The sequence below is a fragment of the Salvelinus sp. IW2-2015 genome, linkage group LG33 (genome assembly GCF_002910315.2).
Source record: "Salvelinus sp. IW2-2015 linkage group LG33, ASM291031v2, whole genome shotgun sequence".
Taxonomy (NCBI): Eukaryota; Metazoa; Chordata; class Actinopteri; order Salmoniformes; family Salmonidae; genus Salvelinus; species Salvelinus sp. IW2-2015.
The window spans coordinates 437,607-509,695 of NC_036872.1; the positions used below are offsets into that span (position 1 = coordinate 437,607).

General features: G+C 43.3%; 1 protein-coding gene across 1 annotated transcript; it reads right to left on the reverse strand.

Annotated features, from left to right (window-relative positions):
* Positions 1 to 19,779: 19,779 nt before the first annotated feature.
* Positions 19,780 to 52,701, reverse strand: LOC111958232 (ras and EF-hand domain-containing protein homolog). Its single transcript, XM_023979448.2, has 17 exons — positions 51,985 to 52,701; positions 43,986 to 44,132; positions 43,081 to 43,171; positions 40,616 to 40,711; positions 40,150 to 40,227; positions 39,828 to 39,943; positions 35,977 to 36,045; positions 35,536 to 35,614; positions 34,915 to 34,994; positions 25,732 to 26,053; positions 25,291 to 25,425; positions 24,770 to 24,920; positions 24,377 to 24,458; positions 23,952 to 24,066; positions 22,425 to 22,544; positions 22,163 to 22,239; positions 19,780 to 21,005 (listed from the first exon to the last, which is right to left on the reverse strand). The coding sequence occupies exons 1-17, from the start codon at positions 52,314 to 52,316 to the stop codon at positions 20,900 to 20,902; spliced, it is 2,196 nt and encodes a 731-aa protein (XP_023835216.1). The 5' UTR covers positions 52,317 to 52,701; the 3' UTR covers positions 19,780 to 20,899.
* Between the last annotated feature and the right edge of the window lie 19,388 nt (positions 52,702 to 72,089).

Here is a 72,089-nt window from a genome sequence, read left to right on the forward strand (position 1 = left end):
CTCCCTTTCGTTTTCTGTGCGGATTCTGTTCCTCAAATAACAGAGACAGAGAGAGAGAGGGAGAGTGAAAGAATGAGAGAGATGGAGGATTCGAGTAACAATGAGAGAAAAGGTGTCACGTATGTGTGAAAGAGAGGTTGACTGAAAAGGAGGAGAGAAAAGGGAGGGGGGAAAGGGAGAATGAGACAAGGAGAGAGATCGGTGCAGATGTGTATGTGCGAGTGGTGGTTTTGGTTAAGTCTGAAAGATGGAGTGAGTGTGAAAAAGGAAAACGAGAGAGAAAGAGGGTCTGGGGGGCAAGGGGAAGAGTGACCTCGTTCATGTCTGCACGGATGACTGCTTTAATATCCAAACCTTCCAACATCCACTGCTCTGCCACTCCGAGCAGAATCGCCCAGCCGCAGCCAATCAGGCATGGCCTTTTATCGGCCCGCTGTAGGGAGCCCCCACTGCCTCTCTGATTTATCTGCACAGACACAACTCCCTTTCCACCCATCAACGCCCCACAGGGCAGACGATTTCCTGATTCTCATTGAAGTGCAAAGATTTCAGATTTAATACATTTATTCTCTGTGCTACTTTACAAAGAGAGGGTGACATTAATAGGTTGTGGTGGGGTGGGGATGGAGGGATGCAGGGATGGGGGAAGAGAGGAGGGAGGGATGGAGAGACTGAGCAGGTGAGCAGGTCTGTTGATGTTAGAGAGATGCTCTCTGGTCATCAATGTACTCCCGCTGGAGGGGGGGGGGGGGGGGGGGGGTGATGCACAATGCATGAGGAGGTCAGATCACATCACACACACTGTGTGTGTGCGCGTGCGTGCTTGCCTTTGTGTGCGTGTACTTCCGTGTGTAAAAGCTTGAGAACTAGTCCTTTAACCAAAGCAATCTACTGTCTACTTTATCTTAACACACAATCTTTACGCTACGGCTTGAAGTCTAGCGGACCGTGTCATGACAATGTGTACCACATACTGTAATCTAGACAACATCTATGCCACACCACTCTACAGAACAGGAGGGAACAGACTGATCACAGGGACACACACACATGCATTTTGTATCACAATACACATACCAATCCACCCCAGGGGAGAGAGAGGCAGAGAAGGAGAGAGAGAGAGTGATGGGAGAGAATGTAGGAGGGCAGAATATTGGGGGAAAGATGTAGTGAGAGAGGGAGTGAAGCAGAGGGTTGAAGGAACGAAGGTACAAGAGGAGAGAAACCGTCATGTTTGTTTAAAATAGTTTTGTGTTCTATTTTTCATGCTTCTCTTTTGAAGTGGTCCCTCAATTTCAAGCCAGTTCTTCAAAGGTCATTGTGTGACTGTGCTACATCACTACTTCCCCACTCTCTTTTACACACAAACACACACGCACGCACGCACAATCACAAACACACAATCAGACACACATTCACACCCCACAGAATTCACTCATCAAAAAGGAGACCAGATGAAGGACAGTGTCCAGTGTTCGAGAAATAGGAAAAGAGAGAAAGAGTGTATAGTTGAAGTCGGAAGTTTACATACACTTTAGGTTGGAGTCATTAAAACTCGTTTTTCAACCACTCCACAAAATTCACTGTATCACAATTCCAGTGGGTCAGAAGTTGACTGTGCCTTTAAAACAGCTTGGAAAATTCCAGAAAATGATGTCATGGCTTTCGAAGATTCTGATAGGCTAATTGACATCATTTGAGTCAATTGGAGGTTTACCTGTGGAAGTATTTTAAGGCCTACCTTCAAACTCAGTACCTCTGCTTTAAATCATGGGAAAATCAAAAGAAATCAAAAATCAGAACTCAGAAAAAAAATTGTAGACCTCAACAAGTCTGGTTCATCCTTGGGAGCAATTTCCAAACGCCTGATGGTACTACGTTCATCTGTACAAACAGGAGTACGCAAGTATAAACACCATGGGACCACGCAGCCGTCATACCGCTCAGGAAGGAGACCTGTTCTGTCTCCTAGAGATGAGCGTACTTTGGTGTGAAAGTGCAAATCAATCCCAGAACAACAGCAAAGGACCTTATGAAGATGCTGGAAGAAACAGGTACAAAAGTATCTATATACACAGTAAAACGAGTCCTATATCAACATAACCTGTTAGGCCGCTCAGCAAGGAAGAAGCCACTGCTCCAAACCCGCCATAAAAAAGCCAGACTACAGTTTGCAGCTGCACATGGGGACAAAGATCGTACTTTTTGGAGAAATGTCCTCTGGTCTGAAGAAAACAAAAATAGAACTGTTTGGCTATAATGACCATCGTTATGTTTGGAGGAAAAAGGGGGACGCTTGCAAGCCGAAGAACACCATCCCAACCGTGAAGCACGGGGGTGGCAGCGTCATGTTGTGGGGGTGCTTTGCTGCAGGAGGGACTGGTGCACTTCACAAAATAGATGGCTACATGAGGAAGGACAATTATGTGGATATATTGAAGCAACATCTCAAGACATCAGTCAGGAAGTTAAAGCTTGGTTGCAAATGGGTCTTCCAAATGGACAATGACCCCAAGCATACTTCCAAAGTTGTGGCAAAATGGCTTAAGGACAACAAAGTCAAGGTATTGGAGTGGCCGTCACAAGCCCTGACCTCAATCGTATAGAAAATGTGGGCAGAACTGAAAAAGAGTGTGCGAGCAAGGAGGTCTACAAACCTGACTCAGTTACACCAGCTCTGTCAGGAGGAATTGGCCAAAATTCTCCCATCGTATTGTGGGACGCTTATGGAAGACTACCTGAAACGTTTGACCCAAGTTAAACAATGTATAGGCAATGCTATCAATTACTAATTGAGTTTATGTAAACTTCTGACCCACTGGGAATGTGATGAAAGAAATAATAGCTGAAATAAATCATTCACTCTACTATTATTCTGACATTTCACATTCTTATAATAAAGTGGTGATCCTAACTGACCTAAGACAGGGAATTTTACTAGGATTAAATGTCAGGAATTGTGAAAAAATGTATTTGGCTAAGGTGTACGTAAACTTCCGATCTCAACTGTAAACTTTCCACTTTCAGCCAGGATAGATGGACCTGCATATTATTAATATTAGCTCTCTGTGTACTTCCAAGGGCCAGCCGTGCTGCCCTGTGCTGTTCCAATGACAATTTTCCTAAGTCTGTTTTTGTGGCACCTGAACACACGACTGAACAGTCGTCAAGGTGCGACAAAGCTAGTGTCTGTAGGACCTGCGTTGTTGATAGTGTTGCTAAGAAGGCAGAGCATCGCTTTATTATACACAGACTTCTCCCCATCTTAGCTACTACTGCATCAATATGTTTTGAATGCTTACAATCTAGGGTTACTCCAAACAGTTTAGTCATCTCAACTTGCTCAATTTCCACATTATTTATTACAAGATTTAGTTGATGTTTAGGGTTTAGTGAGTGTCTTGTTCCAAATACAATGCTTTTAGTTTCAGATATTTAGGGCTAACTTATTCCTTGCCACCCACTCTGAAACTAACTGCAGCTCTTTGTTGAGTGTTGCAGTCATTTCAGTCGCTGTAGGAGCTGACGTGTATAGTGTTGAGTCATCCGCATACAGAGACACTCTGGCTTTACTCAAAGTCAGTGGCATGTCACTAGTAAAAATGGCAAAAGCAAGAGGCCTAAACAGCTGCCCTGGGGAATTCCTGATTCTTACTGGATTATATTTGAGAGGCTTCCAATAAGGAACACCCTCTGTGTTCTGTTAGACGAGTAACTCTTTATCCACATTATAGCAGGGGTGTACAGCCATAACACATATGTCTTTCCAGCAGGATACTATGATCGATAATGTCAAAAGCTGCACTGAAGTCTAAACAAGCCCCCACAGCCCCCACAATCATTTTATCATCAATTTCTCTCAGCCAGTCATCAGTCATTTGTGTAAATGCTGTGCTTGTTAAGTGTCCTTCCCTATAAGCATGCTGAACTTCGGTTGTCAATTTGTTTACTGTGAAATTGCATTGTATCTGGTCAAACACCATTTTTTCCAGAAGTTTACTAAGGCTTGGTAACAGGCTGATTGGTCGGCTAATTGAGCCAGTAAATGGGAATTTACTATTCTTGGGTAGCGGAATGACTTTAGCTTCCCTCCAGGCCTGAGGGCACACGCTCTCTAGTAGGCTTAAATTGAAGATGTGGCAAACAGGAGTGGCAATATCGTCTGCAATTATCCACAGTAACTTTCCATCCAGATTGTCAGACCCGGTGGCTTGTCATTTGTGATAGACAACAATAATTCTTTCACCTCTTCCACACAGACTTTGCCGAATTCAAAAGTACAATTCTTGTCTTCAGAATTTGGTCCAATATACTTGGATGTGTAGTGTCAGCATTTGTTGCTGGCATGTCATCCCTAAGTTTGCTTATCTTGCCAATGAAAAAGTAATTAAAGTAGTTGGCAATATCAGTGGGCTTTGTGATGAATGAGCCATATGATTCAATGAATGCGGGAGCCGTGTTGGCTTTTTTCCCCAAAATGTCATTTAAAGTGCCCCAAAGCTTTTTATTATCATTCCTTATACAATTTATCTTTGTTTCATAGTGTAGTTTCTTTTTATTTAGTTTAGTCACATGATTTCTTAATTTGCAGTATGTTTGCCAATCAGTTAATTGCCAGACTTAATTGCCATACCTTTTGCTCCATCCCTCTCAACCATAAATTTTTCAATTCCTCATCAATCCAAGGGGATTTAACTGTTTTTACAGTCATTTTCTTAACGGGTGCATGCTTTTTAGTAACTGGAATAAGTAGTTTCATGAATGCGCAAGTGCAGCATCTGGTTGCTCCTCATTACACACCACAGACCAGCAAATATTCTTTACATCATCAAGATATGAATCACAACAAAACTTCTTGTAAGTCCTCTTATACACTATATTATGCCCAGCCTTTGGAACTTTGGTTTTCCCAGAGATGGTTATTATATTGTGATCACTACATCCTATGGATTTGGATACTGCTTTAAAGCACATTTCTGCAGAGTTAGTAAAGATGTGATCAATACATGTTGATGATTAATTCCTGTGCTGTTTGTAACTACCCTGGTAGGTTGACGGACAACCTGATCCAGGTTGCAGGCACTCGTTACAGTTTGACGTTTTTTCCTGAGTGGGCAGCTTGATGATAGCCAGTCAATATTTAAATCACCCAGAAAATATACTTCTCTGTTGATATCACATACATTGTCAAGCATTTCACACATATTATCCAGATACTGATTGTTAGCACTTGGTGGTCTATAGCAGCTTCCCACAGAATGGGCTTTAGGTCCTACTCAGTCCCAGAATATATGCATATTATTAGTAGTATTTGATGGAAAACACTCTGAAGTTTCTAAAACTGTTTGAATGATGTCTGTGAGTATAACAGAACTCATATGGCAGGCAAAAACCTGAGAAAAAATCCAACCAGGAAGTGGGATATCTGAGGTTTGTAGTTTTTCAACTCAGCCTCTATTGAATATACAGTGGGATATGGGTCATCTTGCACTTCCTAAGGCTTCCACTAGATGTCAAAAGTCTTTAGAACGTTGTTTCAGGCTTCTACTCTGAAGGGGGGCTGAATGAGAGGGGAATGAGTCAGAGGTCTGCCAGCAGCCTTGTTCTCGTGATGCGCAGTCATGAGAAAGTTACCTCTCGTTCCATTGCTTTTCTACAGACAAATGAATTCTCCGGTTGGGACATTATTGAACATTTATGATAAAAACATCCTAAAGATTGATTCTATACATTGTTTGATTTTTTTCTATGACCAGTAATATAACTTTTTGGAATTTTCCTCCGACATTTCCAGACTTGCCCGCGCCTCGTGAGTTTCGATTTGTTTACTAAGCGCCCTAACAAAAGGAGGAATTTGGACATAAATGATGGACTTTATGGAACAAATCAAACATTTATTGTGGAACTGGGATTCCTGGGAGTGCATTCTGACAAAGATCATCGAAAGGTAAGTGAAGATTTATAATGCAATTTCTGACTTATGTTGACTCCACATGGCGGATATCTTCTTGGGTTGTGAATTCTCTGAGCGCCGTACTCAGATTATTGCATGGTTTGCTTTTTCCGTAAAGTTTTTGAAATCTGACACCGGTTGCATAAGGAGAAGTATATCTTTAAATCTGTGAATAACACTGATCTTTTATTAAGTTTATTATGAGTATTTCTGTGATTTGATGTGGCTCTGTGCAAATTCACGGGATGTTTTGGAGGCAAAGCCAAATGTAAACTGAATTTTTGATATAAATATGAACTTCATCGAACAAAACATACATGTATGTGTAACATGTTGTCCCGGGAGTGTCATCTGATGAAGAATGTCAAAGGTTAGTGATTAATTTTATCAGATTCTGCTTTTTGTGACTCCTCTCTTTGCTTGGGAAAATCGTGTATGGCTTTCTGTGACTAGTTGCTGACCTAACATAATGATATGTTCTGCTTTCCCTAAAAGCTTTTTTGAAATCGGACACTGTGACTAACCGGTTTCTGTAGTATACCGTGCTACTCTTATTTAAAATGTATTTTACTGTGTTTTATTTCTTTACTTACAAACACACACACACACACACACACACACACACACACACACACACACACACACACACAACACCACACACACACACACACACACACACACACACACAACACACACACACACACACACACACACACACACACACACAACCTTTTTTCCACACTATTGGTTAGAGCCTGTAAGTAAGCATTTCACTGTAAGGTCTACACCTGTTGTATTTGGCGCACGTGACAAATCAACTTTGATTTGATTTAAACGGAGAGGTGTTTTCCAAAGTTGACATTGGCATTATCTGCTGCATAGGTTGTGATGTGTCTAATATCCAGTTCATGCTTTTCCAGACAGTTCATCAGAGCTTGATGTATGCCATATGCAGTTTCATCATTGTCTTCATAAAAAGGCAAGTAACTTGCACTGCACTCCATCAGACACAGAGAAATATCTCACACACACTGGAAACGTCTTTCTATTTCCCTTGTTTGAGGCATCACTGGCAACTGAGAAATACTCGGGCTGACCTTTGGTCGGGGACAGATCATCCAAAATATCCCACACAGTATTTGATCCTAAAACATTCATTGCAATCATCTCAGCTTTCGTTCTTCCCAAGTGCATCTTCTTCACAACATTTGAGTCATGAAACAAAGCACCGTTGAGCTTAACAAGACAGTCGGTGCCGTTGTAGCTGAGTCCGTGTTTAACCGTATGGTACACATACAAGGCTTCACTTGCCGCGATTTTGTCATTTTCCGCAGTAGACGTCACGAAGAATGCACCGATATTGCTAGCAGCTTTAGCTAGCGTGGCCTTCTTGTGCATTTCTGTGGATGCATGCTGAGTTAGGTCATTCTCCCCTCCATGGCCAATTGAGAATTCCCGACTGCATAAAGTACAGAAAGCTTTCCTCGAGTCACCACTGACGGGCTGAACCCAGGTCTTTTTTTGCTTTCCATTGTTTGTTGTAGCTGCAGTCTTCTTTTTTTGCAGGTTTATCAATATTTCCTTGATATGCCAAACCGACAGAACAACAGAAATGACTTTGCAGGAATTGGAGTGTTTACTGTGATTGGATGAATATACGGGACAAGGGAGGTCCCGTATGGGACAAACCAATTTAGCCCAATATAAGAGACATCCCGGCTAATACGAGACAGTTGGCAACCCTAAATATAAGGGACATCCCGGCTAATACGGGACAGTTGGCAACCCTAGCTGGCTGGCTAACTAACGTTACGTCATGCGTTGGGTTTCATTGTTTATCTAGCTAAATAAATCTAGCTACATTTCTTAGCAAAAGACTCTCGTACTAGAGTGCCAGGTCGCATAATAACTGATGAATTTTTAAACGCTCAACACATGTTGTATATGTCCGGTGTCAGTAAATGTCAGTAACAAAGCGTAATTCAATTGTTGCCAGCAGCACAGTTATAGTCACCAACGTTCTGGATAACATGAAAACTGCCTAACCAGCTCTGCTAGGGGGAGTAAAATGGTCAGAGTGGGGTGTTCTCTCATTATGTGTCTGGAAGTAGCTAGCCAATGTTAGCCAGTTAGCTTGGGTGCTTGACTGTCGTTGTGAGGTCAGAGCTTTCGGAACAACCCTACTTATTGGCCAGAGCGTCCAGTGTGCGCTCTGAACGCGAAACGCTCTGAATTTATGGACAATGGAAAAATGGACAATCTGACAGCACAGTTGCAGTCACCAACGCTCTGGATAACATAACAGCCTAATCAGCTCTGCTAGGGCGAGTAATATTCAGTGAGCTGTTCTCTCTAGATGGAAGTAGCTGGTAAGTTAGTACAGAACGCACGGATCAACCCTTAAAGAGATGTGTGGGGCTAACACGGAACCCAAACCGGCTGCGCGCGTGCGCCATCGTGCATAAATATATTTTGTCCCCCCACACCAAACGCGATCACAACACGCAGGTTAAAATATCAAAACAAACTCTGAACCAATTACATTAATTTGGGGACAGGTCGAAAAGCATTAAACATTTATGGCAATTTTGCTGTTGCTAGCTAATTTGTCCTGGGATATAAACATTAGGTTGTTATTTTACCTGAAATGCACAAGGTCCTCTACTCCGACAATTAATCCACACAAAAAAACGGTCAACCGAATCGTTTCTAGTCATCTCTCCTCCTTCCAGGKTTTTTCATCGTTTAACTTATATGGTGATTGGCATCTAAACTTTCATAGTTTTACCACGACAACTGGCAACAGTTCGTCTTTCAATCACCCACYTGGGTATAACCAATGAGGAGATGGCACGTGGGTACCTGCTTCTATAAACCAATGAGGAGATGGGAGAGGCAGGACTTGCAGCGCGATCTGCGTTAGAAATAGGTATGACTTCTATTTTAGCCCTTGGCAACGCAGATGCTCGTTGGCGCGTGCGAGCAGTGTGGGTGCAATAATTGAATAACATAGATTTCTAAATATATTTTGCAACGCTCACACACGCGATGCGAGCGGTGTGGTCAGCCTATTAAGAGGGTGTGAACAATGCTGAATGGGTGTAGACAAAGAAGGGCTCTCCAATACTAGTACCAAAACATTGAAAGACGGTTTTCTCAAAAATGAGTTTACATCAATTTATCAGCTTTCAAAACATCATTCATTTCCCATTGTTTCCTCAAATGCAGTGTATGATATACCATTTTGTAGCTCTGATTATCTACTTTTATCCAATGTAAAAAAACAGATATTAAAATGTTGCTATATAAAGAGCCAGAATCCAGGTTGTGAGTCACATATAGTATTATTAAACATAATTTGTACAATTGTATAATTTGTACCGCAGCTCCGGTACCCATGGAGCTGGGAGGTGCTGTGCATAGGGAGACTGGAGGAGGTTCCGGCTCGTGCACCATCTGTGACTGCAGAGGTCACACTGCCGGTCGGTTCCGGGTTGGTTCCTCTGGGGATCGAGGCAGCAGGCAGGGCACTCTGGCGTCATCCCAGGTGAGCCGGCACCCTTCTCACCCAGAGCCCTCTGCTGCACACGTGTTTTTGTATGTTTCTTTCTGAGTTTTCTCCGCATTCCCAGCATAAGGCGCTTGTCGATTCAGGCGTGGCTGGGAATTTTACAGGCAGATCTTTCGCCCTTAGTTTAGGGATCCCCATTGTTCCCGTGTCTGTGCCCTTCCCCGTTCACGCCTTAGACAGTCGATAAATCTCCTGGTAGACGCTGCACTCCCCAGGAGTCACGTATATCCCCTCTCACAGGCGGAGACAGCGGCTATGGAAACATATGTCTCCGAATCCCTGCGTCAGGGGTACATTCGGTCCTCCACTTCACCCACCTCCTCTAGTTTATTTTTTGTGAAGAAGGAGGGAAGTCTGCGCCCGTGTATTGACTACCGAGGCCTAAATCAGGTCACGGTGAGGTACAGTTACCCGCTGCCTCTTATCGCCACGGCGATTGAGTCAATGCACGGGGCGCTCTTCTTCACCAAACTAGATCTCATGAGTGCTACAACCTGGTGCGTATCCGGGAGGGAGACGAGTGGAAGATGGTGTTCAGTACAACTTCAGGGCATTATGAGTACCTCGTCATGCCGTACGGGTTGATGAATGCTCCATCAGTCTCCCAAGCCTTTGTAGACGAGATTTTCAGGGACCTGCACGTGCAGGGTGTAGTGGTGTATATTGATGACATTCTGTGTCCCTCGTGCGCAGGGTGCTTGGTCGACTGTTGGAGCATGACCTGTACCTCATGTCTGTGAAATGCCTGTTCTTCCAATAGTCCGTCTCCTTCCTAGGGGGTGGAGATGGAGTGACCACATTTCAGCCGTGCATAATTTTCAGACTCCCACCACGGTAAAGGAAGTGCAGCAGTTCCTAGGGTTTGCCAATTACTACCGGAGGTTTATCCGGGGTTTTGGTCAGGTAGCGGGCTCCCATTACCTCACTGCTGAAGGGGGGCCCGGTACGTTTACACTGGTCGGCTGAGGCGGACAGGGCTTTTGGTCACCTGAAGGCTCTGTTTACCTCGGCTCCCGTACTGGCTCATCCGGATCCCTCTTTGGCGTTCATACTGGAGGTGGACGCGTCCGAGGCTGGGATAGGAGCCGTGCTCTCGCAGCGCTCGGGTACGCCACCGAAGCTCCGCCCCTGTGCCTTCTTCTCGAAGAAGCTCAGCCCGGCGGAGCGAAACTATGACGTGGGGGACCGGGAGCTGTTGGCTGTCGTCAAGGCTCTGAAGGCGTGGAGACATTGGCTTGAGAGGGCTAAACACCCTTTTCTCATCTGGACTGACCACCGCAATCTGGAGTACATCCGGGCAGCGAGGAACCCGCTCCCCTCCAGTTTCCTGCTGGGTGTCTGTACGTTCCATCTGCTGTCCGTGACCGGTTGGTCTATTGGGCCCACACGTCACCCTCCTCTGGTCATCCTGAGATCGGTCGGACGGTGCGCTGTTTGGTTGGGAAGTACTGGTGGCCAATCTTGGCCAAGGATGTGAGGGTTTATGTTTCCTCCTGCTCGGTGTGCGCCCAGTGTAAGGCTCCTAGGCACCTGCCCAGAGGGAAGCTACTCCCCTTACCCGTTCCACAGCGGCCTTGGCCGCACCTGTCAGTGGATTCTCTTACCGACCTCCCCCCCTCACAGGGAAACACCACGATCCTGGTCGTTGTGAATCGGTTCTCTAAGTCCTGTCGTCTCCTCCCTGTCTCTTATCTTTGTTCCTCCGCCCCTCTTTCAATTACCTCCCTATCCCACTCCCCTTTTATCCTCTTCCCATCTCCCCCTCTCTCTCTTTCTCTCTGATCTCTCTCAGGGTTGAATCTCTAATGCCAGTCCTAAGGGCTTGTCTGTTGGAGGAATCAACTGAACCATGTTTGAGGCAATGACAGACAACAACAAAAACGACAGCAACAACAACACATTTCAGTCRTGACCCCTAACTCACTCTCCTCATAACCTCATAACTTCCACTCTGTCTCACACACTCTCATCTAACAATAATTCCTATACTCACACATAGGGTTCAGTACATACAGCTCAGTGCACACACACGTACGCACACATAAGTGAATGGACACACACCCACACATGAACAAAAACACACCCACACACACACACACACACAGTGACCCAGACAGTTGTGACAGTGATGTTGTGGTTGTGTTTCAGCGTGGTAGCAGGGGTTCCCCAGCCAGCACCATTAGCAGGAGGAGCAAGAGTATCTGTTACTCATCTCCATACCGCGACAGGTAAGACAGGACTGGACTAGCAACAGCCTGCTGGTGTGTTTGTGCAGACAGCGTCCAGTACATACACTCTAATACAGATACACACTGCACACGTACATACATGTGTATGGAAGATTAGCACTGGACATGTGCGTGTTTGCATTGTATACTCATAGCCATCCATACAGGACACAAAACAGCACAGTCTATGTTCTAGCTTGGTTGTTGGAGCTAGCTTAGTGGTACAGTGGTTGCTCCTTTAAAAGTTGTGTCATACTGCAGCACACCTTGCGGGCTGCTGCAGAATTCTCTGGCACGTTATTTAATTGTCAGCCATTTTTTTTGGTTAATGCAAGTCAGTGCTAGTTTGACCACCAGAGGGCATCTTTGAGAAGCATTTGATAGTCTTCCATATTGGCATTACCAGAGAATTTAAAACCTTTTTTGTAATAACATAGTATATGGGATTGATTTTAAGAAATTTGGCTAAATTAATTTGATTAGTATTATGGTGTTTCTATTCCGAGAAAAACGAAACCCTCAGGGTTTCTGTTAGGATGGAATGGAAAATATGGCGCTGTACAATGTGACAGTCGGGAATAGACTGCATGCAGCATAAGAGGATTGGAGGATTCTAAATTGTTTGCCTTCATTAGACAACTTTGTTCCAATATTTCTGTAATTCAGTGATATTTATTCCCATAGTAATTCGTTATGGATCCATAACGAAATAAATATCTGCATTTTGAAAGAGTATTTTATCATTATTTTATTAACGAAAGCATAAAGATGCTGATGAAGAAATACAGTACTGTACAGTATATGCTTTTACATTTGGATAATAAAGCATTTAAGCATTTTGAAGATATAATACAAGTAAACATAGCCTATAGTACATACTGTAGGAAACATAGGAAAGTGCCTAATTCCTTACATAAGGGAGAGCAGGCCATGTCCAGACTTTCTCGGTTACCTCAAGTACTCAATAACTCTGTCTTTAATGCTTTTCGGGTTGCATCAGTCATGGACAGAAACTTCTGAGACACAGTATTAATGATGAAGAACCGGAGGTTCACTYGTAASCCACATTTGTCTCGGGATCCATCCCAGTTTGTATTCTGTGCCCACTCGTGGTATCTCTCTTTGGTTACACATCCTTGGAATAGCAGAACAGCATAACGGTCCGGCCTTCCCTTGCTGTGCCCGGTGAGCAGTTGGTCAAGTTCTGTTGTCAGAAGAGGAATGGAAATGTCCGGGTGAACCGACGACCTGACGAACCCGCCACGTATGTTGACTCTGCCTGTCGGAGGGGGAGTTCCAGAGCTCACAGGTGTGCCTGGCATGGATTGTGACTCCATCTCGTTCCTCGTCCTTTTCTACGCGTCATTCTCCACCTGACTCTCCGCCAATGCCGCCTGACTCTCCACAAATGCCGTTCATTTCAGCAAGGTTTTACCTGTGGTCGTGGAGCTGGGTGGAAGTGTGACTAAAATGTAGTTTAAATAAACATCCGCATTTTAATGTATTTTTTCTCTATTTTATTAACAAAAGCATAAAGATGTTGATGAAGAAATACTGTAATGCTGTTTTGAGTTAGAAATGTAACACTTTAGAGTACTTAAGCATCGAATACATTGCAAGTTGAGGGATTTTCACAACAGTAGCCGGGCTATAAAAAGTATATTGTCCTGCTAATAGGAAACATTTGCATGATGGGCTACACCTGCTACAGTTGTGAAGACACAGCATCTTGTTTACATTCTTTATTGTAACCACAATGTCACAAATRATTTYTATCTACCAGTTGTCACTGGTCAAAAATTGTAAGTAGGCCTAATAAAAAAAAATCTACTTCAGCCTCATAGCCTATCTCAGCCAGTTAAGTTATTTTATATTGGTCCAGGCTCCGAAGAAATAGACTCCAATTAATTAATGTTGTTTGTAAAGTCAAARTAAAATGAAGATTATTGTTGAAATGAATTGATTGACTGGTGTAGGTTTTCTCCATCTGTTGGTGTGCAACACTTGCATAACAAGTTAGCTATATTGTCAGCACCAGCCACTGTTCACCTCCTATTGATTGCGCTGCAGTTAGCGCCAGTAGTTTTTTTAATTGAACATTTATTTAACTAGGCAAGTCAGGTAAAAACAAATTCTTATTTACAATCACGGCCTACACCGGCCAAACCCGGATGACGCTGGGCCAATTGTGCGCCACCCTATGGCACTCTCAATCAKGGTCGGATGTGATATTCAAGCCAGGGACTGTATTCAAGCCAGGGACTGTAGTAATGCCMCTTTCCCTGAGATGCAGTGCCTTAGACCGCTGTGCCACTCAGGAGCCATGACCAATATATATAACCGTGTGTAGGTACAGTTGAAGTCAGAAGTTTACATTCACCTTAGCCAAATACATTTAAACTCAGTTTTTCACAATTCCTGACATTTAATCCTAGTAAAAATTRCCTGTCTTAGGTCAGTTAGGATCACCACTTTATTTTAAGAATGTGAAATGTCAGAATAATAGTAGAGAGAATTATTTATTTGAGCTTTTATTTCTTTCATCACATTCCCAGTGGGTCAGAAGCTTACATACACTCAATTAGTATTTGGTAGCATTGCCTTTAAATTGCTTAACTTGGGTCAAACYTTTCGGGTAGCCTTCCATAAGCTTCCCACAATAAGTTGGGTGAATTTTGGCCCATTCCGTCTGACAGTGCTGGTGTAACTGAGTCAGGTTTGTAGGCCTTGCTCGCACACYCTTTTTCAGTTCTGTCCACAAATGTTCAATAGGATTGAGGTCAGGGCTTTGTGATGGCCACTCCAATACCTTGACTTTGTTGTCCTTAAGCCATTTTGCCACAACTTTGGAAGTATGCTTGGGGTCATTGTCCATTTGGAAGACCCATTTGCGAGCAAGCTTTAACTTCCTGACTGATGTCTTGAGATGTTGCTTCATTATATCCACTTCATTTTCCTTCCTTCTTCGGCTTGCAAGCCTCCCCCTTTTCCTCCAAACATAACGATGGTCATTATGGCCAAGCAGTTCTATTTTTGTTTCATCAGACGAGAGGACATTTCTCCAAAAAGTACGATCTTTGTTCCCATGTGCAGTTGCAAACCGTAGTCTGGCTTTTTTATGGCGGTTTTGGAGAAGTGGTTTTTCCTTGCTGAGCGGCCTTTCAGGCTATGTCTATATAGGACTTGTTTTACTGTGGATATAGATACTTTTGTAGCTGTTTCCTCCAGCATCTTCACAAGGTCTGCTGTTGTTCTGGGATTGATTTGCACTTTTCGCACCAAGGTACGTTCATCTCAAGGAGACAGAACGCGTCTCCTTCCTGTGCGGTATGACGGCTGCGTGGTCCCATGGTGTTTATACTTGCATACTATTGTTTGTACAGATGAACGTGGTACCTTCAGGCGTTTGGAAGTTGCTCCCAAGGATGAACCAGACTTGTGGAGGTCTCCAATTTTTTTTCTGAGGTCTTGGCTGATTTCTTTTGATTTTCCAATGATGCAAGCAAAGAGGCACTGCATTTGAAGGTAGGCCTTGAAATACATCCACAGGTACACCTCCAATTGACTCAAATGATGTCAATTATTTGAAGCCTCTAAGGCCATGACATCCTTTTCTGTAATTTTCCACGCTGTTTAAAGGCACTGTCAACTTAGTGTATGTAAACTTCTGACRCACTGGAATTGTGATTAAGTGAATTAATCTGTCTGTAAACAATTGTTGGAAAAATGACTTGTGTCATGCACAAAGTAGATGTCCTAACCGACTTGCCAAAACTATAGTTTGTTAACAAGAAATTTGTGGAGTGGTTAAAAAATGAGTTTTAATGACTCCAACTTTAGAGTATGTGTCACAATTGTTGAAATGAGGCGACCAAGGCGCAGCGTGCGTAGAGCTCCACATTATATTTAATAGTGAAAACTTACAACCAAAACAACAAAGAAAAACAAACGTGCAGTAATGCAGTGCTCAACACAACTAAACACAAAACAAGATGGGAAAGGTGGAAAGGTGGAAAAAGGCTGCCTAAATATGATCCCCAATCAGAGACAACGATAGACAGCTGCCTCTGATTGGGAACCATACCAGGCCAACATAGAAACGAAAAACTAGAATGCCCACCCTAATCACACCCTGACCTAACCAAATAGAGAAATAAAAAGGCTCTTTAAGGTCAGGGTGTGACAGTACCCCCCCCCCAAAGGTGCGGACTCCGGCAGCAAAACCTGACTCTATAGGGGAGGGCATCTAGCCTCGGTGGCGGCTCCGGTTCGGGACGTAGACCCCACTCCGCTAGCTGATCCCTCCGCCTCCGTGGAACCGGACGGTGGATCGTCGCCGGAGGCTCCGGACCGTGGATCGTTGCCGGAGGAACCGGACCGTAGATCGTTGCCGGAGGGACCGGACCGTAGATCGTCGTCGGAGACTCCGGACCGTGGATTGTCGCCGGAGGAACCGGACCATGGATCATCGCCGGAGGCTCCGGACCGTGGATCATCGCCGGGGCTCTGGACTGCCGACCGTCGCTGGAGGCTCCGGACTGCCGGCCGTCTCAGGAGGTTCCGGACTGCGGACCGTCTCAGGAGGTTCCGGACTGCGGACCGTCTCAGGAGGTTCCGGACTGCGGACAGTCTCAGGAGGTTCCGGACTGCGGACAGTCTCAGGAGGTTCCGGACTGCGGACAGTCTCAGGAGGTTCCGGACTGTGGACCGTCGTTGGAGGTTCCGGACTGTGGATCGTCGTTGGAGGTTCCGGACTGTGGACCGTTGCGGGAGGTTCCGGACTGTGAAACGCCGCGGGAGGTTCCGGACTGTGAAACGTCGCCGGAAGCTCTGGACTCGGAACTGTCGCCGGAAGCTCTGGACTGGGAACTGTCGCCAAAAGCTCTGGACTGGGGATCGTCGCCGGAAACCTGGTGCGTGGGTCCGGCACTGGTGGTACTGGGCTGGTGKCACGCACCTKAGGGCGAGKGCGAGGAGCAGGCACAGGACGTCCTGGAATGGGGAGGCGCACTGGAGGCCTGACGCGTGGGGCCGATACAGGTGGCACCGGGCTGGTGACYCGCACCTCAGGMCGAGTGTGYGGAGGAGGCACAGGACGTACTGGACTGTGGAGGCGCACTGGAGGTCTAGAGCGTAGAGCTGGCACAACGCGTTCTGGGCAAAGGACCACCTTCGCACGGCACGTGCGGGGAGCTGGCACAGGACGCACTGGGCTGTGAAGGTGCACCGGAGATACAGCACGTAGAGCCGGCGCAGGATATCCTGGATCAAAGAGYCGCACTGGAGACCAGGCGTGCTGAGCCGSKACCACCCGTCCTGGACAGATGCCCACTTTRGCACGGCAAGTGCGGGGAGCTCGCACAGCACGCACCGGGCTGTGGATGCGCACTSGGGACACAGTGCGTATCACCGCAAAACATGGTTTCTGCCCGGTCACACGCTCCCCACGGTGAGTACGGGGAGTTGGCTCTGGTTTAAACCCTGGCTCCGCCAACCACCCCGTGTGCCCCCCCCAAACAAAATTGGGGGGCTGCCTCTCAGGCTTCCGTCGTGGTCYCGAACCCCTGCGTCGTCGTTGTTCCTCCCTCGCTGCCTCCGTCTGCTCCCATGGAAGGCGATCCTTTCCGGCCTGGATCTCCTCCCACGTCCAGGATCCCTTACCGTCCAAGATATCCTCCCATGTCCAGGATGTCTGCTCCTCCTGGCCACGCTGCTTTGTCCGTTTGTGGTTCTGTCACGWTTGTTGAAATGAGGKGCGTGACAGTATGTAAACTTCRGACTTCAACTGTAGATACGTGTGTAGGTACAGTTGAAGTCGAAAGTTTACATACACTTACCAGCGACGGGTGGCATAATGTCAAATTTGTCATTGGAACCACTCGATATGATTGGTCATATAAAAACCTTGGGACCCTGATGAGTGCTCTAACTCCCCCCTGCGGTGGTCGGGATCAATGAAGCCGTGATTCTGGGTACCTCTCAAGTCCCGCGGTGTAAGCTCGCAACTTTTAAAGGAGGAACCACTGTAGCYAGGAAAYGTTTCTGTTTCGAGTAGACTGTGTGGATGTTGTGACTGACAGGAATGCCTCTGTCTGTCTATACTGTCCCAGGTTCTACCAGGCGGGTGTGGATGGTGTGGATGTGGACGAAGACCTGCTGGGCCTTTGTGGAGGTGAGCTCCCGTAGGGAGAGAGCTCCCTACGGCCCTACAGACTGCGGAGGCCTTGTTTACGCACGTCTTCTGGCACTACGGGGTGCCTGAGGATATAGTGTCTGATCGAGGTCCCCAGTTCACTTCGAATGTCTGGAAGGCGTTCATGGAACGTCTGGGGGTCTCGATCAGCCTTACCTCAGGGTTTCATCTCGAGAGTAATGGGCAGGTGGAGAAAGTGAACCAGGATGTGGGCAGGTTTCTGCGGTCGTATTGCCATTATCGGCCCGGGGGAGTGGGCAGCGTTCGTGCCCTGGGCCGAGATGGCTCAGAACTCGCTCCGCCACTCCTCCACTAACCTCTCCCCCTTCCAGTGCGTACTGACGTACCAGCCGGTTCTGGCGCCTTGGCATCAGAGTCAGACCGAGGCTCCTGCGGTGGACGACTGGTTCAGGCGTGCGGAGGAGACATGGGACGCCGCCCATGTGTGGGATTGTTTATTGCAAGTGCTTGTGCACGTGTTGATTGTTGCGCGACGGGTTTTTGTACCCATATCTTGTTATTTTTTATGCCGTTGGTTTTGCTATTAAACTGCTCCGGCTATTACCAAGTTCTGCTCTCCTGTGTCTGACTTCCCTGCCACCGGTTACGCACCCCTTACAATAATCTATGACAATGACATTGTCATAATGTGATTGATACCCCAGGCAGGACAGCCTTGGGGGAGAATAGTTGGAGGTGAGGAGTTCCACACAGTCTGCTGCCCCAGAGTTCCACACAGTCCGATGGCCTCTCCACGACCTCTGACCTCTCCAGATGGAGACCTCATGACCCCCAGCAACCTAGCCCCAAAGACGGAACTCTGATTTAGTTGGATTGCTGATGTGTTTATGGTAATATTATAGGTTTAAGGGGTTTTGATTCTATGTTGATGTAGTAGTGCTAGACAATGTTCATTAAAGACGTATGCGTAGCCTAAATACTACCTGTCAGACTGTGAATGGTGTATGTGTGTGCACATGTGAGTTTGATAATAACAGCTCTTCAGTGTGAGAGATCCAGAATCGTGAAGGCCATCATCACCCTCCTTCAACCCACTTCAACCCACTTCCGTCACAGGGAGAACAACACCATCCAAGATAGAGGTTGTTATAAAGTTATTACCAGTGTCTTATAAATCCTTGGACATGTTAACAAGTGCCAGGGGTCAAACCCAGGGCTGAAACCCATCCAACGGTGATGTTGTGGTAATCAACTCTGTGAATATAAAAAATACCTTGTTGATTTCCATTTAGGACACGCTTCTGTTCCGCCCACATCAAATTAATGAATCCATTCCAAACAATAACCTTGCCTGCTACACATTTGTGATTATTTAATTATCCCATGCCTGCCTGCCTGCCCCACCCCACATGTTGTTTGACAAATGACTAGGTTCGCCTCATCAAGCTCATGAAAATGTAAACTAATGGGAGGTGGGGCTTGGCTCTGTGCCAGACTTCCAGACACAAATGGCCTGAATAAATGCTGGCACATGCTGCAGCTCCTCGTAAAAATGCTCAGGGAATATGAGTGACACGGGTGTCCTAACAAATCAAATTTAAGAAGTTATCTGATTGTTGAATTTCTTTTCCCCAGTCAGTGACTCTCTGTGGACATTTGGGGGGTGTGTTGGTGTATGCGTGTGTGTGACTGAGCAAGAGAGTAGGGTACATGGCTGCTATTTGCCTTGGTATTAGCAGATTACTCTCCAGATAAATTATATTATGACTTATTTTATATTCCATGCCCTCAACATGAAATATATATATATATATTCAGCATGAAATATTATGTTCAGACTCTGCCTGGATAAGGGAAGTCATATCACGTTGGGTTTTGTTCATGCTACATTTTAATAGTAAAGCGCTTTGAGTATGACCACACAGAGGGCTCAGACAGACAGGTGTGGGCTCACAGTGACATCATTAGTGGCCCAGGAGAGGTCCAAATGTCTAACATTACATAATATATTAATGATAACAATATTTTACAATATACACACAGAAATAAAATGTGCCTACAAGCACACACCACATTCATACATTTGACATTTTGCTCCTCCCACGGTCATCCAATCACATCATTCTCTATAGATGTTGCTCTTGGCTCCTACAATCAGAATTCAACTGACAATCATGACACTCCTTCCTAGACATGCAGTTGTTACTCTTTATCACAAATGTTGTACATGGAGGATGTTTCTGACACTACTGTGTCTACTATCACAGAAATAGAAATTCTATTTTTATGTCTACTAAACTGTAGCTCCTCCCTCCGCCTGATCCCTTAGCAATAAAAAGCTTGCTAATAAGATCATTCTTCCACTGTAAAAATAACATTTCCCCACCCTCCTGTTCGCCACCTATCACGTGCATTTGTCTCTCCTCATCACATATGTCATAGTTAACTTAAAAATGTAAATTGCTGCTATCCCAAGCTTTCTTGTGACTTGTTGAGAATATAATTTGCCAGTACATGGTACTTTTCATTCACTACCTGTACATTGATCTAGACAATAGCTATCTGCAATACAAATGACCATGGCTTCGACACAGAGGCTTCATATGAAGACATTCAACAGCATAGGAGATTAGACTTCACTACTAACCATGATGTGAATGATGTCAAAGGACTCAATACTAAAGCCAAATACACATGCATAACACAAGCACACATGCACTCATGCAAACACATAATTGCATAATCGTGCACGCATGCACACACAGCTTAAAACAAGCACAGTTGATCTCATATGAGAAAATCAGCTGTTCTGATATTCTAGTGTTATGGTACTCAAGTGTTCTGACTGGATTCTCCTGTGTTCTGTTATTCTGAAGTCTCATTTTTCTCTTGTTCTGTCTTTGCTGACAGTGTTCTAGTATTGGGGTGTTCTGTTGCTGTGGTTGCTCTGGTGCTGAGTTTTGGTTACTCTAGTAGTGTTCCTGTGTGGTTTCTTATCCTGTGCAGCAGGTGACAGTGGGCATCTTCTTGTTGGGACTTCTGTAGAGGTTAGTCACAGACTCCTGGTTCTCATCCCCATGAACCTGCTTGGTCATCTCTCTAATGGGGGGGGGGGGGAGGAGGAGGAGAACGAGAACAAAAGAGAAGAAGAATAGAGAAAGAGAGTTAAAGGCATACCTCCACTGTATTGGCATTAGTATAATTAAGCAATAAAGCCCGAGAGGTGTGGTATATGGCCAATATACCATGGCTAAAGGCTGTTGTTAGGCATGATGCAACTCGGAACCCACAAACTCCCGAGGTGCTTATTGCTTATGGGCATAATTGTCACGCCCTGGCCTTAGTTATCTTTGTTTTCTTTATTATTTTAGTTAGGTCAGGGTGTGACATGGGGGATGTTTGTGTGTTTTTTGTCTAGTCTAGGGCGTGTGTATTGTCTAGGGAGTTTTGTAGAGTTCATGGGGTTGTGTTCAGTGTAGGTGTTTATGTAAGTCTATGGTTGCCTGGATTGGTTCTCAATTAGAGACAGCTGTCTATCGTTGTCTCTGATTGAGAGCCATATTTAGGCAGCCATAGGCATTAGGTAGGTTGTGGGTAATTGTCTATGTTTTGACGTTAGTTGCTTGTGTCTGCACTTACGTTTGATAGCTTCACGGTCGTTTGTTGTTTTGTCTAGTTTGTATTAGTGTTCGTGTTTGTTTCTTCTTCTATTAAAAAAGAAGATGTATTTATATCACGCTGCGCCTTGGTCCTCTCTTTCACCTAACGACGATCGTGACAATAATAAACTGGGTGGTTCGAGCCCTTATTGCTGATTGGCTGACAGCTGTGGTATATCAGACCTATTACCATGGGTATGACAAAACATACATTTTACTGCTCTAATTACGTTGGTAACCAGTTTATAATATCAATAAGGTACCTCGGGGGTTTGTGGTATATGGCCAATATACCACGGCTAAGGGCTGTGTCCAGGCACTCCGATGCGTCATACGTAAGAACAGCCCTTAGCTGTGGTATACTGGCCATATACCACACCCCCTTGTGCCTTATTGATTAATTAGAGTACAGAACACTCTTGCACACTAGAGGCCAGCAAAACTTTACATGTTGTTCTACATTTTGGTCCTGTAAAAAAATATTAAAAAGTATCCAACTCAGTCAGATCAGAGAGTACTCTAAGGAGCAACACATTTACAGGTAAAGATCACTTAGCAGAGAGAGAACAGAGATGTCTAGGATCCGGTATTTCTTACCTGGCCAGATGCAGCACGGCCTCTATGACATTAGATCCGTCTTTAGCACTAGTCTCACAGAAGAGGGCGTTATATGTCTGATAGGAAACAAACAACGCAACTCTCAAATCAGGCCGAAGTTCCATACATTGACCTGATCAGGCTATATTCTAGGGGACAACTAGACGTGACTGTCAATCCCTCTGGATAAGATAATCTGCAAAATTACAAATGTAACTAATGTAAAAGGTTTAAGTAAGACGTTGGGGTTGAGTGGTCTCACCATGGCCAGCTTCTCTCCGAAGCTGGTGGGGACACAGGTGACACTGTCCTGTAGCGCTTGCTCCCTCAGGTCACACTTATTTCCAACTAGCATGATGGGAATGTCATCCTGGGACACGTCCTGAACACAGATGGACAGCAGGTTAAAACACAGGCCAACAACACCGACAAACACAACACTGCTATCCAAAACTCAAAACTGATATGCGTCCCAAATGGCACCCTATTCCCATTATTGTGCACTACTTTTGACCAGGGCCCATATGGCTCTGGTCAAAAGTAGTGCACTGTAGGGTGCCATTTGGGATGCACACACTTATCACACAACTCAACACTGCGATGACATGGACACAACGTTGCTTCAACCAGTTTTTGGCCAGTGGGATGTTGCTATAACTAGCAACAAGATAGGCTAATGTTTAGACTTTAGAGTTCGTGAACTGGTTAATGATTAGCCCAATGGGGTAAATCGGCAACCTTCAGCCTAATTATTTATAGCCACTATGCTGCATCGGGTGGGCTACACCAGGTGATAATAATGGTTACCAAATAGCACACGTGCCTGATAATATGGATTATTGTTATATTGGGTTCATTTCTGTAGGGGGAAATTACATTTAAAATGTTTGTTTTTTTTAAGAGGGTGGATCAGCTTTAATATTGCGGATAGATTGTTGCTTCAATCAATGTAATTGTCTGCATCATTTCCAATCCCCCATATATTTTTGGGGTAAATATATATATATATCTATATATACATACATACACATACCCACATATGTACATATACTGTATATAAAAATACATATATATACATATATACACTTTTATTTTTTATTTTTTTATTTTTTAAATATACCTTCCTTTATTGTTCCCTGCAAACCCTTTCACCCCTCCCCTTAATTGGAGTAAACTAATAAACAATAACACTTAGGCTTCTACTTCCAGCTTATACATACTATACACATTTTACAGACACAATCTATTTTACAATAGTTATATTTTGTTTGTTTTTAGCCCTGGCCTTCCTCTACTTCTGATGTCTATCCAGTTTGATTTATTTTTGCCATATATTTTAAATGTTTATATTCATTCATTTTGGAGTAGGATGTCATTTTAAAAGTCACTGTGACTGTCTCACAGTCATTCTCCTCCCAAAAAGTTTACATCCCGTGTCATCACCCAGATGTGTGCTACACATTGGTGGTGGATGAGGTGAGTTTTAACCTTACTATGTGGGGTGGCAGGTAGCCTAGTGGTTAGAGCGTTGGCCCAACAACTGAAAGGTTGTTGGATCGAATCCACGAGCTGACGAGGTAAAAATCTGTCTTTCTGCCCCTGGCCAAGGCAGTAAACCCCTGTTCCCCGGTAGGCCGTCATAGTAAATAAGAATTTGTTTTTAACTGACTTGCCTAGTTAAATAAAAAAATAAAAATAATGTGAAGTGCTTTGAGCATCTTGGAAAAGTGTTATATATTATATAAATATCAATTGGATATAAAAATGTATTATATAAATTATTACTAACCTCAATCATGTCCACCCATTCTCTCACGTTGAGAAAGCTCTTTTCACAGGTGACATCATACAGCAGGAGGACCCCGTCGGCTCGCCTGAAGTAGGACTTCGCAATGCTGCGAAACCTAGGACACACACACACACAGGGATAGAGGTTAACAGAGCACCACTACATAGATTGGCTGAAATAGACATGTTCACTAACACACACACGCATGCAGGCAAACACACACACACAGCTCTCACTAACCCCTGACCCTGACTCTAACCCTAAATCTTCCCTAACACTAAACCTAACCCCTAAACTCTCCTTTTTACAAGTGAGGAATGTCCTCACTTCTCTGAATATTTGTTGGTTTACTATTCTTGTGAGGACTTTTGGTACTCACAAATATAGTCAAACGTGTCCACACACATACACACACAAACACACACCTCTCCTGGCCTGCTGTGTCCCACAACTGTAGTAGGGTGGGCTCTCCATCCACTACTAGAGTCTTCATCTGAAAGTCCACCCCTGAGGATCAACACAAGAGGACGTTCAAACACACTACTCCAAAAGACAATCCCATTACCATCGAAATATACATTCTATACCTGTCCCAGGCAACTAGGCATGCATACAAGACCAGCACCATGGGATAGAGCCTTTGGAGACTTAACAAGCCAAACTGTGTCGGGGAGAGTAGTGTGAAAGCGTGCTTAACCGAGCCCGAGCGGTGCAGCTAGACTAACTCCTTGTTCACCATTTACAGTCAAAAGTAATGTGCGGATAGAATGATACTGTAAACAGGTGAGAGCTAACACAGGCGCGCTTGACACACCCACCCAGGGTAGCGCTGCTGTTTCCTCGGAACTCGTTCTTGCAGAGGCGGAGCAGGAAGCTGGACTTGCCCACCGCTGCGTCGCCAGCCAACACCACCCTGTAGGCCTTCTCTGATGTCATATAGCCCAGGTCAGCTGACTCCTTTTCTTTACCCTATACACACAGAGAGAGAGAGAGAGAGCGTGAGAGGAAGAGAGAGTGCGAGCGGGAGCGAGAGAGAAAGAAAGAAAGTGAAAGAGGTTAAAGGCACACCTTGACTGTAATGTACCGGACCATGTCATAATACTGGAATGATGTCAACTCACTTGTCATGCATAGTCAACAATCAACAGTTTCTCCTGAACTAAGTCAACCATTTACACAAGTGTTTTCTAATACGTCTGCCTGCTAACCAAGTAAATCCGCCAAGTGCCTGTTTCTTTTTTAAATGGTTTTAAAGCTCCAAAATGTGCTTTTAATTGAGTTCTACAATCCAGGATTCACGCTCTCCTCTCTTCTCACACCACTGTCCTCTGTCCTATACCTCATTGGTGATGGCAGAGAGGGCCTTGCGTGTGGACGCTCCAGAGCTGGTCCGGCTGACTGACTCCAAAGGTTTCCAGTCCAGGACAGAATCACTGTCTGATCCAAACACCATCTCATCCCGCATCTCTGCAACCTGACACAATGACACTATCGCATTAACATCCTTACATAATGAGCGTTATCAGTAATAATAAGTGTACGTAGTACAAGTGGATGACGACGTGTGTATAACGTCTTTGTGTGTGTGTGTTGTGCGTTACTGTAAAGTGTGTGTGTGTTTGTGTGTCTGTGTGTGTAATAAGCATGTGTCTGTGTGTGTGCGTATAGTGCGTACATGTATGTGTGTACTACGGCATAGTCTATGTGTGTGTGTTTGTATGTAGTGTGTGTGTGTGTGTGTGTGTGTGTGTGTGTATTACTGTATGTTTGTGTGTCTTACGTCGTTGTCTGAGTGGTCCCCCGCAAGGCTGTCTGTGTTCCCGGTCATCCTCTGTTCCTCCTCGTGCCCTTTCACCTCCTGCTCAGAGTCATATCCGTTGTTGGAGCCACGCAGCGTGGACATGCCGCTGTCTAGGCAGCTCTCGGGCAGGCTGTCTACCTCACAGCTGCGTTTGCGCTGCATGGCCGGGTCACACAGAGCCAGGGCTAGGGTGTCCAGACTGGTCCGCCGACACCCCAGAGAACTCCTACCACCTTCACCTCCACAAAGGCCCAGCAGGTCTTCGTCCACATCCACACCATCCACACCCGCCTGGTAGAACCTGGGACAGTATAGACAGACAGAGGCATTCCTGTCAGTCACAACATCCACACAGTCTACTCGAAACAGAAACCTTTCCTTGCTACAGTGGTTCCTCCTTTAAAAGTTGCGAGCTTACACCGCGGGACTTAAGAGGTACCCAGAATCACGGCTTCATTGATCCCGACCACCGCAGGGGGGAGTTAGAGCACTCATCAGGGTCCCAAGGTTTTTATATGACCAATCATATCGAGTGGTTCCAATGACAAATTTGACATTATGCCACCCGTCGCTGGTAAGTGTATGTAAACTTTCGACTTCAACTGTACCTACACACGTATCTACAGTTGAAGTCAGAAGTTTACATACTGTCACGCGCCTCATTTCAACAATCGTGACAGAACCACAAACGGACAAAGCAGCGTGGCCAGGAGGAGCAGACATCCTGGACATGGGAGGATATCTTGGACGGTAAGGGATCCTGGACGTGGGAGGAGATCCAGGCCGGAAAGGATCGCCTTCCATGGGAGCAGACGGAGGCAGCGAGGGAGGAACAACGACGACGCAGGGGTTCGRGACCACGACGGAAGCCTGAGAGGCAGCCCCCCAATTTTGTTTGGGGGGGGCACACGGGGTGGTTGGCGGAGCCAGGGTTTAAACCAGAGCCAACTCCCCGTACTCACCGTGGGGAGCGTGTGACCGGGCAGAAACCATGTTTTGCGGTGATACGCACTGTGTCCCSAGTGCGCATCCACAGCCCGGTGCGTGCTGTGCGAGCTCCCCGCACTTGCCGTGCYAAAGTGGGCATCTGTCCAGGACGGGTGGTMSCGGCTCAGCACGCCTGGTCTCCAGTGCGRCTCTTTGATCCAGGATATCCTGCGCCGGCTCTACGTGCTGTATCTCCGGTGCACCTTCACAGCCCAGTGCGTCCTGTGCCAGCTCCCCGCACGTGCCGTGCGAAGGTGGTCCTTTGCCCAGAACGCGTTGTGCCAGCTCTACGCTCTAGACCTCCAGTGCGCCTCCACAGTCCAGTACGTCCTGTGCCTCCTCCRCACACTCGKCCTGAGGTGCGRGTCACCAGCCCGGTGCCACCTGTATCGGCCCCACGCGTCAGGCCTCCAGTGCGCCTCCCCATTCCAGGACGTCCTGTGCCTGCTCCTCGCMCTCGCCCTMAGGTGCGTGMCACCAGCCCAGTACCACCAGTGCCGGACCCACGCACCAGGTTTCCGGCGACGATCCCCAGTCCAGAGCTTTTGGCGACAGTTCCCAGTCCAGAGCTTCCGGCGACAGTTCCGAGTCCAGAGCTTCCGGCGACGTTTCACAGTCCGGAACCTCCCGCGGCGTTTCACAGTCCGGAACCTCCCGCAACGGTCCACAGTCCGGAACCTCCAACAACGATCCACAGTCCGGAACCTCCAACGACGGTCCACAGTCCGGAACCTCCAACTACGGTCCACAGTCCGGAACCGCCAACGACGGTCCACAGTCCGGAACCTCCTGAGACTGTCCGCAGTCCGGAACCTCCTGAGACGGTCCGCAGTCCAGAACCTCCTGAGACGGCCGGCAGTCCGGAGCCTCCTGCGACGGTCGGCAGTCCAGAGCCCCCGGCGATGATCCACGGTCCGCGATGATCCATGGTCCGGTTCCTCCGGCGACAATCCACGGTCCGGAGTCCCCGACGACGATCTACGGTCCGGTCCCTCCGGCGACGATCCACGGTCCGGTTCCATGGAGGCGGAGGGATCAGCTAGCGGAGTGGGGTCTACGTCCCGAACCGGAGCCGCCACCGAGGCTAGATGCCCACCCGGACCCTCCCCTATAGAGTCAGGTTTTGCTGCCGGAGTCCGCACCTTTGGGGGGGTACTGTCACACCCTGACCTTAAAGAGCCTTTTTATTTCTCTATTTGGTTAGGTTAGGGTGTGATTAGGGTGGGCATTCTAGTTTTTCGTTTCTATGTTGGCCTGGTATGGTTCCCAATCAGAGGCAGCTGTCTATCGTTGTCTCTGATTGGGGATCATATTTAGGCAGCCTTTTTCCACCTCCACCTTTCCCATCTTGTTTTGTGTTTAGTTTGTGTTGAGCACTGCATTACTGCACGTTTGTTTTCTTTGTTGTTTTGGTTGTAAGTTTTCACTATTAAATATAATGTGGAGCTCTACGCACGCTGCGCCTTGGTCGCCTCATTTCAACAATTGTGACACATACTCTAAAGTTGGAGTCATTAAAACTCATTTTTTAAACCACTCCACAAATTTCTTGTTAACAAAACTATAGTTTTGGCAAGTCGGTTAGGACATCTACTTTGTGCATGACACAAGTCATTTTCCAACAATTGTTTACAGACAGATTAATTCACTTAATCACAATTCCAGTGGGTCAGAAGTTTACATACCACTAAGTTGACAGTGCCTTTAAACAGCGTGGAAAATTACAGAAAAGGATGTCATGGCCTTAGAGGCTTCAAATAATTGACATCATTGAGTGGATGTATTTAAGGCCTACCTTCAAATACAGTGCCTCTTTGCTTGCATCATTGGAAGAAATCAGCCAAGACCTCAGAAAAAAATTGGAGACCTCCACAAGTCTGGTTCATCCTTGGGAGCAACTTCCAAACACCTGAAGGTACCACGTTCATCTGTACAAACAATAGTATGCAAGTATAAACACCATGGGACCACGCAGCCGTCATACCGCACAGGAAGGAGACGCATTCTGTCTCCTTGAGATGAACGTACCTTGGTGCGAAAAGTGCAAATCAATCCCAGAACAACAGCAGACCTTGTGAAGATGCTGGAGGAAACAGCTACAAAAGTATCTATATCCACAGTAAAACAAGTCCATATAGACATAGCCTGAAAGGCCGCTCAGCAAGGAAAAACCACTTCTCCAAAACCGCCATAAAAAAGCCAGACTACGGTTTGCAACTGCACATGGGAACAAAGATCGTACTTTTTGGAGAAATGTCCTCTCGTCTGATGAAACAAAAATAGAACTGCTTGGCCATAATGACCATCGTTATGTTTGGAGGAAAAGGGGGAGGCTTGCAAGCCGAAGAAGGAAGGAAAATGAAGTGGATATAATGAAGCAACATCTCAAGACATCAGTCAGGAAGTTAAAGCTTGCTCGCAAATGGGTCTTCCAAATGGACAATGACCCCAAGCATACTTCCAAAGTTGTGGCAAAATGGCTTAAGGACAACAAAGTCAAGGTATTGGAGTGGCCATCACAAAGCCCTGACCTCAACCTATTGAACATTTGTGGACAGAACTGAAAAAGCGTGTGCGAGCAAGGCCTACAAACCTGACTCAGTTACACCAGCACTGTCAGACGGAATGGGCGCAAAATTCACCCAACTTATTGTGGAAGCTTATGGAAGGCTACCCGAAACGTTTGACCCAAGTTAAGCAATTTAAAGGCAATGCTACCAAATACTAATTGAGTGTATGTAAGCTTCTGACCCACTGGGAATGTGATGAAGAAATAAAAAGCTCAAATAAATAATTCCTCTACTATTATTCTGACATTTCACATTCTTAAAATAAAGTGGTGATCCTAACTGACTAAGACAGGAAATTTTTACTAGGATTAAATGTCAGGAATTGTGAAAAACTGAGTTTAAATGTATTTGGCTAAGGTGAATGTAAACTTCTGACTTCAACTGTACCTACACACGGTTATATATATGGTCATGGCTCCTGAGTGGCACAGCGGTCTAAGGCACTGCATCTCAGGGAAAGCGGCATTACTACAGTCCCTGGCTTGAATACAGTCCCTGGCTTGAATATCACATCCGACCGTGATTGAGAGTGCCATAGGGTGGCGCACAATTGGCCCAGCGTCATCCGGTTTGGCCGGTGTAGGCCGTGATTGTAAATAAGAATTGTTTTTACCTGACTTGCCTAGTTAAATAAATGTTCAATTAAAAAAACTACTGGCGCTAACTGCAGCGCAATCAATAGGAGGTGAACAGTGGCTGGTGCTGACAATATAGCTAACTTGTTATGCAAGTGTTGCACACCAACGATGGAGAAAACCTACACCAGTCAATCAATTCATTTCAACAATAATCTTCATTTTAGTTTGACTTTACAAACAACATTTAATTAATTGGAGTCTATTTCTTCGGAGCCTGGACCATAATAAAATAACTTAACTGGCTGAGATAGGCTATGAGGCTGAAGTAGATTTTTTTTTATTAGGCCTACTTACAATTTTTGACCAGTGAACAACTGGTAGATACAAATGATTTGTGACATTGTGGTTACAATAAAGAATGTAAACAAGAATGCTGTGTCTTCACAACTGTAGCAGGTGTAGCCCATCATGCAAATGTTTCCTATTAGCAGGACAATATACTTTTTATAGCCCGGCTACTGTTGTGAAAATCCCTCAACTTGCAATGTATTCGATGCTTAAGTACTCTAAAGTGTTACATTTCTAACTCAAAACAGCATTACAGTATTTCTTCATCAACATCTTTATGCTTTTGTTATATAAAATAGAGAAAAAATACATTAAAATGCGGATGTTTTTTTAAACTACATTTTAGTCACACTTCCACCCAGCTCCACGACCACAGGTAAAACCTTGCTGAAATGAACGGCATTTGTGGAGAGTCAGGCGGCATTGGCGGAGAGTCAGGTGAGAATGACGCGTAGAAAAGGACGAGGGAACGAGATGGAGTCACAATCCATGCCAGGCACACCTGTGAGCTCTGGAACTCCCCTCGACAGGCAAGTCAACATACGTGGCGGGTTCGTCAGGTCATCGGTTCACCCTGACTTTCCATTCCTCTTCTGACAACAGAACTTGACCAACTGCTCACCGGCACAGCAAGGGAAGGCCGGACCGTTATGCTGTTCTGCTATTCCAAGGATGTGTAACCAAAGAGAGATACCACGAGTGGGCACAGAATACAAACTGGGATGGATCCCGAGACAAATGTGGGTTACTAGTGAACCTCGGTTCTTCATCATTAATACTGTGTCTCAGAAGTTTCTGTCCATGACTGATGCAACCCGAAAAGCATTAAAGACAGAGTTATTGAGTACTTGAGGTAACCGAGAAAGTCTGGACATGGCCTGCTCTCTCTTATGTAAGGAATTAGGCACTTTCCTATGTTTCCTACAGTATGTACTATAGGCTATGTTTACTTGTATTATATCTTCAAAATGCTTAAATGTTTTTTTTATCCAAATGTAAAAGCATATACTGTACAGTACTGTTTTTCTTCATCAGCATCTTTATGCTTTCGTTAATAAAATAATGATAAAATACTCTTTCAAAATGCTGATGTTTATTTAGTTATGGATCCATAACGAATTACTATGGGAATAAATATCACTGAATTACAGAAATATTGGAACAAAGTTGTCTAATGAAGGTAACAAATTGTTGCTTACTGGAAAATACTCTTTCAAACACACAGTCACATTGTACAGCGCCATTATGGCTATTAGCAGGGCTATATTTTGGCCTTTATAAATATTATTTTGGCCGTTACTCAGCTTACAATTGCTCACTGTCATTTTTTTGAAAACGAAATAATCTCCAAAATATCGTTATATTTAACCTTCCCGCTGTGGACGTCTATTTCAACACTGTTTCGCGCTGCTCTGAGTTAAGCATGGAGAAACTAAAATGTTCAATTATATTCCATGATATTCTTAAGATATATGTGTTGACTGAATATAAGCAAGTGATGTCTGCTAAATAATCAAGTTAGGTCTCTCCAGAAAGAAATAATTCAAAATAACCAACTGGCTCTATTTACAAATTAGTGAGAATGTCTCACCCTATGTTCAAGAATTGCCTTTTTCCTCGCTCACTTCTTATAGCTGCAGGGGCATTATTGAGTAGCTTGGATGAAAGATGCCTCTACTGTGAAGTGGGGCCGAAGGAGACAGGAAATAGTCAGGTCTACCATGACCTGGCCATGCACGTTCACATGAGAGGGAGCTATGTTCCATCGCACATCTGAAGTCAATGTAATTCTCCGGTTGGAACGTTATTCAAGATTTATGTTAAAAACATTCTAAAGATTGATTCAATACATCGTTTGACATGTTTCTACTGACTGTTACGGAACTTTTGGACATTTCGTCTGCTTTTAGTGAACGCGCTTCCTGACGTTGGATTTGTTTACCAAACACGCTAACAAAAAGCTATTTGGAAATAAATTATGGACATTCCGAACAAAACGAACATTTCTTGTGGAAGTGGGAGTCCTGGGAGTGCATTCCGACGAAGATCAGCAAAGGTAAGTGAATATTTATAATGCTTTTTATGAGTTTTGTTGACTGCACAATTTGGCGGGTAACTGTATGGCTTGCTTTTGTGGCTGAACGCTGTTCTCAGAATATTTAATTTGGTGCTTTTGCCGTAAAGCTTTTTGAAATCTGACACAGCGGTTGCATTAAGAACAAGTGTATCTTTAATTCTATGTAAAACATGTATCTTTCATCAAAGTTTATGATGAGTATTTATGTTATTTGACGTGGCTCTCTGCAATTTCTCCGGATATTTTGGAGGCATTTCTGAACATGGAGCCAATGTAAACTGAGGTTTTTGGATATAAATATTAACTTTATCGAACAAAACATATATGTATTGTGTAACATGAAGTACTATGAGTGTCATCTGATGAAGATCATCAAAGGTTAGTGATTCATTTTATCTCTATTTCTGCTTTTTGTGACTCCTGTCTTTGGCTGGAAAAATGACTGTGTTTGTCTGTGATTTTGCGGTGACCTAACATAATCGTTTGTGGTGCTTTCGCTGAAAAGCCTATTTGAAATCGGACACTTTGGTGGGATTAACAACAAGATTACCTTTAAAATGGTATAAAATACATGTATGTTTGAGGAATTTTAATTATGAGATTTCTGTTGTTTGAATTTGGCGCCCTGCACTTTCACTGGCTGTTGTCATATCATTCTGTTAACAGGATTGCAGCCATAGGAAGTTAAATGAAAGAAAATCTCCAAATTATTGTTACTTTTTCAGCAAAGTGATTATTATTATTATTAGTTCATTTAGAATTATATAAAATCCCCATACATATTATCACAGATCCTAATGGAAAATGCCTCTTAGATATTAATTTAGAATCCTCTAAATGTAATTATTGACTGAGAGTCATGTCACTGAAAAATATATTTTTAGATATACTGTAGGCCTACCAGAGGCAAAATTTGTCTCATTAGTGTTGAGTAATGTGCTGCTAAAAGTGGTGTAGGTCTTATTTATTTAAAGAGCATATTGAAGTTAGAAGCAATAGGATTTGAAGCAAAAGCCTACAACTATCTTAGCACCGTTTCACGCTGCTGTGAGACAAGCATGGGGACCAGTCTTGATAAATCAATGAGATTTATATTTTCACTTATTAATCTCCGTTTGGGTATAGGTTAGACTAGAGTTTGAAAATTAGGGTGCAGAAATGTTATGCTCTTAGTGTAACCTTTATTTAACTAGGCAAGTCAGTTAAGAACAAATTCTTATCTACAAGGACAGCCTACTCCTTCCTCCCCATCGGGGAATTGAACCCCGGTCTCCCGTGTGCCCTGCCCACACAACACAGGGATTCTTTAGCTAAATAGCCCAGTACTGTACTGCCGACCGTCACGTTGTACAGCGCCATATTTTACTTTCCACCCTACTTTCCACCCTTTCTTGGAATAGAAACACCATAATATTAATCAAATTAATTAAGCAAGTACCAGTCAAAAGTTTGGACACATCTACTCATTCCAGGATTTTTTTTTTTTTTTTACTATTTTATACATTGTAGAATAATAGTGAAGACATCACAACTATGAAATAACACATATGGAATCAGTTAAGAACAAATTCTTATTTACAAGGACAGCCTAGTCAGCCTGGTCTCCGGCATGCCCGCATTCTCTAGTACAGACATGGCCTGTGCTCCCTTATGTAAGGAATTAGACACTTTCCCATGTTTACTACAGTATGTATTGTAGGCTATGTTTACTTGTCAGACTGCACAGTAGCCTAATAAACAAATGCAGGTGGCTTATATCTTCGAAATATTTAAATGTTTTATTATCTAAATGTAAAAGCATATACTGTACAGTACTGTATTTCTTCACCAGCATCTTTATGCTTTCGTTAATAAAATAATGATAAAATACTCTTTCAAAATGCAGATGTTTATTTCGTTATGGATCCATAACGAATTACTATGGGAATAAATATCACTGATTTACAGAAATATTGGAACAAAGTTGTCTAATGAAGGCAAACAATTTAGAATCCTCCAATCCTCTTATGCTGCATGCAGTCTATTCCCGACTGTCACATTGTACAGCGCCATATTTTCCATTCCATCCTAACAGAAACCCTGAGGGTTTCGTTTTTCTCGGAATAGAAACACCATAATACTAATCAAATTAATTTAGCCAAATTTCTTAAAATCAATCCCATATACTATGTTATTACAAAAAAGGTTTTAAATTCTCTGGTAATGCCAATATGGAAGACTATCAAATGCTTCTCAAAGATGCCCTCTGGTGGTCAAACTAGCACTGACTTGCATTAACCAAAAAAAATGGCTGACAATTAAATAACGTGCCAGAGAATTCTGCAGCAGCCCGCAAGGTGTGCTGCAGTATGACACAACTTTTAAAGGAGCAACCACTGTACCACTAAGCTAGCTCCAACAACCAAGCTAGAACATAGACTGTGCTGTTTTGTGTCCTGTATGGATGGCTATGAGTATACAATGCAAACACGCACATGTCCAGTGCTAATCTTCCATACACATGTATGTACGTGTGCAGTGTGTATCTGTATTAGAGTGTATGTACTGGACGCTGTCTGCACAAACACACCAGCAGGCTGTTGCTAGTCCAGTCCTGTCTTACCTGTCGCGGTATGGAGATGAGTAACAGATACTCTTGCTCCTCCTGCTAATGGTGCTGGCTGGGGAACCCCTGCTACCACGCTGAAACACAACCACAACATCACTGTCACAACTGTCTGGGTCACTGTGTGTGTGTGTGTGTGTGGGTGTGTTTTTGTTCATGTGTGGGTGTGTGTCCATTCACTTATGTGTGCGTACGTGTGTGTGCACTGAGCTGTATGTACTGAACCCTATGTGTGAGTATAGGAATTATTGTTAGATGAGAGTGTGTGAGACAGAGTGGAAGTTATGAGGTTATGAGGAGAGTGAGTTAGGGGTCAYGACTGAAATGTGTTGTTGTTGCTGTCGTTTTTGTTGTTGTCTGTCATTGCCTCAAACATGGTTCAGTTGATTCCTCCAACAGACAAGCCCTTAGGACTGGCATTAGAGATTCAACCCTGACGTTAAAAGCAGAGAGATCAGAGAGAAAGAGAGAGAGGGGGTGATGGGAAGAGGAGGATAAAAGGGGTGTGGGATAGGGAGGTAATTGAAAGAGGGACGGAGGAACAAAGATAAGAGCCAGGGAGAGAGCAAGAGAGAGAGCGTGCTGGTGTTACCATGGCTATGTGGTTGTCTACCTCACCTTATTGCTCTTGCTGAGGGTGTTCTCCAGGGAACTGCGCAGCCCGTCGTTACTGTCATGGAGCTTCCTGTTGGCTGTTCTATAGAGGGGAACAGAGGAGGGAGAGAAGCAGAGGAGAGAGAGGAGGGAGAGAAACAGAGGAGAAGAGAGGGGAGAGGGAGAGAAAGAGAGGAGAGAGAAGAGGATAAGAACGGGAAGAGGTGATCAAAAGAGCCGTTGGCAGGTCTTCTCAGGAAAATGACTTTTGAGGGTTTCAAAAACAGACACTCTTTAAGACTCACAAAACTCCCAAGGCTTACAACTTCATGTTCCTCAGTTTACAGGTAACTCAATGTAACATCAAGTTGTGAGTCTTGAAGTATTCCTGTTTGTGGGTCAGGTGAGCATTTGTCAGCGTTCCTGTTTATGTGTCAGACAAGCACTGTGATTGGCCAGACTTACTGTAGGATCTCTATCTGTCGCTCCAGGTTCTCCCTCTCATCAGAGAACTCTCTCATCATCGCCTCATCCCTGCACATACAAACACAGTCATTCACAACGAATACATACACGTTCATAAACACTCATAACACATACTACATAAACTATAATAACACATACTACAAATCCCCCCTTAAAACACATACTACATAAACTACAATAACACATACTACATAAACTACAATAACACAAACTACACACACTCTCAAAACACATACATTAATTCTCCAAAAACAGGAGAATGTACATTCTAATAATGCAGACAAAAGCAGACACTTCAACAGTCTCAAAGAATCGGCACATTCACAACACAAACTTAGTTTGACTGGAACAAGTTCAAAGGCGAAGTGTGAGACTGGTTGCCAGGTAACCAGGTTGTGAGACTGAGTGTGAGGTCACACTAGGATATCCTGTTACAATCCTCAAAACATGTTACCGCCCCAGGGAGGGGAGGGAGCAGCCAAGCACACAGGCAGGGAGGCAGTCACACAGTCACACTGGCCTGGGGCTGTGGCCTTTACTGCCTGACTGATTGAGTGACTGGATGGCTCAAGGCGAACCTACAGCACAGGCTGGGATGAGGTGTCACAGGCTCTGTGTGCGTGTGTGTGCTCACGTGTGTGTTATGGCTTTGTGTCTCAGTGTACATTGGGATTCTCAATGTGCCACTGTAGAAAAATCAGGTTGATCATTTCACAAATAGTAATACATCTCGTAGATATTAGAGTATTACTTTTATTTTTTATTTGATTTAACCTTCATTTAACTAGGCAAGTCAGTTAACAACAAATTCTTATTTACAATGATGGCCTACCCCGACCAAACCCTAACCCGGATGACGCTGGGCCAATTGTGCACCGCCCTATGGGACTCCCAATCACGGCCGGTTGTGACACAGCCTGGAATCAAACCAGGGTCTGTAGTGACGCATCTAGCACTGAGATGCAGTGCCTTAGACCTCTGCGCCACTCGGGAGCCCTAATGACATCACTAGATTACGTTACAGCATGACATACACTACTGTTCAAAAGTTTGGAGTCACTTAGAAATGTCCTTGTTTTTGAAAGAAAAGCAAATGATTTCTTGTCCATTAAAATAACATCAAATTGATCAGAAACACAGTGTAGACATTGTTAATGTTGTAAATTACTATTGTAGCTGGAAACGGCAGGTTTTTTATGGAATATCTACATAGGCGTACAGAGGCCCATTATCAGCATCAGTCTCAATGTCAACAGTGAAGAGGCGACTCCGGGATGCTGTCCTTCTAGACAGTGTTGCAAAGAAAAATACACATCTCAGACTGGCCAATAAAAATAAGAGATTAAGATGGCCAAAAGAACACAGACACTGGACAGAGGAACTCTGCCTAGAAGGCCAGCATCCCGGAGTCGCCTCTTCACTGTTGACATTGAGACTGATGTTTTGCGGGTACTATTTAATGAAGCTGCCAGTTGAGGACTTGTGAGGCGTCTGTTTCTCAAACTAGACACTCTAATGTACTTGTCCTCTTGCTCAGTTGTGCACTGGGGCCTCCCACTCGTCTTTCTATTCTGGTTAGAGCCAGTTTGCGCTGATCTGTGAAGGGAATAGTACACAGCGTTGTACTAGGTCTTCAGTGGCTTGGCAATTTCTCGCATGAAATAGCTGTCATTTCTCAGAACAAGAATAGACTGACGAGTTTCAGAAGAAAGTTATTTGTTTCTGGCCTGTAATCAAACCCACAAAGGCTGATGCTCCAGATACGAGTCTAAAGAAGGCCAGTTTTATTGCTTCTTTAACCTCACTAGGGTATGTGGGACGGTAGCGTCCCACCTCGTCAACAGCCAGTGAAACTGCAGGGCGCCAAATTCAAAACAACAGAAATCCCATAATTTAAATTCCTCAAACATACAAGTATTTTACACCATTTTAAAGATACACTTGTTGTAAATCCAGCCAAAGTGTCCGATTTCAAAAAGGTTTTACGATGAAAGCACACCAAACAATTATGTTAGGTTAGAGCCAAGTCACAGAAAAAGACAGCCATTTTTCCAGCCAAAGAGAGGAGTAACAAAAAGCAGAAATAGAGATAAAATGAATCCCTAACCTTTGATGATCTTCATCAGATGACACTCATAGGACTTCATGTTACACAATACATGTATGTTTTGTTCGGTAAAATTCATATTTATATCCAAAAATCTGAGTTTAGGCAAGACGCTACTGTCTCACTTGGCAAAAAGACAGAGAAAATGCAGAGCGCAAATTCAAATGAATTACTATGAAAATTACTATAAAAATTAAACTTTCATTAAATCACACATGAAAGATACCAAATTAAAGCTACACTGGTTGTGAATCCACCCAACATGTCAGAATTCAAATAGGCTTTTCGGCGAAAGCAAACGATGCTATTAACTGAGGATAGCACCATTGTAAACAAAGAGAGAGAAGCATATTACAACCCTGCAGGGGCGACACAAAATGCAGAAATAAAAATATAATTCATGCCTTACCTTTGACGAGCTTCTGTTGTTGGCACTCCAATATGTCCCATAAACATCACAAATGGTCCTTTTGTTCGATTAATTCCGTCGATATATATCCAAAATGTACATTTATTTGGCGCGTTTGATCCAGAAAAACACAGGTTCCAAATTGAAAAACACCGGTTCCAAATTGTGAAACGTGACTACAAAATATCTCAAAACTTTGCCAAAAAATGGCAAACTACTTTTGTAATACAACTTTAGGTATTTTTTTACGTAAATAATTGATCAAATTGAAGACGGGATGATCTGTGTTCAATACAGGATTAAAACTAACTGTAGCTAGCTTTCTGGTCATGCGCTTCTAACAAACAGGACATTTCGAGTGACCCTCCTTCAAGATGGCCGTACTTCTTCATTACACAAAGGAATAACCTCAACCAATTTCTAAAGACTGTTGATATCCAGTGGAAGTGGTAGGAACTGCAAGAAGGTCCCTTAGAAATCTGGTTTCGCAATGAAATCTCCTTGAAAAGACAGTGACCTCAACAACAACAAAAAATCGGAATGGTTTGTCCTTGGGGTTTCGCCTGCTAAATAAGTTCTGTTATACTCACAGACATGATTCAAAAAGTTTTAGAAACTTCAGAGTGTTTGCTATCCGAATATACTAATAATATCCATATCTTATATTCTGGGGATGAGTAGCTGGCAGTTTAATTTGGGCATGCTTTTCATCCAAAATTCCCGAATGCTGCCCCCTACCCAAGAGAAGTTAATGAGCACAACAGTTTTCAGCTGTGCTAACATAATTACAAAAGGGTTTTCTAATGATCAATTAGCATTTTAAAATTATAAACTTGGATTAGCTAACACAACGTGCCATTGGAACACAGGAGTGATGGTTGCTGATAATGGGCCTCTGTACGCCTATGTAGATATTCCGTAAAAAATCTGCCGTTTCCAACTACAATAGTCATTTTGTAAGAAATACAATGTCTACACTGTATTTCTGATCAATTTGCTGTTATTTTAATGGACAGAAAATGTGCTTTTCTTTCAAAAACAAGGACATTTCTAAGTGACCCCAAACTTTTGAACAGTAGTGTATGTGTATGATTTACTAACAGTTCAACACTGATTATGTAATACATGAAGACATTTGTAAGGCATTTTACAAGAGATTGTACCGACTATTGTGCCTCATACACAATGGGTGTCCAACACCATGATACAGTAAGTGTGTGTGTGTGTGTGTGTGTGTGTGTGTGTGTGTGTGTGTGTGTGTGTGTGTGTGTGTGTGTGTGTGTGTGTGTGTGTGTGTGTGTGTGTGTGTCTCACCGCTCAGAGTTGATGCTGTGGTCTGTCAGATCACTCTTCAGAGAGGCCAGTTCACTCTGAAGGAAGGCTATGTTAGTTTGAGACTGCATCAACTCCTGCTTCAACCGCTGGTTTTCCTGGGGAGAGAGGGAGTGAGAGAGAGAAAGAGAGGTAAAGAGAGAGAGAGAGGTAAAGACAGAGAGAAGAGAGAAGGGTTTAGCGACAGACGACAGCATGGTCAGAGCCAGAATGAGTCAGCTCAATTGTCTTGATCAGGAAATGGATGAGAGTTAGAAAGGATGTGTACAGAGTGATATAGGACTAGCAGGAAGACCCATCTCACCAGAGTCAGTTCGTTGATCTTCCTCTTCAGGGTTGAAGACTCGTCTTTCATGTTGATGTTCTTGTACTGGTCTTCAATCTGAGGAGGGAGTAGACACCTTTAACACACATCGCTGCCTGCTGCCAGTGAATCACAATCTTCAATGGCATAGATGGATTTCATTCAATTGTGATTGAGTTAATCTGATTGGATGTCTCACATGTTCATGAACCAATGAACCAACACGCTGAGTGGGTGAACAGGAGTGATTGGCTAGACTAGTAGTCCAGGCAATAGATGCCACATTATTGGTTAATTGTTCACTTTTTCATTAACAGCATGAAACTTGGCCCCAAACTGTGTATCAAGTTTCAGACTTTATTGGAAAAGTTTATATTTATTTCACACCACCTAAAATATAAAGGTTATCTTCAGCGTGTACCCGGTGGAACAGTATAAGTGATGAATAGTCGAATGGTAAACTCACCAGCTGCATCTTCTGGAGCTTGTGCTGCAGTTCACACACCTCAGACTCATAGTGTCTCTTCAGCTCACTCAGAGCTGCCTCAGTCCTATTGGCCTCCTACCGATAACAGAATAGAACATGGTGTAGCATCATCCCATCTCTTATGGCCTCCACAAGGATACAAGACACAATTGTAAAGTCTTTCATCATCATCAAATGTTCACACACTGTCAATATACAGATACAGCTACTGTCAAGACACCAACTACTGTCCAAATCAAATGGCACAGTGTATGTGCATGCACGTGTGTGTGTTTCTGTGTGTGTGTGAATGCGGTTGTGTGTTTTTTCTGTGTGTGTGCATGTGTATGCTTGTTTGCACTTCTTTTATATCACTCCTCTATGTTCCACTGATAAGAGTTTGAGCGGTGCTATTTTAGGGCAGTTTGGGTGACAGGTGGAGGTGGCCAGGGTGTATCAAGGAACATGAGCAGACCTGCCAACCCTGTCCAACTTTTTAGAGGACCAGACGCGCGCGGAACACCCATTTGGGGTTTTCTTTTGCCGCATGCTCGTGCACACGCTGTTTGTGAGTCTGATCGCAATTGTAGAATTGTACCAAATCAAGTCTATAAAAGGTTGGTATACTTTCTTTCTGGACTGCATTCCATTTACACATATGGTAAAAATCACACAAAGGGCCTTTATTCTTTGAGGTTTTTTAAAATTGTATTAAACAAATAATAACAAGTTATTTGTTTAGGTACAGAATGTACAAACGTCTTATCCACGATAAAAAAAATTTTTTTTTACTCTGATATGATAAGAAGAACAAATGATCGCATTGACACAGACCGCAAACTGGCTACACAAAGCTTAAGTAGGCTACCGCAAAGGGAATCTGTAAGCTGTTCGCTAGAAGAGTCCGGCGTTTCAGCCTATGTAAAGGTGCATATTGGATTTCTTTTGCAGCGCATAGATCATTTCAGATTTTTGAAATTGATAAAATCTCAAATCTAGTGCAAAGGCATTTTAGAAGCATTGCCTATATAGCTAATACCGGACACACATTCATTCTTCATCGTGCAGTCTTCGAAACTCCCGACTCCATTTAATGCCAATATGTTTATATTTATTTTTTTATTATACTTTTGTAATGCTTTTTGTGATATGGATCATAATTACAGTTATCAGGTTGCGTGATCCTTGTAATGTTACATGGAAAATACAACTAATGAGACGCATAATTAAATGTATATCCCACTCGCACAAACGCGACCAGTTACTTTTCGTATTTGCATTTCATTTCTTTCACTAGCAAATGCGAGTGAACTGCTGGCACTTTAGAGCCCACTGAATGTCCATCTTATGTTTCGCAAAGGTTAGCATTTGAAAACAATTAAACAACAACCCCCTTTTTTGTTTCCCACAAAAAAAACAACCCCCCGAAAAACCAAAAACCAAACAAACCAAAGGGAAAATTTTTTTGTCCATCTGTTTACGTACATCTGACAGTCCGCAAACTCAGCATCACAACAAACAGGAAGAGGGGCACACACAGGGTAGCTACGTCGAATAATTATGTATTTATCTCCAACTCCGTACATGTCTGTGTGTTCAGCTCGAGAATTGGGATGTTAGATTTACTCAGTGGATTTATATTTTATTCAAATGTTTTTTTTTTTAAGTTTAAAAAAAACTCAGGCCCTATTCATTTCTGCGTACTTTTAACTCGGATCTCGTACCTGCGTACATGGCCAGAGAATTAAGTTGTTGGTACGCAAATGCGTGCATGTTGGCAGGTCTGCATGAGTGCTGAAGTAGTAGATTGCTTTCTGATTGGATACACCTTAACTGTCGCACTGGATGATGACACAGACGTTCATGGTGGTGGGGGGCAGGTGAGTCTAGGTGTGGGTGCTTTTCTTAGACTAAGCATACAGCAGCTGCATGACAAACAGAGCTGATGTAGCACACTTACATAATGTACATAACTACACACACACACAGGGGGGAGATAAGACTGTTCCCAGAGTAGAGGAATGAGAGATTCCAGGAATAGGAGTGTTCCATGGAAGTATGGAAAACCGGACGTTTTCCGTCAACATCCCACTGGAGTTACTTTTAACAAATGATTATAAATAAATTCAGTATATCAAATCTAGATATGATAACAGCTTGACATATCAGACGTCAACACAGCTGAGGAGTGTTTGAGGTTTAATGAGTAATCTGATCACAAGTCCTCTCTATTTGGCATGAGTGAAGAGATGAGCTCCACCCTTCTTATCAGTGGCTAAACCTGTAGGAACACAACCTGCCCAGACCGCATGACAATGTGGACATCATTTCTAAAGTTAGAATTGACAATCATGCAAGTGGTGTGTGTTGTGGTGTGGTGTGTGTGTGTGTGTGTGTGTGTGTGTGGTGTGTGTGTGTGTGTGTGTGTGTGTGTGTGTGTGTGTGTGTGTGTGTGTGTGTGTCACCTGTTGCTGTGTGTTGTTCTCAGCTGCATGGATGCGTTGATCCATCTCCTCCTCCATCTCACTGAGCTGCATGGCGGCTTGGTCATGGGCTCTGAGCAGAAATAAAACATAATACTGTAACTGAATGTATTATATCTGTGTTGGTGTGTGTGTATTTGGGTCGTTCCACCATTTCGGTGCCTTTTGAGAAGTGTAACTTGGTCAAATAAATGTTGGATTTCACCTAACTTTTTCCCACCGAAAAAGGTTCAATAAATAAAAATACTATAATAAATGCCTATTAAGTGCCAAATAAAGTAACAGGGTTGATTGTGACTGAGTTAATTGTTTCTTCTTAAATCAGCCATAAATCCCCTTCTGACAGAGGGAATGGAAGCTTGTTGTGTGCAACAGGAAGTGGCAATTGAATGCATTATTGTATCATTATTTTTTATAAATGTATTTCTAGCCTGTCTATCTATGGGTAACAGGGTTGACGTGTTATGCTCGACCTGCTCAGTTAAATAATAATCTTCAGAAATTACTTTGTCAAAGCAAGAAAATATCTAGGACTTTAAAACGATGGAAATTTGGGCATTAAGTGGGTTCAAAAAATCTTCCTGTAATGACACAGGAACATGTCAAAATGCAGAATTATGGCACTTTAGCAAGCCTTTATTCATATAAAAATGTGACTTATTGAATTATCCATGTGGTCTAGATTAAAGAGCACTTCATTTAGTATAACAGGCTTTATAAAATTCAATATTGGTGCACAATTTCTACTTAAAATATCTAACTTCCCATTTGTATTTGAGAACGTGTACAGTATGATAGAATGTCTGCATGTGTACATTGTATGTACAATATGTGGGTTTTAAGTAAACTGCAGCTGTCGGTGAGTGTGTGAGCGTGTGTGTTAGTACCGTTTCACAGCCAGGGCCAGGTTCTCCATCTCAGCGTTGTGCTGCTTGATCTCTCTGGTGAAGCTCATAATGACTCTCTCATACTGAGGCACCATCCTGGGCTCTGTCATACTGATGTTCTGGTACAGCGTGGCTGCCTGCTCATTCCTACAGGCAGGCAGGCAGACAGGCAGACAGGCAGACAGGCAGACAGACAGGCAGACAGGCAGACAGGCAGACACAGACAGACAGACAGACAGACAGACAGACAGACAGACAGACAGACAGACAGACANGACAGACAGACAGACAGACAGACAGACAGACAGACAGACAGACAGACAGACAGACAGACAGACAGACAGACAGACAGACAGGCAGACAGGCAGGCAGACAGGCAGGCAGGCAGACAGGCAGGCAGACGGGAGACAGGGGAATGTTAATACAAGTTACTTACAACAGCATAAGACCTTTCATCTAAAACACATTTGGAACAGCTACAGTATATTTGGAACAGAACAGCTACATTTTATTTGTAACATGCTTCATGAAACAACAGGCAGGTGTAGACTAACGGTGAAATGCTTACTTTTCCAACAATGCAGCATTTTTTTTTTTAAATGACAAGGAATAGAATACACAGCAAATAACAAATAACAATAAAGAGTAAAAATAACATGGCTATATACAGGGAGTACCAATATCGATGTGCAGGAGTACGAGGTAATTGAGGTAGCTATGTACATATAGGTAGGGGTAAAGTAAATAATAGACAGAATAGATAATAGACTGATCTGTAGCAGCAGCGTATGTGGACCAGTAGCATATGTGGTGTATGGCCTATGGAGTGTGTGTGAGAATGCATGTGTGGCGTCAATATGCATATGTGCGCATGTTATGTGTGTGCGGACATATGCAGTGTGTGTGTGTGTGTGTGTTAGGGTGTCAGTGTAAGTATGTGTGTGGGGGGTAGAGACCAGTTTGTGTGCATTGAATCGGTGCAAGATAGTTTAAAAAGAGACCCTTAAAAAAAAAAGAGTCAACACCGGTAGTAGATAAATAAACAGAAATAGTGACACAAGGAATAAATACAGTGATAACGAATAACAATATTGAGTCATAATAACATGGCTATATACAGGGAGTACCAGTACTGAGTCAATGTGCAGGTGTACGAGATAATTCAGGTAGCTATGTCCAGTACCAGTTAAAAGTTGACACACCTACTCATTCAATAATCTTTCTTTATTTTGACTATTTTCTACGTTGTAGAATAATAGTGAAGACATCAAAACTATGAAATAACACATATGGAATCATGTTAAATATATCAAAATATATTTTACATTTGAGATTCTTCCATGTAGCCACCCTTTGCCTAGTAGCCTTTCACACTCTTGGCATTTTCTCAACCAGCTTCACCTGGAATGCTTTTCCAACAGTCATGAAGGAGTTCCCACATATGCTGAGAACTTGTTGGCTGCTTTTTCTTCACTCTGCGGTCCAACTCATCCCAAACCATCTCAATTGGGTTGAAATCAGGTGATTGTGGAGGCCAGGTCATCTGATGCAGCACTCCATCACTCTCATTCTTGATCAAATAGCCCTTACACAGCCTGGAGGTGTGTTGGGTCAATGTCCTGTTGAAAAACAAATAATAGTCCTACTAAGCGCAAACCACATGGGATGGCGTATGGCTGCAGAATGCTGTGGTAGCCATGCTGGTTAAGTGTGCCTTGAAATCAAAATAAATCGCAGACAGTGTCACCAGCAAAGCACCCCCACACCATCACACCTTCTCCTCCATGCTTCACGGTGGGAACCACACATGAGGAGATCATCCGTTCACCTACTCAGAGTCTCACAAAGACACAGCGGACGGAACCAAAAATCTCAAATTTGGACTTATCAAACCAAAGACAGATTTCCACCGTTCTAATGTCCATTGCTCGTGTTTCTTGGCCCAAGCAAGTCTCTTCTTCTGATTGGTGTCCTTTAGTAGTGTTTTTTTGCAGCAATTCGACCATGAAGACCTGATTCACGCAGTCTCCTCTGAACAGTTGATGTTGAGATGTGTCTGTTACTTGAATTCTGTGAAGCATTTATTTGGGCTGCAATTTCTGAGGTTGGTAACTCTAATGAACTTATCCTCTGCAGCAGAAAGAAAGAAATTCCACAAATTAACTTTTAACAAGGCACACCTGTTAATTGAAATGCATTCCAGGTGACTACTTCATGAAGTTGGTTGAGAGAATGACAAGAGTGTGCAAAGCTGTCATCAAGGCAAAGGGTGGCTACATTGAAGAATCTCAAATATAAAATATATTTTGATTTCTTTAACACATTTTTTGTTACTACATGATTTCATATGAGTTATTTTATAGTTTGATGTATTTACTATAATTCTACATTGTAGAATAAGTAGGCGTGTCTAAACTTTTGACTGGTACTGTACATATTCTGTAGTTAGGGGTAAAGTGACTAGGCAACAGGATAAATAATAGACAGTAGCAGCAGCATGTGTGAAAGTATGTGTGTGGCGTCAATATGCATGTCTGCGCATGTTATGCGTTTGTGGGCGTATGTAATGTGTGTGTGTATATGTTTGTTGGGGTGTCAGTGTAAGTATTTGTGAGTGTGTGGGTAGAATCAAGGGTGTGTGCATAGAGTCAGTGCAAGAGAGTTAGTGCAAAAACGGGTCAATGCAGGTAGTCCGGGTAGCTAATTTGATTAGCTATTTAGCTGCCATGTTTAGATGTCTTATGGCTTGGGGGTAGAAGCTGTTCAGGGTCCTGTTGGTTCCAGATTTGGTGCACTGGTACTGCTTGCCGTGTTGTAGTAGAGAGAACAGTCTCTGGCTTGGGTGGCTGGAGTCTTTGATAATTTTATTAGCTTTCCTCTGACACCGCCTGGTATAGAGGTCCTGGATGGCAGGGAGCTCGGCCCTAGTGATGTACTGGGCCGTACTCACCACCCTCGCTAGTGCCTTGCGGTCGGATGCCTTGTAGTTGCCGTACGAAGCGGTGATGCAGCCAGTCAAGATGCTCTCAATGGTGCAGTAGTAGAGCTTTTGGAGGATCTGAGAGTCCATGCCAAATCTTTTCAGCCTTCTGAGGGGGAAGAGGCGCTGTTGTGCCTTCTTCACAACTGTGTGGGTGTAGACCACATTAATTCCTTAGTGATGTGGACACAGAGGGACTTAAAGCTCTCGACCTGCTCCACTACAGCCCCATTGATGTGGATGGGGATGTGCTGGCCCTCCATTTCCTGTAGTCCACGAACAGCTTCTTTGTCTTGCTGACGTTGAGGAAGAGGTTGTTGTCCTGGCACCACACTGCCAGGTCTCTGACCTCCTCCCTATAGCCTCATCATTGTCTGTGATCAGTCCGACCACTGTCGTGTCATCAGCAAAACTTGATGATGGTGTTGGAGTCGTGCGCGGCCAGGAAGTCATGGATTAAGGGTGTACAGCAGAGGAGGACTAAGCACACACCCTTGAAGGGCCCATGTGTTGATGATCAGTGTGGCGGGTGTGTTGTTGCCTACCCTCACTGCCTGGGGAGGCCCGTCAGGAAGTCCAGGATCCAGTTGCAGAGGGAGATATTCAGTCCCAGGGTCTCTGAGCTTGGTGATTAGCTTGGAGCGGACTATGGCGTTGAATGCTGAGCTGTAGTCAATGAACAGCATTCTTAAATAGGTATTCCTTTTGTCCAGGTGAGTGCGGGCAGTGTGGAGTGCAATAGAGATTGCATCATCTGTGGATCTGATGGGGCGGTAGGCGGTCCAGGGTGTCTGGAATGGTGTTGATGTGAGCCAGCCTTTCCAAGTATTTCATGGCTATGAAGGCAGGCGTTCTAGGGCACGGGGACGATAGTGGTCTGCTTGACACAAGTTGATATTACCAGGTCAGGGATAGGTTAAAAACGTCAGTGAAGACAGTCAGCGCATGCCCTCAGTACGGGTCCTGGTATTCCGTTTGGCCCCGCAGCCTTGCGGATGTTAACCAGTTTAAAGGATTTACTCACATTGGCTATGGAAAGTGAGATCACACAGTCGTCCAGACCAGCTGGTGCTCTCATGCATGGTTCAGGGTTGCTTGCCTTGAAGCGAGCATAGAAGGCATTTAGCTCGTCTGGTAGGCTCACGTCGCTGGGCAGATCGCGGCTGGGATTCCCTTTGTAATCCGTGATAGTTTGCAAGCCCTGCCACATCCATCAAGCGTCAGAGCCAGCGTAGTAGGATTCGATCTTAGTCCTGTATTGACACTTTTCCTGTTTGATGGCTCGCCTGCATCTCTTTCACCGCTACATCCTCTTTCGGGTCCCGGGGGTTACGGCCTGGTACAGAGTAAGCAGAACGTCGTCCAAAGCTGCTGACTCATTGAAGAAGAAATGTTCCCCCAAATCAAGGTTAGTGATTGCTGTTTTGATGTCCAGAAGCTGTTTTCGTTCATAGGGAATGATGGCGGAGACATTATCTAAAACATTTTTTTTAAATCAGCGTAAAAAAACAGCAAAATTGGTCAGGATCCATTGCATCACCATCTTTTTTTACTATCATAACACTTTTACAGCACAGTAACATCAATGCAACACTTTGGCAAAGTTCTGATGTTATCATTATGCTGCTGCAACAATATCATTCCATTTCAACAGTGTTGAAAGTGTTGTACTTTGAAATAGTAGCTTACTCATCATGGGCTGGGTCCAGGTATCTTACACTTAGGGGGTTGAAAGACACCTGTTCATCTGTATTAGAGGTCGACCGATTATGATTTTTCAACGCCGATACCGATACCGATTATTGGGGGACCAAAAAAAGCCGATACCAATTAATCGGACGATTTTTATATATATATTTGTAACAATGACAATTACAGCAATACTGAATGAACAATGAACACTTTTATTTTAACTTAATATAATACATCAATAAAATCAATTTAGTCTCAAATAAATAATGAAACATGTTCAATTTGGTTTAAATAATGCAAAAACAAAGTGTTGGAGAAGAAAGTAAAAGTGCAATATGTGCCATGTAAGAAAGCTAACGTTTAAGTTCCTTGCTCAGAACATGAGAACATATGAAAGCTGGTGGTTCCTTTTAACATGAGTCTTCAATATTCCCAGGTAAGAAGTTTGAGGTTGTAGTTATTATAGGACTATTTCTCTCTATACCATTTGTATTTCATATACATTTGACTATTGGATGTTCTAATAGGTACTTTAGTATTGCCAGCCTAATCTCGGGAGTATATAGGCTTGAAGTCATAAACAGCGCAATGCTTGAAGCATTGCGAAGAGCTGCTGCCAAACGCAGGAAAGTGCTGTTTGAATGAATGCTTACGATCCTGCTGCTGCCCACCACCGCTCAGTCAGACTGCTCTATCAAATCATAGACTTAATTATAATATAATAACACACAGAAATACGAGCCTTAGGTCATTAATATGGTCAAATCCGGAAACTATCATTTAGAAAACAAAACGTTTATTCTTTCAGTGAAATACGGAACCGTACCGTATTTTATCTAACGGGTGGCATCCATAAGTCTAAATATTGCTGTTACATTGCACAACCTTTAATGTTATGTCATAATTACGTAAAATTCTGGCAAATTAGTTCGCAACGAGCCAGGCGGCCCAAACTGTTGCATATACCCTGACTCTGCGTGCAATGAACGCAAGAGAAGTGACACAATTTCCCTAGTTTAATATTGCCTGCTAACTTGAATTTCTTTTAACTAAATATGCAGGTTTAAAAATATATACTTCTGTGTATTGATTTTAAGAAAGGCATTGATGTTTATGGTTAGGTACATTCGTGTACCGATTGTGGTTTTGTCGAAAATGCGCTTTTGTTAAATCATCCCCCGTTTGGCGAAGTTGGCTGTCTTTGTTGGAAAGAAATAGTCTTCACACAGTTCGCAACGAGCCAGGCGGCCCAAACTGCTGCATATACCCTGACTCTGTTGCACAGAACGCAAGATAAGTGACACAATTTCCCTAGTTCAAAGAAATGAATGTTAGCAGGCAATATTAACTAAATATGCAGGTTTAAAAATATATACTTGTGTATTGACTTTAAGAAAGGTATTGATGTTTATGGTTAGGTACACATTGGTGCAACGACAGTGCTTTTTTCGCAAATGCGCTTGGCTTGGCTTCGCGTTTGGCGAAGTAGACTGTGAGTCAATGATAAATTAACAGGCACCGCATTGCTTATATGCAACACAGGACAAGCTAGATAAACTAGTAATATCATCAACCATGTGTAGTTAACTAGTGATTATGTTAAGATTGATTGTTTTTTATGAGATACGTTTAATGCTAGCTAGCACCTTACCTTGGCTCCTTGCTGCACTCGCATAACAGGTAGTCAGCCTGCCACGCAGTCTCCTCGTGGAGTGCAATGTAATCGGCCATGATCGGTGTCCAAAAATGCAGAATCCCGATTGTTATGAAAACTTGAAATCGGCCCTAATTAATCGGCCATTCCGATTAATCGGTCGACCTCTAATCTGTATACCTATGTAGGCTACAGTATTTACCTGATATCTATTCAGGTACTCACAGTTACATTAAATGTTGTTTCTTGTAGAGCTATTTTACATGTTAATCTATGCCTAATTAAGAAACTCATTCATGGCTCATTCAACTGGGTCAGATGGGTAGAGATATCTAAAGTGTGTGTGAGTGCCTTCAACAAGGTGACCAGATTATAATCCCTGAGCATATAGACTCACTGTCCTACAGTCAACAGCACTGTCAAAACACGCAGTGTTACTAGTACATGCCCGGGTCTTAAAATCCAGGATTTACAGAGGGAACACCTTCTTCAATGCTATGTTTAAAGTTAAGAAATGCAACATACTTTTGTTAGTACTAATAATGACACTATCAAAAACCAATAAACATAATATTTTACAGTGAGAGGATTGAAAAAGTTGGTTGTTTGTCTATGACTGTAGAGTATTGGCTATATCCCCAGGCCTCCAGCTCTACCCTAGGCTGGTTGCCTGAGTTTCTGCTTTAGCTAACCTCACTTCCTCTGTTGTGTAATAACACATCTAGTTACCTGCTTCGAATATATTCTTAAACTAGAACTATTTAGGAGTGGTACCATTACTGATCCTGCTCTACTCCACCCATGGCTCTTCTATGGGCAGGGGAATAGACAATAGTATGGTGACCTTGGTCTCTGGATCTGAACCCTGGGTGGATGTAGGCCTACTGAGTACAGACATGACTGTTGTATCACACAATAATAAGAACATTTGATTCACAGCACCGGAAAACCATCACTAATGGAGTGCCCCAGGAGTGGCCCTTTTTCAAAGAAACAAGCTAAGATATTAGTTCCAATGGTTGACTTTCTACAGCTGGTGAAGCTGGTGATCAAACAGTCATAATGAGGTCTATTTAAGACATGATGGGGACCATGGAATCACTGTGTTAATCAATGTCCCCTCCATGGTGGCGTGTCAGGGCGCAGCTCAGTCCCATGCCAGCCCTAGAGGGGTGCCAGGACAACTGCTCAATGGGACCTCATTTCAAAACCTGTCATAGGATGCTGATACTTTCTTTTCCTTCTTTCCTTTCTCTCTTTCTCTCGCTCATTCTTTCAGGGTTAGGTTGCAGCAAGGGTTTCTATTGGTGCTCTTAGAGATATTTGATATATTTCATCCAAAAGCTAGACTGACCTGAGTAACACACACACGAATGCACGTGCATACACATAGAGGTGTAAACCACATCTGGCTAATAGAAGTGGGATACATTTTGACACCGGAATAGCCCAACAGTTTGAATTAAAACACTACAATAGTACACGAATATTTGATATATATATATATATTGTGAATCTATTATAAGGGGAGAAACTGTAGCCTATTGGTTACACTTAAAACTGAAACTTGAAACTGTTTTACGCATGCATTCCTACGACGTTTGGACAATATGTAAATCAAAAGTTGATTAATTAGCCGGTACGATTGTTTTGTAATGTGATCCATACTTGACCTGGGTATAAACCGGGCATGGTCCCCTAGTCGGGTCTGGAAATCTTCCCAGGCCTGAGAGGAGACTCCCCAGCTCTTGCTCTCCATATCCCCGCAGTACACTTGCTCAGAGATCCGGTGGAAGCCGCTAATGAACTCCGCTAGATTGATTGTCCCGTCTCTGTCGGTGTCCAGTTTAGAGAATATGTGCTCTCTCTCCGTCGGCGGGACAAGGAGCTCTGAGCAGATTTGGACAAACTCGTCTTTTTCAATCCGTCCAGAATTATCCACATCACAAGCGTGAAAGAGCGAGCAGAGACTCTCCCGGTCCGTACCCATGGCTGGTAACGACATGGTTTAGTCTGGAGTGGAAAGCCCCACCAAACAACTACCCGGAGAAAGACCACTATGACCAATTATAACCGAAAGTTTTTGACCAATTCAATTCCTTTCACCACGATCTTCCGAACTTCCTTCAAGTCTGACGTTTTAGCCAATTCTTTCTACACTGTCAAACACCTTATCGAGTTACAAAAAAAGGTGAAGAAAAAATAAAGTTGTTATTCATTCTCTCCTGGACGACTTCGACCGCCTTGGGCTAACAGTATTAATGTGTCGTCCTATAGTGTCGTCTTGTCAAGTCTTCTTTCCGGGTCTCTTGCCAGATGGACGGGTGGAGAGAGGCTGGGTGCGCGCGGCTGTTGAAGCGGCTCACCTTTACTACTTCAGAACACTCTTGTGTGGGCCTCTCGACTTCCAGAGGAACAGGCACAAAACAAACAAGGGCCGGGCGTCCGGCCAACCAGGTACAGAATTACCTGTAATCCGTTGAATAAACCAAACACATCTAAACACTGTTAAAAATCTCCATGGAGATTGTCTTGAAGACCAATACCCCCTTCTGTCTAACTGGCTGCCAGAGAATATGGGAAACTTTCAGTAACAAGCAGCATGTAAAAAATGTGTATGATACTTTGAGTAAATAAATAGATGACCAATTGGATAAAGCTCAGTGGCGATTTTAGCATGCACATGTTGGTGGGGCAAACAAACAAAAAATGTGTGATGCATGCCGGCAAAGCCACTACACAACACAACACAACACTAAACAATACATTGATTGCACTTTAACGGTGACATACGGTGCCCACAAACTGTTAGGGCCTACATAAAGCTGTCCCAACAACTTACCACTGCTACAATGTTCAGCGCAGCCTTGTCTGGCAGCGAAACAGTTCATTCAGCCTCATTTACTGCCTTTAAAAAAAACATAGCTGATGTGGTTGACTTGCTTAAACAAATGTGGTTTCTACTGATAATTGAGATGTACACACTATGGCATAAGGGGACGACAAGCGGATAAGAGGCAATCAGTAATTTCGATTAAGACATTAATGAGCGAGGACGACGGACGTCGTCAATATAACTATTTGTTCAGTACTTTTGAAATGTACAGCGACTGAATTCAGAACATGGGCCGTTCTTACAGTGTACTCCCTGTACAACAAGTCAGAACCGTAGAATAAATAAAGGGGGCATATAAACAGACAATGAAAGCTCTTACAATATTCAATGACTACATTTCTCTAAAACAGGTTATAGGCTACATGTGCACTACCAAGTTAGAACAGTAGGCGAAATTAAGAGGTGAAAATAGACCAAATTATTAGGGTGAGGCACATTGAACGCTGTTTGGGTCTTTGCGTGTCAGAAAAGATATACGTCATATAACACTATTTGATACGTTAAATAAGCTTTTAATTTAACATGTCAAATAACACAATTCTATTATAGAATGTTGTGTGTGCTGAATTTGCACGTGCAAGCCAAGCGCCACCACTACTATCAGTAGCACTGTCAAAGCTGTACAAAAAAAGTTTGCAAACAAGCACACACCGGGCCACGAACGATGTGTTTACAATACCACGTTGGTGAAAATAGACCAAATTATTAGGGTGAGGCACATGGGCTACTAACAGCTTACTACACAACATACACTTAGTATTGCTTTATTAGCTAGAGTATACATATCTCCCTTGCATATTAATATTTTATGCAGCAGCATACAATGCATTTTTGGACTCGTGAAGGTCCTTTGTGGGCAAATTTTGTCATCAAGCAGACTAACGTTAGTGGTTGCTTTGCAATGCTTGCAGTTAGCCACTGATTCCTTCCAAACGACTCATTGTTGAATTTGCGATTTCCAACTTGTTGTGTAATCTTTATGTCCAATGGCTGATGTTTTATCAATAATTTCTCTTCATTATTTCTCTTCATATTTTATTTATTTCACCTTTATTTAACCAGGTAGGCTAGTTGAGAACAAGTTCTCATTTACAACTGCGACCTGGCCAAGATAAAGCATAGCAGTGTGAACAGACAACAACACAGAGTTACACATGGAGTAAACAATAAACAAGTGAATAACACAGTAGGGAAAAGGAAAAAAAAATATGACATGGATAAAAAAGGATTTGCCAGTAGATTGTCAACTTGATTCATGATGATGACTGCTAGCTAAGACTTTGAAAGTAAGATGTTGACATGATCAGTTCAATCAAAGCTACTGTACATATAATGTGATTTGATGTAATTTTATCAATGGCCAATGACCTTGAGCCTTCTTGGAAGGTCACTTGTAATATAACTCTATAGCAGGACCCAAAGAACACTGAGCCAATCACGGCGCAATGCTCCTATTTTCTGCTGGCTCGCCCCACCACCACAGAAAGCACTGAGCTAGGCTGAAACACCGGTATTTTGGAGCTGACTTACTCAAGAAAACAAAAAAGAGACCATGTGTGTATGCAGCTTTATTAACTGAATGATATATTTTTTTTTACAAAAAAAAAAATATAGAGATAAATATTTATTTTTCATTTTTTTATTAACATGTTTTTGCTAAAAATGTGGGTCTCAAAATAGGTCGGGTCCTGCCCTGAGTGATGGGTCGCCACTGATAAAGCTTGCCTGACTATCACATCACCTAAAAAACCTGAAAAAAAGCCATATTACAACCTATGTGTTGTGATAATTGTGTGATATATAGGCCTAAAGCCAGAGACAATAAGAAGACACAGTGGAATAATAAATTCAACAACACCTTTGTTTTATCACAAAACCAGATAGCAACCTCTGTCCGGTTTATTCCACAAAGCATATTGCATGTAACAGACAGTTACATGATCTACAGCATGGTCCAGCAAGTTAATGTTTTGCCGACATTTTCAGACCACTAAACAACTATTGATTTAGAAGCAGAGTTACCACAAGTCGCAAAGAAAACAGGAGCTGCCTCCACTATTCCAGCACCTGTCACGTTCCTGACCTATTTTCTGTTGTTTTGTATGTGTTAGTCGGTCAGGGCGTGAGTGTGGGTGGGTATTTCTATGTTTTGTGTTTCTATGTTTAGGTCTTGTAATCAGCCTTATATGGTTCTCAATCAGAGACAGGTGTTTGARGTTTTCCTCTGATTGAGAACCATATATAGGTTGGCTGTTCACACTGTTTGTTTGTGGGTGATTGTCTCCTGTGTCTTTCGTGTCTGTGTATGTGCACCACACGGGACTGTTTTGGCTGTTCGTTCGTTTGATGTAGTCTGTTCCTGTTTGTGAGTTCTGCGTGTAGTTATGTAAGTTCCATGTTCAGGTTTCGTCTACGTCGTTTTCTTATTTTGTAATTTTCCAAGTGTTTTCGTGTTCGTGTTCGTCTTTCAATAAATTACATTATGTCATCATACCTCGCTGCGTATTGGTCCTCCGATCCTTCTCTCCTCTCCTCGTCTGAGGAGGAGGAAGATCTAGAACGCCGTTACAGCACCATTTCATCTTCAACATCTTCAAATCACCTCTGCTTAGTCTAATACAGTGACAACTAAAAGATACCAAAAACAATTTTGTCCAATTTAGTCCAATCATTGTGAGCAATTTAGTCCAATCATTGTGAGCGGTTCGGATTTCTTAGTGCGTGTGTGTGTGTGGGTGTGAGTTCGTGCAAGTAGAAAAATATGTTGACTCACTCTACTTGTAGAGAAACTCGAATGCCATCCTCCTCTCTTTCATGTTGACGAAATGGTCTATCGCTTTTATTTTTTGTTGTCCTAGCTGTAATGCTTGCTCGCTAGCCTAACTTCCATTCATGGGCAATGTTAGCTAGTTAACATTAGTTCCACATCTAGCTACATATTGAACTTCCGTCCTCTCAGGCCAGGGGCACAACAATGTATGATCGTTTTTGTACTTTTATGTGATATCCAATTGGCAGTTACAGTCTTGTCCCATAGTTGCATTTCCCCTATGGACTTGGGGGAGACAAAGGTGGAGACCCTGCCATGCCGAATTGCTCGCTTAACCCGGAAGCCAGCCGCACCAATGTGTCAGAGGAAACACCTTCCATCTAGCGACCGAAGTCAGCTTGCAGGCGCCCGGGCCTACACAAGAGCGTGATAGCACAAGGAAATCCCGGCCGGCCAAACCCTCCCCTAACCCGGACGACGCTGGGCCAGTTGTGCACAGCCTCATAGGTCTCTCGGTCACAGCTGGCCAGTGACAGAGTCTGGGATTGATCCCGGGTCTGTAGTGATGCAGTGACGCCTTAGACCACTGCGCCACTCGGTATGCCAACAATGTATTAATTAATGGGTCAGAATTGCTGTTCTAATCATTGGCCAGGGCGGAGAATTAAGTAAAACCAGAAGTCCAAATCCCTATCTTCATCCATGGCTAATTTAGGAAAGGGACAACTTTAGCTAGCTAGCTAGCCAAACGTCATTGACGTTTGCTCTCAATGTGATTTGACCCTAAATCCAAGCTGGCTTCCCTTAACACTTTTTTTTGGTGCGCCAGGACCATTCACAATTGAGCTCGCTCAACACTTGACTCATTTTTTTATACTTTTTTTATCAAGGGAGGCCAAATGCTGGCTGGATTCCCTTGCATTCCGTTCAATGCTACGGGTGGCAACAACATCATACTCGTTTGGACCAGACAGCATCAGATAGATGGCCTACACATAGAGAGACAGAGGGGCGCTGTTTCGATCTCTCGGATGCTTTCTCTGGTGAGATACATTCAGTCTCTTGCTAACTGAAGGAAAATTATAAAGCACAGAGATGAAAGAAGAATTGTTTTTGTATTTTTTTCTTGGTAAAAGTTTTGGGGAAGTCTGGCTTCCCATGGCACCCATGAATACACGCCACTGCTTAACACACTGTTGTGCTGGAGACTCTTCCCACTTATTTATATCACACATAACTACAGATTAGATTAACAGGAATTACATTTCCTCTCATGGGTGGCAAAAAATAACTATCTGAAAGCCACACCCCTAATAAACTACACCTCCAGTCTTCTGATCTGACCCGCTGGGTCATATCTCAATAACCTAGAACCAATAACCCAGAATCAGCAACCCAACATTGCTCTTTTTAAAGAAAACAACCCAACTAAGTGACCCAACAATGCTGGGTTGTCAAACCAAACAACCCAGCATTATTTTATTGCACACATGCATGTACACCCACCCCGTATGGGTGTTAAGTCAGTGGGTAGTCTAACAGTGGGGTTGATGTCTCATATCTCTCTCTATGTAGGCACAGATGTAGAGATGCAGCAGCTTCAACCTAGAGACAGAGAGAGAAAGAACAGGTGAGAGACCTGTTACAATTCCCTGCAAAAAAATAATTCAAATGGTCGTTGATTGTTCCTCTCAATCTATCCGCTGATCACTTTGTGTGTTCACATGCCTCTGCCCACTAAGCACGGGCCGATGGACCGGCTGTCTTTTTTTTTTTTTTTTTTGGTGTGGTACAGACTGGCCTTGATTTAAACGTCCATGGACGTAGATTTTTGGTCCTGTCCAGACCAAATCTGAACCAATCATAGACGTCCGGACCGGCCTTGATTTTCTCCTTATCTCTTTCTTTCTCTCTCTCGGAGGACCTGAGCCCTAGGACCATGCGTCAGGACTACCTGGCATGATGACTCCTTGCTGTCCCCACCACCTGGCCTTGCTGCTGCTCCAGTTTCAACTGTTCTGCCTGCGGCTATGGAACCCTGACCTGTTCACCGGACGTGCTAAAAAAGCCAACTGACATTTACTCCTGAGGTGCTGACTTGCTGCACCCTCGATAACTARTGTGATTATTATTATTTGACCATGCTGGTCATTTATGAACATTTGAACATCTTGGCCATGTTCTGTTATAATCTCCACCCGGCACAGCCAGAAGAGGACTGGCCACCCCTCATAGCCTGGTTCCTCTCTAGGTTTCTTCCTAGGTTTTGGCCTTTCTAGGGAGTTTTTCCTAGCCACCGTGCTTCTACACCTGCATTGCTTGCTGTTTGGGATTTTAGGCTGGGTTTCTGTACAGCACTTTGAGATATCAGCTGATGTACGAAGGGCTATATAAATAAATTTGATTTGAAATTTGATTTGAATAGTAGTCCAGGTGCAACAAAACTAGGGCCTATAGGACTTTTTGCGTTGATAGCGATATCAAGGAATAAGAGCAGTGCTTTATTATGGACAGACCTATCCCCATCTTAGCTACCTGTGCATCAATATGTTTTGACCATGACAGTTTACAAGGGTTACACCAAGCAGTTTAGTCTCCTCAACTTGCTCAATTTCCACGTTATTCATTACATTATTTAGTTGAGGTTTAAGGTTTAGTGAATGATTTGTCCCAAATACAATGTTGTTAGTTTAAGAAATATAACTTATTTCTTGCCAGCCATTCTGAAACTGACTGCAGCGCTTTGTTAAGTGTCACAGTGATTTAACTTGCTGTGGTAGCTGACATGTATAGTGTTGAGTCATCAGCATACATAAACACACAGGATTTACTCAAAGCCAGTGGCAGGTCATTAGTAAAGAGTGAAAAAAGTAAGGTGCCTATACAGCTGCCATGAGGAATGCCTGACTCTACCTGTATTATGTTGGAAAGGCTTCCAATAAAGAACACTGTTTGAGCCAGTAAAGGGTGCATTGCTATTATTTTTTAGCAGAAGGACTTTTGTTTCCCTCCAGGCCTGAGGGCACACAATTTCCTGTAAGCATAGATTGAGGAGATGGCAAATAGGAGTGGCAATATTGTCCGCTATCATTCTCATAAATTTTCTATCCAAGTTGTCAGACTTAGGTGTCTTGTAATTGTTGATAGATATCAATAATTATTTAACCTCTTTCACACTCAATTCTTGCCTTTCATAATTTGGTCAGTTATGCATGGATATGTAGGTTCAGATATTGTTGTTGACAATGTAATGCCTAAATTTGCTAATCTTGCCAATGAAAAAATTAAAGTAGTTGGTAATATCAGTGGGTTTTGTGATGAATGAGCCACCTGATTCAATGAATGATGGAGCCGAGTTCACCTTTTTGCCCAAAATGTTATTTAAGGTGCACCAAAGCTTTTTACTATCTGTCACGCCCTGACCTTAGTTCCTTTTTTAGGTCTCTATTTTGGTTTGGTCAGGGCGTGAGTTGGGGTGGGCATTCTATGTTTTTTTTCCTATGTTTTCTTTTCTATGTGTTTGGCCTGGTATGGTTCCCAATCAGAGGCAGCTGATAGATAGAGGCAGTCTATCGTTGTCTCTGATTGAGAACCATACTTAGGTAGCCTTTTCCCACCTGGTGTTTGTGGGCAGTTGTTTCTTGTTTTGTGTTGTTGCACCTTTCAGGTCTGTTTCGATTTTCGTTTCTTACATTCACTTTGTTATTTTGTATTTTTGTGTTCTGTTATAATAAATGAACATGGACACTTACCACGCTGCGTTTTGGTCCGATCTTTCCTGTTCCTCAGATGAAGAAGATCGTTACACTATCTTTATATAATTTATCTTACTTTCATAGTACATTTTCTTATTTTTGTTCAATTTAGACACATGGTTTCTCAGTATGTTTGCCAATCGGTTGTGCTGCCAGATTTATTTTCCATTCCTTTTGCCTCATCCCTCTAAACCATAAAACGTTTCAATTCCTCATCAATCAATAGGGATTTAACCATTTTTACAGTCATTGTCTTAATGGGTGCATGCTTATTAGTAACTGGAATAAGTAATTTCATAAATGTGTCAAGTGCCTTGACTGGTTGTTCCTCATTTAGGACCACAGACCAGCAAATATTCTTTATATCTTCAACATAGGAATCACTACAAAACGTATTGTTTGACCTCTTATACACTATATTAGGCCCAGCCTTTGGAACTTTGGTTTTCCTAGATATGGTTACTATATTATTATCACTACATCTGATGGATGTGGATTCTTCTTCAGAGCAGATTTCTGCAGAATTAGCAAAGATGTGATCAATACATGTGGATGACTTCATTCCTGTGCTGTTTTTAAATCCCCTGGTAGGTTGACTGATAACCTGAACCAGGTTGCAGGCACTGGTTACAGTTTGAAGCTTTTTCTTAAGTGGGCAGCTTGATGAAAGCCAGTCATATTTAGGTCTCCCAGAAAATATACCTCTCTGTTTATCACATACATTATCAAGAGTTTCACACATATTATCCAGATATTGACGGTTAGCACTTGGTTGTCTATAGCAGCTTCTCATAAGAATGGGCTTTAGGTGAGGCAAGTGATCCTGTAGCCATATTACTTCAACAGCATTTGACATGAGATCCTCTCTAAGCTTTAAAGGAATATGACTCTGAATTTTTTATTTTTTTATTTCACCTTTATTTAACCAGGTAGGCTAGTTGAGAACAAGTTCTCATTTACAACTGCAACCTGGCCAAGATAAAGCACAGCAGTTCGACACATACAACAACACAGAGTTACACATGGAATAAACAAACATACAGTCAATAATACAGTAGAAAAATAAAAATCTATATACAGTGAGTGCAAATGAGGTAAGATAAGGGAGGTAAGGCAATAAATAGGCCATGGTGGCGAAGTAATTACAATATAGCAATTAAACACTAGAATGGTAGATGTGCAGAAGATGAATGTGCAAGTAGAGATACTGGGGTGCAAAGGTGCAAGATAAATAAATAAAAACAGTATGGGGATGATGTAGTTGGATGGGCTGTTTACAGATGGGCTATGTACAGGTGCAGTGATCTGTGAGCTGCTCTGACAGCTGGTGCTTAAAGCTAGTGAGGGAGATAAGAGTCTCCAGCTTCAGTGATTTTTGCAGTTCGTTCTAGTCATTGGCAGCAGAGAACTGGAAGGAAAGGCGGCCAAAGCAGGAATTGGCTTTGGGGGTGACCAGTGAGATATACCTGCTGTAGCGCGTGCTACGGGTGGGTGCTGCTGTGGTGACCAGTGAGCTGAGATAAGGCAGGGCTTTACCTAGCAGAGACTTGTAGATGACCTGGAGCCAGTGGGTTTGGCGACGAGTATGAAGCGATGGCCAGCCAACGAGAGCGTACAGGTCGCAGTGGTAGGTAATATATGGGGCTTTGGTGACAAAATGGATGGCACTGTGATAGACTGCATCCAATTTGTTAAGTAGAGTGTTGGAGGCTATTTTATAGATGACATCGCCAAAGTCGAGGATCGGTAGGATGGTCAGTTTTACGAGGGTATGTTTGGCAGCATGAGCGAAGGATGCTTTGTTGTGAAATAGGAAGCCGATTCTAGATTTAATTTTGGATTGGAGATGCTTATTGTGAGTCTGGAAGGAGAGTTTACAGTCTAGCCAGACACCTAGGTATTTGTAGTTGTTCACATATTCTAAGTCAGAACCGTCCAAAGTAGTGATGCTGGACAGGCGGGCAGGTGCGGGCAGTGATCGGTTGAAGAGCATGCATTTAGTTTTACTTGCATTTAAAAGCAGTTGGAGGCCACGGAAGGAGAGTTGTATGGCATTGAAGCTCATCTGGAGGTTAGTTAACACAGTGTCCAAAGAAGGGCCAGAAGTATACAGAATGGTGTCATCTGCGTAGAGGTTTTTAAACCGCAGCACCATTTGAACCGCAGCACCACCCCATGGGCATTTCTGTCTTTTCTATAGATGTTATAACCATGTATTGCTACTACTGTATCATCAAAGGTATTATCTAAGTGAGTTTTATGACCATTCTAGATTACCCTTCTAGCCAATCAGAAACGAGTATTCAACAAGGATGTGTTATAATACAGTTAACGAACTTTATTGTGCCCTACTTGGCTCTAATGTACTCTACTGAACTAAACTGTACTGTATTTGTTAGTGACAGAGATATGGTTGTTGCATTCATGAATTTTCATTTCAAGTGAGATCCTAGCCAAACACTATCATTAAAATTAAATTCTTCAACACAATACAACACGTTTATTTTAAGAGTTTTACCCTAATACATTGGCCTGAAACCCAAGGTTGTCAGGCCTGCAAGGGTTGATGTGGCCTGTAAACTAGGGTTAGGGTATAATGAGGCCCTCAAAGAAAGGCCATATGACATATGTAATGTATTGTCATACATAATTACATTTTAAAGGCTAATAAGGCTGGTGGAACCCTTCATTGACGGTCCAAAGAAGAAACTTTAGATGATAAAATGGTTCTTGGTTTAACCCTTCATAGAGGGTGCTAGGCAGAACCATATACAAGGGGTTCTTTGAAGAACCCTACATAGAGGGTTCTAGATAGAATCCTCTGCAAAGGGTTCTACCCAGCACCAAAAAGGGTTGCCCTGTGCGGACAAACTGAAGAACCCTTTATGTTTCTACTTAGCACCTTTTTTTCTAAGACTGTGGAACTGACCCTGTACTGAACTGTACTGTATTTGTTAGTGACAGAGACATGGTTGTTGCATTCATGAATTTTCATTTCAAGTGAGATCCTAGCCAAACACTATCATTAAAATTTAATTCTTCAACACAATACAACAAGTTTATTTTAAGAGTTTTACCCTAATACAGTAGCTTACTTACCTTCTCATATTCTTCTTATTTCTATTTCTCACGTGAGTTTGTTCTACTTTACTTTGTTTGATAGTACTACGGATATTGATTACGGCACTGTTGGGAAATAACTTGCATGAAAGGCATTTCATTGTACTTGTGCTCGTGAATATAAAACTTGAGACTTTAAACATTTGTAAACGTCAATAAGCATCTCTAGATAGTCCTTCACTCATTTATAAACATGATTTAAAATTATTTATGAATGATTTAAGATCATTAATAAGGTGTTTGATCATAGTATGTTCACAATTTGTAAATTATTAATAATGTACTACTAATGTACTTATAAACTAGTTGTAAAATAATTTGTCAACTATTTATGAGGCATTTGTTAATGGTTGATTAATGGTTTGACTAATTAGATAAATATTTATAAATGTATGTATATACAATGCATTCGGAAAGTATTCAAACCCCTTCCCTTTTTACACATTTTGTTATGTTACAGTCTTATTCAAAATTGGATTAAATAAAAAATCCTCATCAATATACACACAATTCCCCATAATGACAAAGCAAAAACAGGTTTTTACAAATGTTTGCATTTAAAAAAAATATATATATATACCTTATTTACATAAGTATTCAGACCCTTTGCTATGGGGGTCCTCCCCCATGCTCTATATCGATCCAGATCCACCACCCTTAGCCCTTCCTGCCTCTGATCCCTCACAGCAGAAAACCAGTCAGCCTCAGTCCAGACCCACCCAGACCCTTCAAACCACTTTCACTCCACCCAGCATCCCCCATTCCATCACCAAGTCAGTAGGGGGCACCAGGAAGTCAGTGGGGAGGCACACCAAGACCTATGAACAGCCAAGAACCACCCAACAACACAGATAACCCGCTAGAGGCCCTAATTCAAATCTGCAACGAAATTGCCCTTCAACCAGGATTTTTTGAAATTCTGGAATTTTGGTTAAGTTTCTGGAATTTTGCAAGTCTAAAGTGGCCTGTTTCAGGCCAATGTATTAGGGGAAAACTAGGCCACAAAATAAGGCCTTATGAGATATGTAACGTCAGAAATAGTTTAATTTGAATGATAATTTAACTTTCCCCCCTCTGATAACCAGGTGGTGAATCGCATCTCTGCATGTCTGGCAGACATATCAGTGTGGATGACGGATCACCACCTCAAGCTGAACCTCGGCAAGACGGAGCTGCTCTTCCTCCCGGGGAAGGACTGCCCGTTCCATGATCTCGCCATCACGGTTGACAACTCCATTGTGTCCTCCTCCCAGAGTGCTAAGAACCTTGGCGTGATCCTGGACAACACCCTGTCGTTCTCAACTAACATCAAGGCGGTGACCCGTTCCTGTAGGTTCATGCTCTACAACATTCGCAGAGTACGACCCTGCCTCACGCAGGAAGCGGCGCAGGCCCAAAACCTGTCTCTTATACACATCTAGATGTGTATAAGAGACAGGCTCAGCCCAGTCAAAACTGTTCGCTGCTCTGGCACCCCAATGGTGGAACAAACTCCCTCACGACGCCAGGTCAGCGGAGTCAATCACCACCTTCCGGAGACACCTGAAACCCCACCTCTTTAAGGAATACCTAGGATAGGATAAAGTAATCCTTCTAACCCTGTCTCTTATACACATCTAGATGTGTATAAGAGACAGGAACAATACACTGACTAAGTCACTCGGAGGTTAGTGAACTTCCGGCATACACAGTCATTGCGTGATGGATTTATATATGATTGACCATTTGATTAAATGTAAGTGAAAGGGGAGGGGTCAGCCTGTGTTAATGTTCATCCACCTCTGGCCTGCTCGCCTCCCTACCTCTGAGGAAGTACAGTTCCCGCTCAGCCCAGTCAAAACTGTTCGCTGCTCTGGCACCCCAATGGTGGAACAAACTCCCTCACGACGCCAGGTCAGCGGAGTCAATCACCACCTTCCGGAGACACCTGAAACCCCACCTCTTTAAGGAATACCTAGGATAGGATAAAGTAATCCTTCTAACCCGCCCCCCTTAAAAGAGTTAGATGCACTATTGTAAAGTGGTTGTTCCACTGGATATCATAAGGTGAATGCACCAATTTGTAAGTCGCTCTGGATAAGAGRGTCTGCTAAATGACTTAAATGTAAAATGTAAATGTAATAATATAAGCCTAGAAACTCACTTGGTGAAGGCCACAAGACTGAAAATTAATGAATTCAACAACCATGTGCAGTATCTTCCACTAATAAATATAGTCATAGGTGGTAACTCTACAATTCACTCGAAAATGCAAGGTACACTGGGAAATTAAATTGGAGACATGGCTTATTGGAGGCATGGCTTTTAGATAGTTAGTTAGCAATTTTTTGGCCACTCGTGAGTGGATGTGTTTTACCAGTTTAAGTGGTCTATGGTAGAGGTACATTTTTGCCACTTATAATTAACAAACGTCTTTGTCACTGTCATGGTAGTATATAAAGGCAAAAAAGCATGCTTTTGTACCTGTGGAAAAATGTACTATCTGGGGTACAGTTATGTACAGTACCTGTAACTAAGTACAAAGGAGGACCTTACAGGGTACCACCCCAATGACAAGCAGTTGTAGCCCTTTAGGAACAAATCTAAGCCTTTATTTCTGAGAGTGTAGACTCTTGCATTTCTGAAATATGCAAATTTGAGATTCTTCAAACAGCCACCCTTTATCTTGATGAGAACTTTGCACACGCTTTGCATTCTCTCAACCAGCTTCACCTGGAATGCTTTTCCAACCGTCTTGGAGGAGTTCCCACATATGCTGAGCACCATCTTTGGTTGAGGTCTGGGGATTGTGGAGGCCAGGTCATCTGATGCAGCACTCCATCACTCTCCTTCTCAGTAAAATAGCCCTTAAACAGCCTGGAGGTGTGTTGGGTCATTGTCCTGTTGAAAAACAAATGATATTCCCACTAAGCCCAGACCAGATGGGATGGCGTATTGCTGCAGAATGCTGAGGTAGCCATGCTGGGGAAGTGTGCCTTGAATTCAAAATAAATCACAGACAGTGTCACCAGCAAAGCACCCCCACACCATCACACCTTCTCCTCCATGCTTTAAAGTGGGAACCACACGTGCAGAGATCATCCATTCACCCACACCTCGTCTCACAAAGACACAGTGGTTGGAACCAAACATCTCCAATTTGGATTTCTGCCGGTCTAATGTTCATTGCTCGTGTTTCTTAGCCCAAGCAAGTCTCTTCTTATTGGTGTCCTTTAGTAGTGGTATCTTTGCAGCAATTCGACCATGAAGACCTGATTCACACAGTCTCCTCTGAACAGTTGATGTTGAGGTGTGTCTGTTACTTGAACTCTGTGAAGCATTTATTTGGGCTGCAATTTTTGAGGCTCTTAACTCTAATGAACTTATCCTTATCAGCAGAGGTAACTCTGGGTCTTCCATTCCTGTGGCAGTCCTCGTGAGAGACCGTTTCATCATAGCGCCTGATGGTTTTTGCGACTGCACTTAAAGAAACGTTCAATGTTCTTGAATTTTTTCATATTTACTGACCTTCATGCCATAATATGGACTTGGTCTTTTACCAAATAGGGCTATCTTCTGTATACCCCCCTACCTTGTCACAACACAACTGATTGGCTCAAACGCATTAAGAAGGAAAGAAATTCCACAAATTCACTTTTAACAAGACACACCTTTTAATTGAAATGCATTCCAGGTGACTACCTCAGGAAGCTGGTTGAGAGAATGCAAAGAATGTGCAAAGCTGTCATCAAGGCAAAGGGTGGCTATTTTAAGAATCTGAAATATAAACTATATATTTTGATTTGTTTTAACACTTTTTTGGTTACTACACGATTCCATGTGTGTTATTTCATAGTTTTGATGTCTTCACTATTATTCTACAATGTAGAAAATAGTCAAAATAAAGAAAAAGCCCTTGAATGAGTAGATGTTCTAAAACCTTTGACCGGTGGAGTACATGCATGTACATGTACACAATTCCTTCACATTATTACATTTACATTTATAGATCTCTTTCTGTAACTGATCTTGAGTGCAATAAGTTGGTATAGTGGATGACGAGTTAACTCCACCTCCAGAGAGGCTTGACATTGAAAACCTGCTCTAGCCCACCAGAGATGATTGACAATCCGCAACACCTGTAGATAGTGTGGCGCAGTGATCTAAGGACCTGCATCTCAGTGCTAGAGGCTTCACTACAGACCCTGGTTTGATTCCAGGCTGTATCACAACTGGCTGTGATTGGCAGTCTCATAGGGCGGCTCACAATTGGCCCAGCGTCGTCTGGGTTTGTCTGGTGTAGGCTGTCATTGTAAATAAGAATTTGTTCTTAACTGACTTGCCTCGTTACATTTTTTTTTTTTTTAAATAGTCAGGCTTGGAGGATGACTCCTGCCCTCTGCCCACAGTGCTTGGCAATTGGTCAGTTAGAGATGAGCTGTTCTTCACAATAACAACTTGCCCTAAAGAGAAATACAGTTTGAAAGAATTAAGGACTTTCATTTCAGCTCATGGGTATACTGTAGTTGTGTGTGTGTCAGAGGAGGCTGGTTGTAGGAGTACGGGCTCATTGTAATGGCTGGAATGGAATTAATGGAACAAAGTCAAATGTGGTTTCCATGTGTTTGATATTGTTCCATTTATTCTGTTCCAGCCATTACAATGAGCCTTCCTCCTATAGACGGGTTTGCTGACAACGTCACGAAAACAATGCGCCTGCTTCAAAGGGGCAGAAGGCTGTTTGTTGTTATTGTTCTGGATGGCCAGATAGCTAGTAACAATGACAAGAAACTGTTTCAGCTCGTTTGATCTTGATACCATGTTTTGATTTGAGGTGTTTTTAATGATGTCACGTCTATGCTAATATGTCTAAAATTTGCTAGCTAGCTAACCAACTGTAACAATGTATTTGACAGACAATAAGTGCTCATTGTGCAACTTTAAACATTGGAGGCGAAATATAGTTTACACGTTATCAACAATTTAAGCCAACCTCGTCTGTTTTGCCCCATAGTTGCACACATGTTAGTTGTGTTGCTACTGTAAACAACCCACCAATCTATAGCTCCTCCCACCAACCTCCTCTGGCGTCTGTGTGTGTGTGTGTGTGTGTGTGTGTGTGAGTGAGTGAGTGAGAGAGAGAGAGAATGTGATGTTGCGGCTCTGGTTCTCTTTTTCTCTCTTTTTTTTGTCCAGGGAATGGTACCAGGAACACACCATGTGGCTGAGGACGGAGGAAGGCACACACACACACACACACGCACACGCGCGCACACACCCACACTTCCTCAGAGACTTGTGTGGTCATTGACCAGTCGGAGCAGGTGGAGGCAGACCTGGAACACTGTAGACATATCTCGGTGTGGCAGAAGTGACAGTTTGGACACCAATACCTCATCAGGAAGAGACAGTCACTGTACACTGACCCCTACAGGCTGGGGGGAGAGAGTGGACACTACTAATTATTCAAAGTTGCACACCAGTCAGTGCACGACACTCAACTATCACAATACTGACATACATAACCATTGCTCAGCTGTTTGACTGTATAATGGTCAGAAATTAAATGCACTTTGAGAGCCGCCGGCACAGGAATATTGTTTGCAATGGTATTCACCGCAGTGCCTAAAGATAAACAAAATTCTTTACATTAGACATGAGTGATAGAGATACAAAACATCAAAGCTTCACCATCATTGTATCATTTCTGCTTAATTTTTCCAAAAAACTGTGTGTGTGTGTAATGAACACAATGGGAGACAGAGAGTTGGTTTCAAGCGCAGGGCGCAGCAGGTGTTTATTTGTAAAGGACCACAGGAGGCAGGTAGCTGAGTCCAGGGGCAGGCAGAAGTTCATACACAGGGGGTCCAAAAAGGCAACAGTACAGGCAGGAAAAAGGCTAATAACGTTGTCCGGGAGATCAGGCAATAGGTTGATAACAGGAAATCCGATAGGCTAAAGTACAGGCAGGGAATAGGCAAAAGGTGTCGTTAGTTTTTGCTTGCCTCACTAACATACGCGGGAGGATTAAATTACAGGAAAACCAGCACTCCAAATAGAATTGTGTCACAAAACAAACAATATCTCACAATGATGGGGTGCAAAGAACTGAACTAAATAGTGTGTGTTAATGACATACAGGTGTGTGAACGGGTGATCAGAATTCAGGTGATTGGGATCTGGAGAGTGAGCTGCGTTCAGGGGATTTTCCGTGTTTGAGAGTGTGCGTTGGAAGCAGACGTTACAGTGTGTTTGTGTGGGAGTGGGATCTCTTTCTGTCTTAATCTGGGAAGAGTCTGATGACTAGGTTGTGAGGGTCAAAATGAATTTCAAACCAAGATCTTAGGTTTTCCCAAAAACATAACATGTATTATTTGAGTTCTTCAACCTTTTTTGCACTGCATGACTTGTTGTGCATGATTCTTGTATAACTTTACAATCTAAGGAACTGGGTTCTGTAATGACAGGTGACTTTCACTTAAAGTTATAACAAGAGTGGTTTATTTAACTTGTTAATGAATTACTGTGCTAGAAACTTTACACTCTATACTTCATAAATGGTTTAGAGCTAGTTTATTGACTGTTTATGAAATCAGTGATTATTTAACTTGTGAGTCATCTATTTACTACTGATTAATAAAGTATCTATAAACTAAACTAACTACTATTTATTCTACAAAAAATGTCTTATAAACCATTTACAAACTCTTTATAAAATATAACTTAATGTAAAGTATTACCGTTAAGATATATTCTTAAAATCATAAGTAGCCACCAACAAGTCATACCAAGTCACAATTCGTGACAATCCATCTCACAGGTTCCACATACAATTTAATTTGCATCAGAAATCTAGTGTAGGAGTTGTTCTCTGCTCACCCAGAGGTTGCTATGCTGGTGGCGGTCTACGTCTACAGCAGGAATGTTCAGGTAGGGACTTCCGTTTAGACACTACATCTGCTGAGTGGGGAGGTGGCAGCCAAAGGAGAAAATATGTCTGTCTACAGTATCTCTAGAGGTCAGGCCAGCGGTATATTCACTAGGAACCAAATGGAATCAAATGGGTCAAAACAGGCAGGGACTAACCTGAACTTGTCCAATAAGAAATGCCAGTTTTCACTGCAAAATGTTTTCTTTTGCAAAAATGTTTTGCTATGTGTAGCACAGGAGGTTGGTGGTATCTTAATTGGGGAGGACGGGTTTTTGCTAACACATTCAAACGCCCCCCCCCCCCCAAAAAAAAGGTTAGCATAGAACAACAAGCACCACCAGCGGCGGCACCGCAGCCGCCTGTTCTGGCTTATGCTCTGTTAGACCCGCCAATTCCATTGAATCTCGGAGCAGCAGACTTGTACATGGAATATAAAATATGGATGGAATCTTACTTCTCTGAAATCGCCAGTGGAACCGGAGGAGCCACGAACGCGGTAAGACGAGCTACATTGCTATGTTGTATTGGAGCACCAGTGCAGAGAATCTTCGCCAATCTACCCGGGAGAATAGGTACATTTGCACAGACTGTAGCTGTGCTTGATGCCTACTTTACACCACAGAGAAATGTGGTTTGATGTACTGGAGTCAGACACGTTGAGGGATCAGCTAGTGAAAAATGTGCATACAAAAGACAGAGATAAATCGCTGCAGGAAGAAGGGTTAGCACTACAAAGAGCTCTCACCGTTGCTAGAATATTTTGAAGCAGCACAGGCAGAATCAAAAGTGCCTTCTAATAATTTTGGCAAGGCTAAAGACAGTCATGTTTATTTTATTGGAGGATGTGCAAATGCTAATAAACAGAGAGGTAGAGCACGAAATGGAAACAAAAGCACTGATACAGAGGAATGCAATAGTGGCACAAAATGTTTCAGATGTGGACTGACAACACACAAAGCAGATGAATGTGGAGCTAATGCAGCTAAATTGTAGAATGGAGTCAGCAGGAGCAGACGCCCTCCCTGTTGCTGTTATGCTGATGAATGAGGACCCAAAAGCGACGTAATAGCAACAGAGTCTTTATTCCAGTATCAAACAAACAATGATTCTCCTGGATATATCAAAGGTAAATCCAAAACAGGAAACTGAAATCCTCTCGTCAGTAGAGAGGAACAACTGGAGACGCGACCACAAACTGCAGGTCGCTTCAGGAAGGCACAGGCCGTAGCTGACATAGACACCTGCTCACACGCAGCATCTGAAGAAGGCAAAAACACGACAGGGCGGAACAAGGACACAGGACAGCAAACATCAAACAAGAATCCGACAAGGACAGAAGCGGAAAACAGAGGGAGAAATAGGGACTCTAATCAGAGGGCAAAATAGGGGACAGGTGTGAAAGAAGTAAATGGGTCGTTAGGAGAATGAGAAACAGCTGGGAGCAGGAACGGAACGATAGAGAGAGAGAGCGGGAGAGGGAGAGAGGGAGGAGGAGAGAGAGGGATAGAAAGAGGGAAAGAACCTAATAAGACCAGCAGAGGGAAGCACAGGGACAAGACATGATGATCAAAGACAAAACATGACAGTACCCCCCCACTCACCGAGCGCCTCCTGGCGCACTCGAGGAGGAACCCTGGCGGCAACGAAGGAAATCATCAATCAACGAACGGTCCAGCACGTCCCGAGATGGAACCCAACTCCTCTCCTCAGGACCGTAACCTCCCAATCCACTAAGTACTGGTGACCACGTCCCCGAGAACGCATGTCCATGATCTTCCGTACCTTGTAAATAGGAGCGCCCTGACAGGACGGGGGGGGGGGCGGGAAGACGAACGGGGGCGCGAAGAAAAGGCCTGACACAAGAGACATGGAAGACAGGGTGGACGCGACGAAGATGTCGCGGAAGAAGCAGTCGCACAGCGACAGGATTGACGACCTGAGAGACACGGAACGGACCAATGAACCGCGGAGTCAACTTGCGAGAAGCTGTCGTAAGGGGAAGGTTACGAGTGGAAAGCCACACTCTCTGACCGCGACAATACCTAGGACTCTTAATCCTACGTTTATTGGCGGCTCTCACAGTCTGGCGCCTGTAACGGCAAAGTGCAGACCTGACCCTCCTCCAGGTGCGCTCACAACGTTGGACAAAAGCCTGAGCGGAGGGAACGCTGGACTCGGCGAGCTGGGACGAGAACAGGGAGGCTGGTACCCAAGACTACTCTGAAACGGAGATAGCCCGGTAGCAGACGAAGGAAGCGAGTTGTGAGCGTACTCAGCCCAGGGGAGCTGTTCTGCCCAAGACGCAGGGTTTCGAAACGAAAGGCTGC

Bases quoted from the DNA above. Each gene is read 5' to 3' on its own strand.
- LOC111958232 (XM_023979448.2), bottom strand. From the start codon at position 52,316: ATGTCGTTACCAGCCATGGGTACGGACCGGGAGAGTCTCTGCTCGCTC. The intron at 40,712-43,080 runs GTGACACACACA...TGTTATCGGTAG, and splicing joins AGAACAACACACAGCAACAG to GAGGCCAATAGGACTGAGGC. The intron at 36,046-39,827 runs GTGAGACACACA...TTGTATGTGCAG, and splicing joins CACAGCATCAACTCTGAGCG to GGATGAGGCGATGATGAGAG.